General features: G+C 34.0%; 7 protein-coding genes across 11 annotated transcripts in view; all 7 read right to left on the reverse strand.

Moving 5' to 3' along the window:
* LOC107839846 (zinc finger CCCH domain-containing protein 44) overlaps positions 1-871 on the reverse strand; it is a 12,269-nt gene extending 11,398 nt beyond the window's left edge. The window contains exons 1-2 of the mRNA XM_016683486.2: positions 655-871; positions 238-381 (exon numbers count right to left, since the gene is read on the reverse strand). Of these exons, the coding sequence (XP_016538972.1) occupies positions 238-341 (104 nt within the window). The 5' untranslated portion in view covers positions 342-381; positions 655-871. The remainder of the gene's footprint in view (positions 1-237; positions 382-654) is intronic.
* Positions 872-8,770: 7,899 nt separating this feature from the next.
* On the reverse strand, positions 8,771-10,636 carry LOC107879859 (mitogen-activated protein kinase kinase kinase 17-like). Its single transcript, XM_016726794.2, has one exon. It carries the CDS (start codon positions 10,140-10,142, stop codon positions 9,057-9,059), a length of 1,086 nt encoding a protein of 361 aa, XP_016582280.2. The 5' UTR covers positions 10,143-10,636; the 3' UTR covers positions 8,771-9,056.
* An 829-nt stretch (positions 10,637-11,465) lies between these two features.
* Positions 11,466-23,464, reverse strand: LOC107839845 (non-lysosomal glucosylceramidase). 4 transcript variants are annotated; one of them, XM_016683484.2, is made up of 21 exons: positions 23,269-23,417; positions 22,920-22,984; positions 22,600-22,658; positions 21,425-21,535; positions 20,894-20,950; positions 20,737-20,810; positions 20,247-20,346; positions 19,834-19,895; positions 19,517-19,617; positions 19,332-19,435; positions 19,181-19,234; positions 18,966-19,021; positions 18,256-18,294; positions 17,976-18,120; positions 15,529-15,710; positions 15,371-15,438; positions 15,134-15,206; positions 15,004-15,065; positions 13,978-14,905; positions 13,188-13,478; positions 11,466-11,972 (listed from the first exon to the last, which is right to left on the reverse strand). In XM_016683484.2, exons 3-21 carry the CDS (start codon positions 22,651-22,653, stop codon positions 11,696-11,698), a joined length of 2,838 nt encoding a protein of 945 aa, XP_016538970.2. In that variant the 5' UTR covers positions 22,654-22,658; positions 22,920-22,984; positions 23,269-23,417; the 3' UTR covers positions 11,466-11,695. The 4 variants fall into 4 exon arrangements, with proteins under 4 accessions (XP_016538970.2, XP_016538971.2, XP_016538969.2 ...); XM_016683485.2 differs by having other exon boundaries at positions 22,920-22,978; positions 23,269-23,406; XM_016683483.2 differs by lacking the exon at positions 22,920-22,984 and having other exon boundaries at positions 23,269-23,464.
* Positions 23,465-35,045: 11,581 nt separating this feature from the next.
* LOC107839844 (cytochrome c) lies at positions 35,046-40,214 on the reverse strand. The gene is made up of 3 exons (XM_016683482.2): positions 39,775-40,214; positions 37,857-37,990; positions 35,046-35,401 (listed from the first exon to the last, which is right to left on the reverse strand). Exons 1-3 carry the CDS (start codon positions 39,884-39,886, stop codon positions 35,309-35,311), a joined length of 339 nt encoding a protein of 112 aa, XP_016538968.1. The 5' UTR covers positions 39,887-40,214; the 3' UTR covers positions 35,046-35,308.
* Positions 40,215-44,623: 4,409 nt separating this feature from the next.
* Positions 44,624-46,768, reverse strand: LOC107839843. Of its 2 annotated transcripts, none has more exons than XM_016683481.2 (2): positions 46,517-46,768; positions 44,624-46,149 (listed from the first exon to the last, which is right to left on the reverse strand). In XM_016683481.2, the coding sequence occupies exon 2, from the start codon at positions 45,910-45,912 to the stop codon at positions 44,713-44,715; it is 1,200 nt and encodes a 399-aa protein (XP_016538967.1). In that variant the 5' UTR covers positions 45,913-46,149; positions 46,517-46,768; the 3' UTR covers positions 44,624-44,712. The 2 variants fall into 2 exon arrangements, with proteins under 2 accessions (XP_016538967.1, XP_047250784.1); XM_047394828.1 differs by having other exon boundaries at positions 44,624-46,435; positions 46,517-46,703.
* A 1,759-nt stretch (positions 46,769-48,527) lies between these two features.
* On the reverse strand, positions 48,528-51,672 carry LOC107839842 (COX assembly mitochondrial protein 2 homolog). Its single transcript, XM_016683479.2, has 4 exons — positions 51,428-51,672; positions 49,674-49,740; positions 49,267-49,371; positions 48,528-49,163 (listed from the first exon to the last, which is right to left on the reverse strand). The coding sequence occupies exons 2-4, from the start codon at positions 49,716-49,718 to the stop codon at positions 49,068-49,070; spliced, it is 246 nt and encodes an 81-aa protein (XP_016538965.1). The 5' UTR covers positions 49,719-49,740; positions 51,428-51,672; the 3' UTR covers positions 48,528-49,067.
* A 1,103-nt stretch (positions 51,673-52,775) lies between these two features.
* Positions 52,776-57,453, reverse strand: LOC107839841 (protein FAR1-RELATED SEQUENCE 11). The gene is made up of 3 exons (XM_047394829.1): positions 56,203-57,453; positions 54,146-54,589; positions 52,776-53,609 (listed from the first exon to the last, which is right to left on the reverse strand). The coding sequence occupies exons 1-3, from the start codon at positions 57,157-57,159 to the stop codon at positions 52,992-52,994; spliced, it is 2,019 nt and encodes a 672-aa protein (XP_047250785.1). The 5' UTR covers positions 57,160-57,453; the 3' UTR covers positions 52,776-52,991.
* Positions 57,454-71,819: the final 14,366 nt, after the last annotated feature.

Genomic DNA, 71,819 nt, shown 5'->3' on the forward strand with positions numbered 1-71,819 from the left:
AGAATATACTCAGTAAAATCTCACAAATAGAGTCTAAAGGCAGACCTTACCATTCACACATCTGTTCCATCAAATATATCAAAAAAATAAAGTTGATTTTTAAGCAAAAAGAAGATACCCATAATCACAAATCACGAGTGCGGAGTGCGGAGAGTATACGCAAAACCTACCACTAGCTCGTTTGTTCCATTAAATATACCAAAAATAAAATTAATTTTAAAGTGAAAAAAGATTTACCCATAATCACAAATCATGAGCTCTCCTCCATCTTTACACTCAAAGCACCAATCTTCTGCAATTTCTTCTTTGTTCAACATCTTCTTACCCCTCTTCTTTGCCATTAAGGGTTTCTTGAAAGTGAATTAGCAGATACCCACTTCACTGTAATAAAGAAAAACCCCTTGTTTATTTCACATAATCAAAACTAATGAAATGCATATATGACCATTCTTGGTGCCCTCGAAAAAAAAAAAAAAAACAGGTTTTCTCGTCACAAAAATCTAAAGGAACCCCAAGAATCACAACAAAAAACTACAGATTTTTCAAGCAATTCTAGCACCCATTGAACAAAATATCAAGAATGTGGTTTGATCAACTGAAAGATGTTCGCAGAAATCAAAACAAGAGAAAACAAAATAGTTATAGACCCACTACCTTGTTTAACAAAAAGCTAGAAACTTTTTGCTCACATAGTTTTTCTACTGCTATTAAGGAAAAGAGTACTATTCAAAAAAGTTACTGTAATAGTTGTGGGATTTGGAGCAAACTATTTGGTGACTGACACTCAAAACAATTACGCAGAACAACGAGAACATTTGTCAAATTTGGAAGAGACGATCAAAACAAAGTTTAGTACTAGCAGTAATTATCTTAAACACTAGTATAATTTTAATAGTTTAGATACAAGGTTGAATATTCCAAAATAAGTATTCTCTTTCCCAACTTTATATAGGATAAGATTTTACATAATTTAAAAAAAATAATACATAATTAAGAGTACGATTTGATTAATTATTCTCTTACTTCCTCCATTATTAGTAAGGATTTGTTTGGTCATACCATGTGAAATTGTCATTATGATTTTTAATTGTGGTATGAAATTATTTGAAATAAAATTAAAATTTTGTTTAGATGTGCAATTTAAATTTTTTAACTTGTATCTCTTCTTAGAGTTATATCGTGTGAAAAATGAAAAATAGGTCAAAAATAGCACTTACATTATTTTGTTTATTATTTTAAAAAATTAATTGTTATTTTTTATAATAGACTTTATTGAAAACGCATAATGCACGTAACATTTATTCTATATACTAGGCATCGGAGCCCGTGTCAATACAGGCCCTATTTATGTTACTTTTTTTATCTCAATTTATGTGGTTCATATAAAATTTGAAAAGTCAATAATTTTTTTATATATTTCTAAATATTTTACGTTAGCAGCTATTGATTTATAGTACTTTTACATAATTTTTTTTAGATACTATATGCTACTCTTTTTGTTTCAATTTATGTGACAGTAAATATTTGAGAAAGCCAATCAAATTTGTTATATAGTTTTAGCTATTTTAAATTTTTAATTATATTATGATTTATACGACTTTCTATTTAATTTTCAAGTAATATCCCTGTATCCCAATTTATAGGAAATAAATTATTAATTATTGTAATTTATAATATTTTTTACACAATTTTAAAATATATAACAAGTTTAATGAAATAATTAAATTAAAATTTAGACAATCAATTATATTTTAAATATATTTTCAGATTTTTTAAGTCGGTAGTTATTGTAATTTATTATACTTTTTTGGCATTTTAATTTACTACTTTTAGTTGTTAACGATTGTAATTTGTTATACTCTCCTTGTTCAAACTTTTGTGTCATTGATAGTCATTTATATTTTAAAAATAACTCAATTTTTTAATTTTTGTGATTATAATACTTTTTCTTCTAATCCAATTTAAGCAATGCTGATATAATTTCAAAAGTCAACCAAATATCATCATTGAAGTAGCGGAGCAAACATGTATTAAATGATTCATAATGACTAATTAAAAGTGATATAGCAAAATTGTTTTAAAAAAAAACTTGTGAAAAAAATTTAACTAGCCTCATATAAGATGTCAAATTAATTTAAAACATCAAGAGTTAATTTATCATCTTATGTCCATTTTACTTTTTTTATTAAATATTATTAATTTCTTAATACATAAATGACTTAATTTAAGGGTGATATCGTAAAATTACGAGCAGCTAAAACAAACATGTCATAAATCTATTTTATTTTTTTATTAAATATTATTAATTTTCTAATATGTAAATGACTTATAATAATTAGTTAGGGGTAATATAGTAAAATCACGAAGCAAACAGGCATGACGATCATCACCAACCTACTTCCAGCTCCCTCCTACTCATGCTTATATATAGTAGTAATATTGATCAAATTTATTTTTTTTACTGCTATTTTTAAAAGTGAGTATTTGATTGAATTTGCTGTTATAGAAAATATTGAAAATTTGAAGAGGAAAAAGGAAATCAATAGATTTATAAGCGAAAGGTTTTGAGACTATCTTGGAATTTAGAGATTTTAGGTTGTGCGGAATTCTAATAAAATACTTAGAATATAAGTTCAGTGATGTAACATACGGGAGATAGGACAAAGGATGATGATATCGGTTTCTTTTGTGGGTAAGATGAGTGAAACACAATTACAGTGGTTCAATCATGTAAAGATAAGATGCATGGATATTCAACGTGAAAGAATATAATGAATATGAGTGACCTAAAGAGAAGAAAGGTCTATCAAAGAAGTACCGAATGATTCGATGAGGTGATTGGATAGAACATAACGTATATGTGGATATTTGATAAAATGATATTCAGATTGAGAATTAAAATAAAAGTTAGTAAATAGTCGAGTGTTATCTAGTATACCTTGTCAGTATTACTATTATTATTACTCTCCTACTTTCTTATTCTTCATTTTTATTAATATTATATTATGTTTCTTTTATTTTTGTTATGTGTATTATTTTTTCTCCACTATTTTTTATGTGATTTTTATTATTATATTTTTTCATATTAGTTTTTATTATGCGTTACTTAAAGCGAGGATCTATCGAAAATAATCTCTCTAATTTTTACAGAATAATGGTAAAAATTGTGTATAGATTGTCCTCTTTAGATAAGTACACTTTGTTTGGATGGTGGTTTGCCATGGTTTCACAATGTACGGTACTGTTTGATTTGACAGTATGGTACTGTATTGTAAATGATAGGTTTACTAAAATGTCCTTAATTATTATAAATTTATCAATAATTGTTAATAAAACAATTTTCTTTTTACTAATTTATCATAATTATGTCGTGCAGATATATTAAATTGTTAAATTAGTGTAAATTCTAACAAAGTCAATAAAATAGTTGATCAAATAAATATAATCAGATTTATTTTTTATAGTAACAAATTACATTTCTTCTTGGTGTTTTGAGACGTGACACTGACACCAAGTACAAAATTTGAATGTAAGTTTTGTGTATGCTACGGATGTGTTTGGTATAAAATTCCAAGAAAATAAATTCTTTCTTACTTTTTCTCTTGTGTTTGTAACACAAATAGAAAAAGAATTTCTAAAAACATTTGTATATATTTGACATAAAATAATGAAAACGAATATGATAAAGGGTGGCGAGGTTAAAAAAATAATTTTTTTTAAAGAAATATTTGGGGGGATGGGGGTAGTGGAGTAGAGGGTCGGAGTAAGAAAAAAAGTTCTAATTATTTTTTAAAAAATAATTTAATTTAATTTTTTTTGGACGGGGGAGGGGGAGATGGTAGGGGGGGGTGTAAGAATTTTTTCTTGAAAGTTTTAAACAATAAATTTTAAAAATAATAAAAAAAATTAACGGGGGAAGGGGGCTAGTAGGGGGTGTTGGGGATGAGGATCGGGTAAGAACAAATTTTTGAAATAAGTTTTAAAAAATTAAAAGAAAATTGGGTGGAGGTTAGGTGAGGGTGAGGTCGGGTCGAGGGGGGGCTAGTGGGATGATGGGTCGGAGTAGGAGGTGGAGTTAAATAATATAAGGCGAAGGAAAAAAATAAGATTATATAATAATATTAAGTAAGGGCATAACTGGAAAAAAAAAAAAAAGCAAACCATGGGTTACCACTAAATCGGTGGTTTGGATGGTGGTTTCCATAGTATGGTATGATATAGTTATTAAGAGAACCATGTTTGTTTTGATTATTTCTTAAAATGTATGATATGATATGGTTTAATTCCATGGTTTGATAACCATGAAAACTCTCATTTTATGTAACCATCGATTTGTTTATCAAACCATGAGAGTTTTCATGGTTATCAAACCATGGAATTAAACCATATCATATCATACATTTTAAGAAATAATCAAAACAAATATGGTTCTCTCAATAACTATATCATACCATACCATGGGAAACCACCATCTAACCAGCAGATCCCACCATCTAACCAGCAGAGGCGGATCTAGAATGTACTGTGGGGGTTTTCGGAAACCCACTAACTTTCGTACGGATCTTGTAATTATATTGAAAAATCTAGTAAATATATAAAAATTATAAGTTAGGAACCCACAATAAAGTGTGCTAGCGGTCTCGTGGCAAAGCAAGTGCATGTTGAAACATTGTTGTCCTCTTGGTTGTGGATTCTAATCTCATCACTCAATTTTTTGGGGATTTTTATTTTGCCCAAGAAACCCACAAACTTAAAATTCTAGATCCGCCTCTGCCAACCAGAGGGTTAGAATTATATTAGGCCCGTTATTTTTGCAAAAAGAAAGAATAAATAAGAAGAAAAAAATTAAATTTAAGCATTAATGTACAATTCCTTTTCTGTTGCGTACTATTACTTCAAAATTATCCTTTTAAATTAAACTTAGTGTTATGATAAAATTCTATTAGGATCTTTTAACTAGATTTATTAATTTCTTAGTACTCCTTATTTAATTATTGTGTTACCATTATTTTACCGGAGGGGTACTGCTATTTCTTGTGTTTCTATTAATCACAAGAACGCGTGTATTTTGTTAGCACCAAACCTTTCTTTTTACTCTGCTTAGGGTGTGCAAAAATCAAACCGACCGATAAAACGAACCAATAAAAATGTTATTGGGTTCTTGGGTTAATGATTTTTTATTGATTTTATAAAAAAATTATTGGATAAACGATTCGATTTCGGTTTTAATAAGGATATACTAAGTTATTTTTTTATCCCTATTTATGCTATACATACACACACATCTCTCTCTCTCTCTATATATAATATGCACTACTTATTCACAATTCAGTGATTCACAAAATATTAACCTATTCAGGGCAACAAAGGCACAATATAAAGCTTGGTATTATCGTATTGGAAAATTTGAAGCATTTACTAGTTTCCAACAATTAGGATTCAGTTTTTTTCCGAACTAACATTCAGTTCAAGTTTGAGGATTCTCGTAAACTAAAATGCATTGTGTAGGATTTTGGCGGTAACTAAGATTTCATTTTTTTTATATTGTTGTTACTATTTCTATTTTATGAGTATTTTCTTATTGGTTAAACCGAAAATCGATAAATCGAAACCAATAAGAAAATATCTTATTGGTTGGTTATTGATTTTATATATTTAAAAATCGAAAATCAATAAACCGAACCAATAACACATAAAATCAAACCGAATCGACCGATGCACACCCCTAGCTCTGCTCCTACAAAATAATAACATAAATTATAAAATAATTTTAAAAAATAAGTCTGGTTAAAAGATTAAACTTAACTTAAAAAAAGAAGAAGATAAGTCTAAACTAATAATAATACTAAAAAATAAAAAATGAAAAAATTATATGCGAAATTTAAAGTAATATATTTATTCTTTCTTTTTTTAATTTATCTAAATTTATTGTTTTCTTTATTTTCTTCATAACTTTAACGGAGTAGTAATTTTTAAAATCAACAATAACAAACTTAGTATATTCCTACATCATGAGGTCTGGGGAGGGTAAAGTGTATACAGTCCATACCACTACCTCTAAAAAAGTAGAGAGTTTATTTCCGATACATCCCCGACTCAAGACAAAGGACAGTATACATAGAAAAAAATACATGGAAAAGGATAGAATAACATAGGTATGATATCCATAAAAAATATTAAATACTGCCAAATAAGGACACCAAAACCCTCTTGCCTAATGTAGGTAGGATATTGAATATTTATATTTTAAGATAATACTAGTACATTCAAGAATTGATCAATAACAGCAAAACTAATTATATTTTAGAATAAAATTAATTCAACAATAATAAGTCCAGTCAAAAACTTTAAATATTAAAACATGCTTAAAATACAAAATATTATTTGTATAAGGTGGCATTGGAATTGGTTCTGCTTCAATACTTCTCATGACTCTGGCAATTGACAAAGTGATAAAAGCTGTCTCATGCCGTGAAGGGATTGGAAAACTAGTTATTTTGAGATTAATTATTTTAAAATTAATTATTTTATTTTTAAAATAATAATATTAGAATCTCGAAGTAACTAGTCTTGAAATGATTTATCACATATATTCACAATCAAATATATAATAAATTCATTTTAAAATCAATTTTAAAATTAATTATTCCTTATTCCTCTCATCAAACGATCTTTAAGGACTTATTTGCTACTCGGTTAATGTTACACAAATATTATTAATAAAAAAATTTATTATTAAAAATTGTTGTAAGATAGTACTATTATTTTATATCGAGATTAACGATGTAGGATATAACTATATATTTATGTACTATTATTTATTTATTTTTATTTTGTATAAAATAATATATAAATTCATTTATATTTATATATATAACAGTTGTGTGAATTTTTAAATTGTTAATTTTATATATAGTCCTATCAAGTAATCAGACATAATATTACTTACGCCGATTTAATGTACGAATAAACTTACTTTCTAATCAATAATCAAATAGTTCATAAGTTATAATGTCTCTCAGTTATTTCCTTTGTCCATTTTTTTATTGATACAAGGATAAACAAGTAGTAAATGATAGGAGTAATTTTATCATATTATTCGTTGAATATAATAAATTTAATATTTTGAGAAATACATTTAATAATGAATTGTATTGAATGCTAAGATTAAAACGGCTAGAAATAAATAAATTATCTATTAATTTTATAAACTGAACAAATATAAAAATGGAGAAATAAATAAGTAAATATTTACTCTATTCACGTGTCATCTCCCATTAACTACAAAATCCAGTAAAGGTAAAACGAAGAAAACATAATTGATTCTGTTTTGAATTTTTAAAATAAGTACTTCCTCCGTCAATACTTGTTTATTGACACAAAAATAAAGAAATAGTAAATGATAGGAATGATTTTACTATATTACTTTTTGAATATAATATTTTAAAAATATATTAGATAATAAATCGTATTTAATACTAAAAATAAAATAGATAATAATAAATAAATTATCTATTGATTTCATAAACTAGATAATTATTGTTGGGCATTCTAAAATATTTTTAAAATAAGCAAGTAAAAATAGACAAAGAAGTAAATAATTTGAAATAATGATAATTAGATAATTTAAAACGGATGAAATAGTATTAAATACGATATTGATTACAGTTTCACATATCGTTGACGGATTACTTCTTTTGTGGGAACACAAATTGCTCCAATTTTTCACAAACTGCCATGACATCCAGGTTAAATTTATGACTCTTCTCTTTTTTTTTTTATTTTTAGTGTCTATCTTTAAATTATATTATTATCGGTTCTAAGTTGGGGTCGATCAGAAATAGTTTCTCTACTTTTTCGAAGATAGTGGTATAGTCTGCATACACTCTATCCTCCCAGACTCCAATATGTGGGAATACATTGGGTATGTTGTTGTAGTGTCTATCTTTAAATGAGATTAAATTTACACGTCAATATATGGTATGGTAGTAATTAAATTGATCAATCCAAAGTTGAAAAACAAATTGAGACGAATACTAGTACATTATGCCACTAATTACTCTCTCACATTGATCAAGGGTATTATGAATAATAATTCATTATCAAATTTAAAAATTAAAATGAACATCCGGTTAAAAGATATAATATGAAGAATCAAATTTTCGATAACAAATCAGTATAATAATTCAATATTAAGTACGATTATCCTATTATAATTCTCACACATTATTATTATTATTATTTTTGTTTTGATAACCGTGATGTCCGGGTCAGATTGCGCGCATCTCGACTAAATCTTCCACCGGTAACAGGTGCCAGATAACTCTGTCCACCAAGGCTAGAACAGATGAGAAGAAAACACCTACCTAGTGTATATCTTTGCTGGGAATTGAACCTGGAACCTCATGGTGCTCATCCCAACTTTATTGAACCACTAGGCCACACCCTTGGGTGCACTCTCACACTTATTATAAGACATGTATGGTTATATATGAATGCAACTCAAGGAATTGAAAACCTTTGTTCACAACTCAAGAGTCAAAGTAATAAAAGAGTTATGTTGAGGATACATGTTCCCTAATAATGGATTCAGTATACACACATTCCGTGAATCGGAAGGGGAAGCCTACTCATCTATCAGTTCCTCTCGCAGATCGGTGTTGTTTTACAAAGCGTCTTAGCACAATTCATTCGCGTTGATCAATCAAGATGGCCTCTAATTCAGCCACTCGAGGGCAAATCAATTAGAATATCTACATAAGTATGCTCATTGACTTCAAACAAGTAGTAATGTTATTCAATGAGGAAGCAAACTCAGTAGTGTGCCAATAAGTACAAATTCACATCCCTAAGTAAGCCTCATATACTAAAGAGAAAAAAAAAAAATCTTAATATAATCTAAAATAGACCAATTAATAAAGCAGCTAACAACTTCTTTTATATGGCTGCTATAATTTCATACACATGCATGCAATGCAAAATTCACCTAGTTTCTTTACAACTTCCTCCAAAACACACACATACAAAAACTTGTTGATTTTCTTGAAATTTTCCAACTAGTTCCTTACATTGATCCAACTTTCTGATGACTCTAGGTCCATCTTCCCTCCTCCTGTTGTTGTGATCCAAAATTCGGCATCACGTCTTTTTGAGAATGCAAATCTAGTCACAGATTCATCTTCATCGCTTGATAATTGATCATCTGAGAAATCCATCTCGGAGAAAATTCTACCATCTAAAACACTAGCAGGTGTACTAGCAACATCTATCTTTACTAAATTCTTGATTTTTTCTGACCCCTTTGTGACAAATGGATGATCAAGCAATTGTTCAACTTTCCACCTTTTTTTACTGTCCCTCTCCAAACACTTAGCCAAGAAATCCAAACCAACATCAGAAAAATGTGATGGAAATTGTGGCATTTCATTACTACAAGAAATTTTCAATACTGCAGCCAGAGGATTTGAACATATATCACCTCCCCATGGGGTTTTCCCCGTCGCCATTTCGATAATTGTACAACCTAAAGACCATGTATCAACTGCAAAATCCAACTCTTCATTTCTCAATATCTCTGGTGCCATCCATAAAGGAGTGCCACCAATGGATTTTGACAAAGATTTTGTACTGTCATTTGCCTTGTTGTCTTTTATTCTTTTTGCACATCCAAAATCTGCCAATTTGATTTCTCCACTAGTACTTAACAATATATTCTTGCACTTTAGATCACAATGCACAATCCCATTTGCATGAAGATACTTTAAACCTTGTAGAATACCTCTAGTATACAAACAAATTACTTCTTCATCTAATGACCCTCCAAATTTCTCTGCTACATCAGCTAAACTGCCACCTATTACATACTCTAGAAAGAGACTCAACTTTCTTTTACCATTTGCTTCAAAAGACAAATCTTTACCAATGAATTTGACAATATGGGGTGAATCCGAATTCTCAAGAATTTCAACTTCATTTTCAAGACACTGAAGTCCTGCTTCTGATTCTGCAGATTTCAACACGAAAAGTCCCCCGGTCACCTTGTCCATGGCTAAATGAATACTCCCAAATGATCCTGATCCAATCACTTTACCTTTCAACCATTTATTAGGCTGAGGACATGAACATTTGGAGAATTCAGCCATATCTTTTTCCTCACTTTATAGTGTGCACTTAAGATCAAATGACTAATCTTGATTTTTGGGTCACAACACAATGCACAATCAGGACTAAAGATCTCAACTTCTCCTAAATTAGATTTAAACTGCATATTAATGCACAAGTATGTTGTGACTGTCTACGTAAACTCTACTCTATCGACTCTCACCCCACTTGTGGAATTACATTGGATATGTTATTATTGTTGTTATAATGCAATAATACATCATATAACGAAAACCGGGGAAGTCTCAAACAATTTACAGAAAATCAATCTTGATAGCAAAAGTGCTAGTGTATTCACAAGAAATTTCAACAGGATCAATAGTGATAATATTGAAAGAGCGGTTCCCCATATGTTGGAAAACCGCTCTCTTCAAAATACAAAGATCAAAACACTTTTTTCTGTGCAGTGATTGATGAAACAAGAAAAGAAAGAGGGAGTATGAGTTTTGAATGCAAAATAAAACTTATAGGGTGGTGTCTGGTGATCCAAGAATTTTGGATTTTGTGAGTTTCTATTGGTTTGAAAATATATGGACAGTAAATGACACATTAAATTAAACTAATTTCATGTTCTTTGCATTTTGACTGAAGGGGAACTCTCTTTGAGGATGTTCCTGGATCTCCTTTAAACTTTGATTAAATGTGTCTACACATACAGTAATAAATTATCACTGCTATAATTCAGTAACTGAATGTTAATTAAATGAGGCATTTAAGAGAGAAATGAATGACAATTTAGATAAATAATGTTACTAAATGTCTTTCTTCAGGGGTGTGCAAAAATCAATGGTCAAGAATTCATATTATGGTCAAATTACTTGTTAACAACATAGGATTCTCTACCCCCTCTTTAGTTTTGTTATTTTTCCCTGAATTGTTTTGTTATTTTTCCCTGAATTGTTGTAGTGCGTACACAGACGTTATCCTACCTTGTGGAGATAGAGAGACTATTTTCAACAGACCCTCGGCACAAGAAAAACAAAAAATGATTAGCTAGTAATTTAAAAGATATCTTCGATAGATAGACCAGGGTGTACTAATGCCCTCCTAATCGTGTAAGCATCTGCACTCTACTTGAGAGGGAGATACATGTTGTGGATCTGCTCTTCAACTGGGTCTAGTGGCGTATGCAAAATTTTGAGCAAATGGTGTCATCTTAATAGTACACGAGTTTGGATTTGAGGTTATGAGGATTTTACTAAGGCTTTACGGCATCACAGACTTATGTTTACAGTAGTTTTCGAGCAGTGTTAGTTTATTTTGTGTACATATTTTGGAAATCACAATCTACGTAGAGACAAAACTTAGAAAAACGCTATGTATGTAAACATATAAAAAACACTTTTTGTGCAACACAAGTTGCCAATTGTCTTTCCACATGAATTGTGTCTCAAGTACAAACAGATACATCATTTCTAGCTTGACTTTTTCCACCCCTTACTCAGAAGAATAACAATAATACTATGCACAAGGAATTGGATCAAGAATATTTGTTCTGGTATATGAGAATGCAGGCTTTTTCAGAAAGCCTCTATTAGCCTGTCATTCTTTTACATGTGTAATCAAAAAGGACCTGAAAGACACTTCTAGCATCTTTCTCTTTGGGCAGCTTTAGAAAACGAGCTACCGTTTGAAAACCAGCATGTTGCCTAGATAATGAATCTGCCTCCAATTCTGGTTTCATCTCTTGCTTAGGAATCTTAGGTGGGTTTAATGCCCATTGCATTGCCCAGATTGCTAAAGGCCGCATGTAACCCAGAGCTCTGTAGCGGCCTTCTGTGTTCCAACCTTCTGGGGTCTGAAAAGCATAGCTGCGAGCGGGCAATAACAGATTTAGCAAAGCAAGGAATAGGACAAAATCTCACAACCTTGGAGAGGTGCCAAAAACTGATGTCAGTGTTACTCAAAGAATTACAATGATTGAGTTGGAGCCTTGTCTCTCGGAAACCTCTCTACCTCTAAGGTAGGGTAAGGTCTACATACACTCTACCTTCCCCGGATCCCACTTTTTGTGGGACTACACTGGGTATGTTGTTGCTGTAGCAGAGTTGGAGATTTCTAAGATGCATGAGAGAAGAATTGCTACTGAACAAAGCTACTGGAGACCTACATCATCAATCAATTGGAGAGGAAGAATTTTGAGGGGGAAATGAAAAAGAAAAAGTTCTTATTTCAGTAACCCAATGTTTAGAAATACAAATCCTACTGCTATTTCACAACTTAAAATGCAGTTTATCACGGTTAATTCCCTTAACTAATGATTTCACTATTTGGCTCATAACAAAAGACATTCAAATTGGCCTATTAAAGAATTTGAGCACCCAATCTAAAACGTTAAGGAAATGGGTGAAGTACTCAGGTATCTAATCCATTTGGAAATCCTTACACAATCAATGAGGGACTGTTGTATTATCCAGCACCCTCAGCACGTGTAACCTAACTCTAGGATTGATATATGGACTTGAAGACATTTTTTTCATTTTTTCTGGAGAAGACTGGAAGTGTGGGTGGGTGGGTGGGGTTGGGGGTTGGGGGGGAGGGGGGCGAGTAAGCTCAATAGAATTGGGTCTGGAGACTGGGAACACTTTTCTTTTTTCTGGGAGAGATTTGAAAAGTAGACTTGAAGTTGAGAGAGAGAGAGAGAGAAAGAGAAGACTAAATAGGCTAAGGAGCAAGTCTGTGACAAAGTCTATATCAATGGGCTGAACAGGAGAGATGACTGTAGCAAATAAAATGTGGAGAAAAAACGACAGTGAAAGTGAGCTTACCAAATTTTCGCTGGATATCATGTGAAAGAACCTGAACATCTAATCCAAAACCTTAAGGCAATGGGTGGAGTAGCTCAGGAGATTAAAATCCCCTTTATGAACAATTGTATTAACTAACAGCCTCAAATAAACAGGATTACAAACACCGCATATCACTAGCCATGGTTTTTGCCGAATTCTTGTAGTCCAATGACCAAAAACTTACAAAACATGAAGTTACCTCAATCAAATGAAGGGAAGAACATGATCTTCACTTACCCAAAGCCATTTTCAGACCAAACGGTTTCATAGACTCCAGCTGCAGTTTTAAATCCCGTATCCGCCATGTCTTCCTGAATCATGGCTGCAGCTACAGCATATGTAACTCCAGACCATATCTCCCTTGACTGCAAACTAGATGAGTCAGGTTCTCCATTGGGCCGCATCCCATTCACTGCTCCTCGCCTCCCATCCTTGACCTTCATGACATTGAAATTGAACACTGTCTCAAGTGCAGTTTTAGCTTTTTCTTCATCAACTATTGGTAGAAGACCACATGCTCGAGCATACCTACAAATTAAGAAAATGGTGATTATGAAAGAAGAGGCACCATTAACATAATCAACTGCATTACCTATATTGGTATAAACAGATGTTCAGTGTGGAATGCACATAGGAGAATGCATAGACATGCACCGCAGACACGATAAGAAGGGTGCAGAAGGATAGTAATTCGATAAATGCAACGACATAAAAACAAATGCTTTAAAAGGCTCCAGCTATTTCAGGCCAAGCAGGCCAATGGATGTGATCTGACCCACAAGGCTATATAGGGTTTGCCACCCAAGATACAGAAATTAAATAAATTTACCTGGACATTTTCGCATGTACTCATAAATAGAATTTATTTTTTAATCTTTCTGTATGTATATTGTATAATTATAATTTTCAACCTAAGATATAAGGACTGGAAGCTGCTAGTAAGAAACTGAAGTAAAAGAAGGTTAATATTCTATTTCCAATAATTATCCTTCGGTCTTGATATACATAGCAACATTTCGATGCATACCATTGTCCAGCCAATTGATCAGCTTGAATGGATGAGCTTACGGCACTGCCACTATTGTCATAGTTAAAGTAAGAACCATTCCACAATTTTTGATAAACTTCCTTTGCTTTTTGGAACTTAAACCAAAAGTAGTCTTCAGAACCCTTGTCACCAACTTCTCGAGCTAGGGCTGATGCAGCCTGCAAAGCTGCCAACCATAGGCCACCACAGTAAGCACTCACACCAGAGACAGACCATACATCATATGTCTGATCAGGAAATCCTTCATTTTCTATCATCCCATCCCCATCCTTATCAAATTGTTCCATGAAAGCCATTGCCATATACACAGATGGCCAAACAGCTTCAGCAAACTTTTTGTCACCGGTCGCAACAAAATCCCTGTAAACTTGAAGAACAAATTTTGGGTTCAAATCTTTCCACCTATCTGTGTTATACAGGCAATAGTAATTTACTTCAAACCATGGATCATCCATTCCAATATCATGAGGAAGTGCGCCAACAACATTCCTTGTCGCTGACATTCCATCTTCCAAGAGCATTCTCTTACCAGGATCATGCATCATCACAGCAGCTGCAAAGTCTCGTTGTATACTAAGTTCAAGTTTTGGGAATAGCATAGTCAAAGCAAACGATGCATAAAAATGAACATCATATGTGTTACACATGTGATATTCAATTCCTTCAAGGTAGAGGAACTGGCCTACATTTTCCTCTCCCTTCTGAAGAAGATTTGTTCCGAAAGCAGCATTTACAGAAGCAGGAGTTTGAAGTTCCTCAAGCACTGAGCCCATCCTTTCAAGAATGAGAACAGCAGTGTCATCCGAATGGGTTGGATCAGCACTTCTCTTAAAATCCGAACTAGATCTATCTATGGAAAATTTTTTCTCAATTGTTGATAAACGTCTTTGAACGGGTGGCAATCCATCTACAAATAAAATAAAATAAATTAAGATAAAAAAGAACATGAATCAGCTATGCTTAGCTTATTAAAGCACCGTTAAAGCACAATGAATCAAAGTATACCAGTCCAAATTGTCCCTCCTGCATTTAAATAATAGAGCTCATTGAAGAGAGTTATCGGGTACCTGCAAAAATCCACAAGAAAATCACAAATATGGCAATGCATGGTGTAAACAAGAAAATGAAAGCTCACCATTCGGGAAGCCTCTTGTCTTCAATAATAATTTTCTGCCATTCTTCTATTTGTGACTCCCACTGAGTATGATCTGAGTCCCATCAAGAAAATAAAATCTTAAACTACGATTCTTGGATATGTACATCCCGAGGATCTTAGGTAATTGTATCAGTAGAAGACGACAAGGAAAAATATTAAATGAAACCCAGTATATCAGAGACTCCATGTTCAAAATATCAAGACCACAAGCTTTACCTTGGATAGCATCATGTGCAATTTTTGCAGCAGCATGACCCATAGTACCATAAAACTTTGTGTAGCGCCTATTCATAGAGCAATATTAATCATAGAAAGCATAAGAAACATGATATTTCATGTGTACAAACTAGGTTGAGAAAGTTATGGCTACTTGCCTGTGATAAGTTCTACCACTTGCAAAATTAATTTCAGGGCAGGCCCATGCCAATGAGAATGTCGCACTTCTTACATCATCTGCTGGAATAGTTAGTGAGGCTGCAACTGCCGCTCCAATAAGTGATCCCGGTTCAGAAGGCATTGACATTTCCTCAGATTGAAGGTGGTCAAAAGATCCATGCTATCAGAGCAGAAATAGGTCAGAATCGGTCAAGAATGCTGTTTTTTCTCTTTCCTTTTATAAGAAGTTATATTTTTATTAGTGATCGGAAAATCTCTTGTAAAACAGTATACTGAAAAACTTAGAGAACCTACAAAAGAATGATGTTAAAAATACAACAACGTACCCAGTGTGATCCCACAAGTGGGGATTGGGGAGGGTAGGATATACACAGACCTTACCCCTACCTTTTCTGGGGTAGAGAGGCTGTTTCCGGGAAGAATGACATTAATATAAAGACAAGGAAAAGAACAGGAAAACAAATGAGAAAAAGTTGTCTTTTTAAAAAGTATTTCAATATACAATGGGTTTGAATCATGTATACTTTCCCTTCAAGGTGGACATAAGAAGTGATACAAATTCACCACCAAAAATGAAATTCAAATGAAGACTATGAAAAGCTCATTGCTTGCTGAGTCTATATTCAATAAACTAATATTCTATTCAAAACAGCTGATAGATGTTCTCAGGAATTCTTCAGAAGCCTTAGTAACAACAACAGCAACAAACCCAGTGTATTCCCACTTAGTGGGGTCTGGGGGGGTAAGATGTACGCAGTCCATACCTCTACCTCTGATAAAGTAGAAAGGCTGTTTCCGAAAGACCCCCGGCTCAAGTCACGAGATATCACACAAACACATAGTACAGCACAGAAGCAGGTGACATAACATAGATACGGCACCCATAAGGAATATAAAACAGAGTAAAGCAGGAATGCAGGAATATAAAGCAGAGGAAAGCACACATATTCGTAATAAACATGGAACACGGAACACGGAACATTGAATACGGAATCATAACAGGAATACACCCCCACCAATTTATTCCCTACACTAGCGACCCGAACTGGCCCTAATCCTCTGCCGTAATTCGCATCTTCCATACCTTCCTATCTAGGGTCATGTCCTCGGTGAGCTGTAACTGTTCCATGTCCCGCCTAATCACCTCACCCCAGTACTTCTTCGGTCTACCCCTACCCCGTCTAAAACCATCCAACGCTAGCCTCTCACACCTACGGACCGGGGCATCCATGCCCCTCCTCTTCACGTGTCCGAACCATCTCAATCGTGCTTCCCGCATCTTACACTCCACTGAAGTCACACCAACCTTCTCCCGGATAGTCTCATTCCGAACTCTATCCCCTCGGGTCAGTCCACACATCCAGCGCAACATCCGCATTTCTGCCACCTTCATTCTTTGGATGTGGGAGTTCTTAACTGGCCAACACTCTGCTCCATACAGCAAGGCCGGACGGACTACCACCCTATAGAATTTGCCTTTAAGCTTGGGCGGCACCTTCTTGTCACACAGCACCCCCGATGCGAGTTTCCACTTCATCCATCCCGCCCCAATACGGTGCGAGACATCCTCGTCAATCTCACCGTTACTCTGGATGACGGACCCGAGAAGCCTTAGTAACAATGATGTGAAAAAACGCTTTAGGTGCCCAGAGTAAGCAGCTAGTCTTCCAGCAATAGCGGAAACTTCTAATACCAGAAGCAAGTTTAATATGCACAGGTCCTCCAGAAAGATAGCTTGAAGGAGACAAAATATCAAAGAGACACATAGAGACAAGTATACACAGTTTCAAAGAGTATGATGCAGAGAATGGAATTGTTAAGCCGCTTTTGCAAGCACCAAGAATCAATTTTTAATCTGCAATTAAAATAGGATTTGGACCTTCTAGACTAATTAGACACTTCACTTCTATCTATTTCTGGCACTGGTCAAGTAGCTGAAAAATTGAAATATGGTATCAATAAAGCCCTTTGGAGGTGTCGGGTGGGTTGGCAACACCAAGGATTTCTAGCCCTTCTTCTAGCTTCTTTGCTGAGGGAGTGGAAATATGGTTTTGAAGATTTGTCCTCTCAAAATTACCAAGCCAACTAGCAAGTATCTCTTTGGGGATGTTCCTGGATCTCCTTTAAACTTGATTAAATGTGTCTACACATACAACAACAACAACAATAACATACCCAGTGTATTCCCACAAAGTAAGGTCTACACATACAGTAATAAATTGTCACCGCTATAATTCACTAACCGAATGCTAATTAAGTGTGACGTTTAAGAAAGAGATAAATAACGGTTTAGATAAATCATCATTCATTTATTGGGCAATGCATGTTGTAATATGCTGGTGGAAAAAGTCCAGAAATGGCATCCACGTGAAAACGTATCTGAAAATCATATACAAGTTAGTCCATTTTTAAGCAGTGCAAACACCTTTTTTACTTCATCCCACATATCTTTTGCTGTAATTCCTTGGGAGTCTCCTGATATCACAAAGAAAGGGCACTCAGAGATGTGAACTGCATCATTTTCCTCTGCTGCAACTGCAAAAGTTACAGAAGGCAGTTCTTTGCCAGTCCTGCATTCACAGAGTATTTTATTTTATGTTCAACTGTGAAGAAATCCCAACCAAGTTTTTCTCTCTCTTTTTTTTCTCCTTTTTTTGGTTTGTTTTTCCTTTCATTTTTTTATTTAACAAGAAGATGAAACTTACATGTGGTGCAAGAGTACGCCATGGACTCCATCTTCCGTTCTAAAATCCATCATCAAAGAATAAGTTATTGACAACAAGCAAAAGAAGATTTTCAGAGAAAAGGTTAAGCATTTCTTTTGGTGGATGGGAAGTGTCTCCCTAGACTACCAAATCAAATATTCCCAAGAAAACAGTCAGTTTTCCAGTTCCTATTATTTTTGTGTTCACGTTAATTGGCACATCTTTCAAGAATAAAGCTTTAAGTTGCAAGTGAATTGTCCTTAAAGCTAGAGCCCAGATTAATGAGTGAAGTGTACCCTGCGTACACTGTCCCAAATCTTATTACCCTTTAGGATTTGGCAGGATCTTTCAGGGTAGACTTCAGAATGTATTCGTTTAAATAGGGAACATGTCGGAACCACAATTCACAGACAAAAAAAAGGATGAAGCCATACTGAGAAATGTAAAAGTAAGTCCATCCAACTATTTGAATATGCATTGTTGGACAAAGGCTTCAGTTTTAGGGGATTAGGGGAGTCTCAGAAAAGAAAGTGCACATTTTACTTTAGGACATGGCAAAACTAGCAATGTGATAAATTTATAAAGTAGCAAACAATGTAAAATTTTAGCTTCAATAAAGCAGGCAACATCTACTGATGAACCCAAAACAAAAGTACACTAAAATATTGAGACTTAAGACTAAGTCATAACCTTGCTAAAAGTGATCTGACCTAAACTTTGAATTGAAATGATGGCCAGAAATTCCAGAATCTCCACCAGCAGAATTCTGGGAACACAAAAAGAAAAAAAGAAAAAAAAGATGTTTCACTCACTATTCCATTCTTAAGAACGAGTAAACAATACATGAATTCCACAAATTGGATTAGCAGCATATAATCTGAATTCTGAAATAATGAGTAAATCAAAAGCACACAAGAAAACTTACTGCCAAGGTGAAAACTAAAGTGACATCTGCAGACGTCTTTCCCAAGTTATGCAGCTGAACAAAATCAAATTCAACCCGCATAGTTAATGCTTCAAAATTCATCTCCAGCTGAAAAAATGGAGGGCTAGAAAGAGATTTGAATATTTCCAACCGTGAAAGTAAAGACTGCTGTAGGTAAGCTGCTCTCTTTGTAGTTGTGGGGGATAAAAGGAGAGATCTGACGGCATACTATCCTGAGTGCTGGATCAGGTTCCCCTTGATAAAAATTGAAAATATAAGACAATCCCTTGTGAAGCACATCAAACTAGTGAATATATTTGTCAAACATAAAATTACCATCATATACAGTCCATGCTCTTGGATAAAGAGCATGATATGTAGAATTTTGGCCACCCAAATTCCAGTCCCAAGATCCTATTCCAGAAGCCGACGAATCACTGTTTACTCAGAAAATATCAATAACTTTACCATTTAATCTCTTCCATAAATATATACTCAAGATAGATACAACTCTTTTTCCTTCAACTGATTCTTCGACATTTCCAAAAAACACAACTTTATCATCAGAAAAATAAAAATTAATACTGTGAGAATACTGACAACAGTGACAAAATTTAAAACATATACGACCAAAGAAAAGAATAGTTTCTTACTTTGGAGTTCTCGGGCATAACACAGTAGAATATTTTTCACCATTAGGACGTGTAACAAATATCTGCAAATAGTAATCCATACTCAAATGAGATCACGTGCTGAAAAAATAGTTTTTCTTTTGACACGTGGCACCGTGTGTTAGGCATGCAACTATCGTATGATGGAATATGCTATATAAGGGGATAATAGGTCCTCTGCAAAGTTTGTGTTCTTCTGGAAAAATCAGACAAGTCCGGGGGAAAGTGTATTTGTCCCAACAAGCCCGCATTAATTAAGGGTGAGTATGACCTTCTCATTTGAACTACATCAAATCTTTTCTTGTTAAAAAGTAGCTCATTGAAAAATTGAAGGAAAAGCATACACTTGTGAAATGCGCACTTGGTATTTATATATCATACTTCATAGAACTTACTGAAAATTGGTCTGCCAGAACTGGTTTATCTTCACATATCCTAGGAAATATTTGCCAGCGCAAAAATTCACCTTTGAAGCTTCTACCTATGCTTCCTGCACTGAAAGATTTTCGTTTTAGCCAACAGGTACCAAATAATTCATTTGAACTGACTTTAACAGATCAGCAGGAGATCACATATCTTCTTACTCAAACAGTGAGCAAATACGTAGGATAATTAACTTCTTTTTATAGTGAATAGGAAAAATAAATTCGTGCTGATCTATCATATGATACGAATTCATTAACATCTTAAAGAGAGCAGATTACAGTGTATCGATAACATGAAAATATACTATAATTTTGTACAGAGAGAATTGATCATCATGCAAATATGACGAAAATGTTAAGAAAAGTAGGTGCAGTAAATTTTTTCATTGACTATGCAAATATTCTGCTACTACAGCAATGGCATCTCTTGAAAGAAATTGTTTAATATCTAGTATCATACCCCATTCCACCAATAGGAACGCCTTGGCATGATGAGTAGACCCTTTTCATGAAAGGATTGATAAATATAGCATCCTGCAAGATAAAAATATAAGTGACAAGTGCATGTTGTAATAAGAAAGATGATGATACTTAAACTTGAAACAAAGTGAATTCACCTTTCCTTTGGCTTTTTCTTCTTGTAGATATCTCCATAGACGGAAACCCAATGGAGCCTACGTGAAACAAAAAGTAGCACAAGATAACAAACAATGAGTTCAAAGTAAAAGGTGATAAAATTATCCCAGGTATCACAATACCAGCTTAGGGCACTGGCGCATGCATTTCCATATAGCTATGCTGTTATTTGATGACATATCTAACTAGCTCTAAGGTCATGCATGGAATTCATTAGAATTCGCTTCAAAAACTTCTATAGACCGGTATTTAATCAGCCTCAGAGAGACATGAATAGATTGAATAACACAAAATCTAAGAATAGATGAGCAAAACTCCCAAAAAGCTAAAACGGCAATCAGTTGACTCCTAATTTGATCTAACAGCTTGAAAATATGCTTCTTGACTGTATTCGCAAAAGTATAGAGCTCGTGAAATTCTAAAGTGTTTCTCAATATGCCCAACCGGTATATCTGGTAAAAAGACGGTTGACACGAACAGTGAACCAAGAAAATCGGAGTTTATTCACATACCATAGAGACCATTTCTTTCAGCTTAAGATTGAATTCTGAAAGGGAGATATCATCACAGTTTAACTTGCGCTGCCAAGTCAAAGATGGAAGATTTGCTGGGTCAACCTTGAACTGGAGAAAAAGGGGGGAAAGAAAAAAGTCATCAGCAGTACATATGTAGTTCCATGTTGGTGCTACATACAAAATATTCAAAGATCCGAGTATCTGTGTTCTACAAACTGCAGGCAATTATGCAATCAGACGGTTGAGAATTTATGTGGTAGGCTCCATGTTGGTGCTACATACAAAAGCTTCAAAATCACATTTTATTTTCATGTCGAATATTGTTGTGCATGTAGCTTCTGGTAGGCAATGGAAACACACTAGATGAGGCAGCCATTTTCATGGGCCAAAATTAAAAGTCATTTTGGTAGGAAAAATTAAAAGATAAATCATGGATAGAACCTTCACATTTTATCATATAAAATCAAATAAACAAGCCAGGCAATTCAAAACCAAAAAGCTTAAAAACCGGTGTCCAGGTACAATTTCTTAATCAATTATTCAAAAAATCTCAAGGCATAATCAATATTAAGGCTCCAAAGGGTATCACAAGCCTATGATCACTGTTGAGTCATGACGCATAGCAGCCCGAAACCCCACAGACCAGAGTGACAAAAGTGAAAGATAATAAACATAAACAGAAATTCGAAATCAAATAGTTCACACAAAGTACATTACTTGCCAAATGTGATGCTCTAAATACATAGAACTGAAATTGCTGGAGCTCATACATTCTTTTCTTTTCTAATCAACTCATACATAGTAAATCAGACTCTTCATGTAATTTTCTCTCTTCATTTAGAGCAACTCTTTCAAAGTAGTCATCCATAATAACAAAGTGCACGATGCTTGCATGGATTTTGACAACTATCAGAAGTTAATAGACAAATGCTCTTGTTAATAATCATAAATAAGAGTAGATAATGGATACAGCCTTGACCACAGTAAAGTGTTTTGCATAAAGGACCTAATGAATCCACAGCAACTAAACCTTATTACACCTAATCCCTATGTGGTTCATCGATTTCTCATGTCATCACAATTAAAATTGGAGAAAAGAGAGAGAAGCAACAACAAACGAAGAAAAGAAAAGCTCCTCACAGAGCATACAATAAGAAGGATCAAATGTGTACCTCGCGATGCTTACAACATTCTTCTTCTCCTTTTTTGGATCCATTAATCAACATATCTCCTGTATTGAGCAAAGAAATATAATGTCATTCTGTTCAAAGCATCAAAGCCGTTAATTTTCTTATCTCAAGTTCCATTACAGCAAGTCGCGGGGTTTAAATAATGCCACTGGTAAACAAAAACATATTTCGATAAGTTCCAAATTAGCATCATTTCTCCGTCTTGTCGTTAACCAACAAATTGCAAGCAACTTTTCAGACTATATTACAAAAGCTTTATGCATATCGGCCGTTTGAAAGTTTTAACAAGTTCTACACCTCACCTCTAGAATCTAGCCCGCCCGCAAGGAGAATGAATTATGCTGATGGAGTTAACTGATACCTGTTGCTGGTCCGAGGTGACGGTTATCCCACAGAATTAGTCAAAGGTAATCAAAAAAAAAAAAAAATTAATGCATACAAAGCAGTTTCATTTTGGCTGATCAACAACATTGACTGAACTTGCAAAGATTACTCCACTAAGTATTTCAACAACGATCAATTCGATTTCAGATTCATAGCATCAAATTATACAAAGTTAGAAGTCAAATTGAGTTTTAAATTAATATAATAATTTGATCAGCTTTGAATTAAAATGCATGAAAAAGATATTGGATGATAAAGAACCCTAACCTGATAAAGTAGTTGAATCAGTCATACTTCAAAATCCAACAAGTATGGAAAAATACTACTATTTCTTTGCTTATTAGTACTATTATTATTACTATTATTTTTTGTTTTTTTTAGGTATCTGCTACTGGACATCTTCTTTAATATATGTTCTTAATTTGTCTTTTTCCCCCTTTAACTTCTTTCTTTATTTTTTTGCTTAATAGTTATGCCAACTGCCAACTATATCTACTTCTCACTCCGTCGTTAATTTATGTGACTTTTTTTTTTAGAAAAATGTCATCTTTTTATAATTAAATATAGCTTAATTTTAATTTTTAAATTTTAAATAGAATAATCTATAATCACATAAATATTTATAATTTATTTTAAAGAATAAAATTTTTTAAATTCTATGTCAAGTACAATTTCGCATAAATGGAGAAGAAAATATCGGTTAACTCACAATTTTTAATTATTTGTTCTACTTACATTGAGTATGATGCGGTCATATGTGGTAGGAAAGAAGGTGTATAAAGTGTTACGCAATTTTTGTTTGATGGAGTTGAAAATTATATTTGAAGAAATAAAACGAGTCCATTTTTCTTTATAGTAAGATTTTTTTGAATATTTTGCTGCTTATGGAATGATTTGCTTTTTTTTTTTTTTTTCCTCTTTAGACAGAGACAACTTCAGATAAATCAAAAAGGAAAATCCATGAAGCAAATCATGTATGATGTATTATTCTATATAACTGATAAAACATCCAAACTTCTTTTTTCTCGTAATATATATATATATATATTTTGTAATTTTATCTTTTCTATTTAATGTGTTCTTTCATAACCCTATGCAATATTAATAATTAAATTTAAAAATCTTAATTAAATAATTATATTCTTAATTAATAGTAAATTTCTAATAAATGTATTTTAAAGGAGAGTAGTCAGTAGTGTGAAGTTGATACAAAATAAAAACAAAATAAAATGGAGGCAGTAGCTTTAAAAGAAAGCATGATCCCCTGACTTATTCTTATTATCTTTATTCTTTTAAGATTAAAAGATTCCTTTTGTCGTTCCTCTGTTAATTTTTCGAAAAAAGGTCAAAAATATCATTAAACTATGAGAAAAGGTTCATAAATACCCTTCTTTCATCTTTGGGTCTAAAAATACCCATAATGTTTGTTTTTAGGCTCAAATATGCCCTCCAGTTAACGGTTAATGGATGGAAACTAAATCAATGTTTTGGCTCTTGTAAAAAGCCACATGTCATTTTCTAATTGGTCATACATTTTATTTTAATTTTTTAAACCTAATCTGTTGACTACAGGGGATACCAACAAATAAGAAATCAAACAGGAAATTTTGAACCAAAGATTGATGTCTTGGCTCATCATTTTTATTTACATGGAGGGATACACCTCTTCCACATTGAGTGTGAGACGCGTCTCTATCGCAGGGGGCGCGACCTTGGTGCTCTGAGATGGAGTATTGGAGTTGGGTTGAGACTTGCGACTCATCTTGCAAATGGGATTCATCGATGGGACTCTACTTTCATAAATTAAGCAGTTGTTGCATCGGCACACGCCATTGCCCATCAATAACCTGTTCTAGTGATATAACCTTACAGTTTAATGTGACTCCCATCAAAATCCTTCAAGCAGGACCTTACTAAATGTATGAACAAACATCAAGTTGTTAGGAGAAGTGAAGCCGAAGCATCCGGCATTTCCTTCTCTTTTTTTGTTTCTCGCTAACCCAATAAGAGGAGGTAATGTGAAATATAATAAAGTAACTGGAGCCACAATGAGCATCATTAAGATGATGTAGTTTGCATCATAGTTTCAGCGACGTGATGCAGGTGGGCCAGAGAAAGGATACCGAGGTAAGACTGACGATGATGATCTTCCACGTTCATCTCCAGGATGCTGATGTAAATGACCGTGACCATATAATGCACGAGGAGCAAGCATTGGTGGATAATATCTTACATTTTCAGCAGGCAATCTGATGTCGCTCGCATAGCTGGAAGCACTAGCAAACGACCCCTTGCCTGTCAAAGCCAACTCTCTAGGTGTTATTATGGTCCTTGACAGAGAAAGATACCGGTTTACAAGTGAGGTGGTAGTCTCATCGTAAGGATCTACATTAGTCATTGAACTATGATCGGTAGCTGCAGCAATTGTATTGCGACTTTCTACAGTAGGAGCAACAGTAACAGGTTGCCCATGGAAACTCTTGAGGCCCTGATTATGGTATTCCAATTCATTTGAAAAACGAGCATCAAAGCGAACGTGTTCATTCTATGCAAAAGTTGCATCGCCTCTTACACTAGCAGGGTGCCTCAGTAGCTGCTGCATTCCTTGTTTAGATCCATAATGATCCAATTTCTGGGTAACATGTACAACAGAAGTAGAGGGGTTTGGATGTGTTGCTTGTTGAGACCATAACTTCTGTATTCTTTCTCGGTAAGAAAATGTGGATCACGAGCAACCTCTCGAGGCACGACATGGTGGGGTGCGAACTGCTGCCTTCCGTGATCATACGGTGAGAAATTCCGACCTGCTTTACTACTGCCGTATTGCGCTCTATATGCATGCTCCCTGATAGGTTTATAACCAGATAAGGGTGGTGCTATCGACTGCTGAATAACTGGCGGAGACAAAGGATCCCGTAGTACTGGTTTGAGCGTTGGATCCAGCCATGGTGCAGGTCTAAACAGCTCTGTCAACTTCTCCAACTGTTGTATAGTCAACAGATTAGGTTTTAAAAATTAAAATAAAATGTATGACCAATTAGAAAATGACATGCGGCTTTTTACAAGAGACAAAATATTGGCTTGAGTTTCCATCCATTGACCGTTAACTTGGGGGCATATTTGAGCCTAAAAACAAATATTAAGGGTATTTTTAGACCCAAAGATGGAAGGAGGGCATTTATGAACCTTTTCTCATAGTTTAAGGGTATTTTTGACCCTTTTCCGTTAATTTTTTAGGTGTCCTCATTAAGTAGAATCAAAATTTATTGGGGTTAGTTTTTGCGGTATAATTTAATTCATGAAAAATATTTTTTAATTATAAATAAAAATCTGAAGAAACAACAATTTGTATTGATAAACATGTGGGTATAAATCTGTTCCTACTTGATTTTCTCCGTAATTCGAGCGATGTCAGTAGCATATTTCTCGAACATAGGAATATTTGAATTTGATATGAATTTCTTCATAATTCGAAGGTCGTTAGTGGCATATTTCTCGAACGTAGAAATATTTGAATTTGGATTTGATCTCCATAAAGGAGGATTTGTGTACTTCTTGATATATTTAATTATCAAGAAGAGAGGTTTTGATCTATAAATATCCCATGAATTTATTATCAAGAAGAGAGGGTTTTGATATATAGATATCCCATGAATTTATTGGGACTTTGAAGATCTCGATCTCTTAACGAATACCCATGAGTTTATGGGGATATTCAAAATCTCTTTATGAATGTCCCAGGAATTTATTGGAATTTTTGAAGATTTGGATCTCTTTATGAATATCCAAGAATTTATTGGGACTTTTGAAGATTTGGATCTCTTTATGAATATACAAGAGCTAATGGGATATAGGCGTAATTTAGGGGTTTTGGTAGAGTAGTCATCAAGCTAGATTTAGGGTAAAGTAACCCAAGAATTCTAATAAAAATTGAACTATTTTTGTAGAATTCACAAAATTTCAATGTCTACCTTTAGAATTGGAGTTGGAGTTGAAATTAGAATTAGAATTAGAATTTGTGTATTGGAGTAGGATATGAAATTGAAATTTGAATTTGTGTTTGGTCATGAATATAAATTGAAGTTATTTTTGACTTTTTGTGAGAAGTGAAACTGAAAAAAGTTGAAATAAATTTCACTTGTTTTCACTTTTTCAAATAAAATTTCAAATTGTTTTCGAAATTCTTATAGCCAAACCTATAATTTTCAAAATGAGATATTTTTTCATAAAAAAATTTAAAAATTTTCATGACCAAACACCCCGTAAATGTATTGTTGTTGCATGTTCCTTTTAGCAAGTAATAGTAGGTAAGAGTAGAGCATCAATGAGATTGATTCAGTTTTAATCAGAAGTTTCAAAGAAAATTTTATAAAAAGCACAACTTTAAAATAAGTCATGCAGTGCAGAATTCAAAATTAATTAAAATTTTAACACAGATATAAAAAGACTGCAACAGTTGGACGCCAACTTTAAGACTTGTCTGTGAGTAAATGGAATGATTTCACAAACTCAAAACTTTTTTGACAAATAACATTCATATCAAAACTTTCAATACTTCTCTAAATATAACTTAGCAAAGAACTCAAAACGATAACTGTAAAAAATCACAAGACTGCTTTTGCAAAATAGATCAAAGCATGAAATACCTATTTGACATATATGCTACAACGATTAAAAGCGAACGTTCCTCTCACTGAGACAAACAATTCATTTAGGCCAAACCCATCGGTGGCCCCCTAAACTTGACACTATCTTTCACTTAGATACCTCAACTGGACCATGTTCATTTTAAACACCTCAAGTAGATAAAATGTCTTACTTTGACACTTTTTGCCCATATTAAAATTAAGGTGAGGCGTGTGTGAGTCAAACGATCCATGTGGATTTTATAAACCATTTAAAACCTGCCACGGTAGAAACTACTTTACACATCAGCATATCAAAATTTAAGGGGTAAAATCCCACAAAATTTCCATTTCTAAATCATTTCTCAAACCCGATTGAAGAGATCCGGTAATTTTTTATTTTTATTTTACTTTTGATTCGATTTTTGTTAATTCGTAGAGAGATCTAGCTAATAATGGTATTTTTTGTAGGTACAATGCGTGCAATGAAGTGTTGATTAATGTTCATCGACGAAATTAAAATTTTTTTTTAATTGACAAAATTAAAGAAATTTGAGGTACAACTAAAGTTGTTCTTTACTTTTTTTCTATTTTCCTCACTGTATGGATATTTTACCCCAACAATTTCTAGTGTTTTTTATGAATTTTCGTTATTAGGGTTTTTTTTAGGGATTTCAGTGACAAAGTTAGAATTTTGTGTGGGTTTTGTGTGAATTTTTTTGGGAATTTGACTAATTTATGTATTATTTTTCAGATTTCACTGATAAATATAAGGTTATTTTGGTATTTTTTTGGTTCAAGGATATTTTGGGTATTTTTTTTGTTAAGAATTTTCTGGGAGATGTTAAGAAAATATAATGGACAACTATATTTTGATCTGTTTTCATCACGGGAGAAATGTTGTAGTCGTCCCTAAGCTTAGTTATGAAAGTGAGGTTGATGTCTCTGTTGTTGCTATTGATAAAGACCACTATAGTGTTTTTGAGTTTCTTTCCTACGCCAAAGATCTTGGATATTCAAATATTGAGGGGTTCTACTATCAACATACATATGGTGAAGAGTTAGTTCCAATTAATTCTGGTAGGGAGTTATTAAACTTTGTGAAGGACTTGAAAAATAGTGATGAGCTTGATGTCTTTCTTCTTCATGGCATTGATGAAGATATTGAGGTTGTATCAAAGTCTTCCCTACTTTTAGAAAGGCCACCCATGTGTATTGATGAAGATGATATTGGCGGTGATAGTAATGAGGGTAGGGGTCTTGATGAAGATCTGAATGGTAATGAATCAGATGTGCCCAGTACTGATTCAGATGTTGAAATTCCTGATGAGGATGGTTCAGACATTGATGAAGAGTTGAGAGCCTTTAGGGCTGAAAATAGATAAAATAATCTAAAAAAAAAAAAGCAAAAGCTAGAGAAGAAATACTTGTAGGTGAAGCTGGTATTGACAAAGATTTTCAGGATATTTTCAGAAAAAAGAAAGACAGATATGTGGGTAGATTAGGAAGTGATGAAGAGTTCATTGATAGTTCAGACTGTGATAGTATTGATAGCACTGATTTGGTAGATGAGGATGTTGTTGTGGGTGCTAACTTACCAAGGAGAAGAAGAAGTAGTAAAATCAAATTTAATAATGATTGTGGTGTTTTTGTTTTTGAACTTGGGATGATTTTTAATGGTCCTAAGGAATTTATAAAAGCATTGGGAAGGTATGCAGTGGAAAACAGAATTCAAATTATTTTAAGACCTAATGAGACTCATAGAGTGAGGGCTAAGTGCAAATTTAAGCCAAAATGCAGTTGGTTGTGTTATGGTGCAATTGACAGAGATTCTGGTAATTTCATGATTAAAAACTATAATCCAGTGCATAAGTGCACAACATCAAATAAGAAAAAGATATGCACAACTAAATTTATTGTTGATAGATTTAGAGATGCCATAATTAAACAACCATCTTTGAGGATTTGGGAAATACAAGAACTGTGCAGAGAAAAATTGGGATCATATGTGGGTAGAACAATTTGTTATAAGACTAGATTACAGATTCTAAAAGAGTCCATGGAGGACTAGAACTTGGAGTTTGCAAGATTATGTGATTATGCTGAGATGATAAAACAAACCAATCCTGGTAGTTCTATTTGGCGGAGAATGGATACAGAAATTGTCCTTGGTAAAAATTTATTTATGTATTTCTATGTGGGTCTTGATGCATTGAAGAAAGGATGGATGGAAGGATGTAGAAGAATTATAGGGTTTGGTGGATGTTTCTTAAAGGGTGCTTGTAAGGGTGAACTTCTAGTAGCAGTTGGGAAGAATGGTAACAATCAAATGTTTCCTATATCCTGGGTTGTTGTGGACAAGGAAACTAAGCATAGTTGGAGTTTTTTTACCAAGTATTTGAAAGAGGATCTGCAGTTGGATACTGGAGCAGGTCTTATTATAATGACTGATATGCAAAAGAAAATATTTTTATTTTTTTAACTGTCAATAATTGAAATACTTGATTTCTTTGTCTAGTACTTTAACTGTTTTCTGTATGTAGGTCTTTCTTTCTGTTGTTTTTGACTTGCTACCAAATGCTGAAGTAAGAAGATGTGCTAGACATATTTGGTCCAATTGGAGTCAACAGTGGAAGGAAGAAGAGAGGAGAAAACAGTTCTGAAAATGCTTAAAGGCAAGCTTTGAAGTGAAGTTCAAAGATGAACTTGATTACATGAGTCAACTTGGTATGAAGGTAAGGATATTGTTGGTGATTTATTGCATTATCCTAGGCAGTCATGGGTTAGGGCATTCTTTAAAGAAGATTGTAAATGTGATGTTGTTGCAAATCACATGTGTGAGACCTTTAACTCATGGATCTTAATTCCTAGTCACAAATCTATCATTACCATGTTAGAGGACATTAGGAGAAAAATCATGACTAGAACTGTGGATATGATTAAATTTGTCAATACTTATATATGTGATATTACACCTATGGCTAGACTTATTTGGAGGAGAATAAGAAAAGGGCTAGGACTTGCAAGGTTCTTTGGAATGCTGATGTTGAATTTGAAATTGGAGAAAGGGAGTTTAGGCATACAGTGGACTTGAGTAGTAGGATTTATAGTTGTAGAACTTGGCAGTTAAGAGGCATTCCCTGCCAATATACTATTTGTGCTTTGTATCATGTTGAACAAGAGCCTGAACCTTATGTGAAGCACTGGTATAAAAAGCAAACCTTCGTGAAGGCTTACAGTCACTTTATACAATCAATCTCCAATATGAAGATGTGGCCTGAGACAAACAATCCAAAGATTGAGCCTCATGAGCCTAAAAAAATGTCTGGCAGACCTGCAAGAAATAGAAGAAGAGGTAAAGGTGAACCAAAGAAAAAATATGAAAAGTTGTCAAAACAAGGGGTGAAAATAACATGTTCCAAGTGTCATCAACAAGGCCATAACATAAGATACTGTAAGGTAAAACAATGACTTTTAATTTAATTTTAGAAGTTGATTTCATATTGATTTAACTGTTGCGTATGTGTTTGTAGATTCCTAATCCAAATGAACAAGTTCTTAGCCAAGGGTTCCAGCCTAGTGATCATAGTTCACAAGAAAGTTTCCAGCCTAAAAGCTCAAGCCAACCTGCACTTTCAACCTCAAAAAAATCAGCAAAATGTAGCTCAAGTAAGTTTGCACCAACAAGCACAAGTCAAGCTGTAACTTCAACAACAGTTTGTGCTGATACAAGCAGAGTTAGGAGCTTGAAGGCAGCTGCAACATCTACCTCTTGTGGTGATACTAGGACCCCTATTACAGAAGGAATAAAAAATCAACTACCTCCTAAAAATGAAAAAAACTGATGGGTACAAGAGAGGTAGAGTTGAAACAACAATAGATGCTGATTGTGGTGGATCTAAAAGGTCAAAGAATGCTGGATTTGGAATCTACACAATCCAAGGGGAACCCAAATATTGAATGTAAATTAACTCAAAACATTCATATATTAATTATTGTTCCTTCTTTAAAAAAAAAAAAACCAGGGGACATCAAGCCAAAGGATCCTGCAAAGTGGTACAACTTACAAGGATGCAAGTTCTAAAGGTGTTGATCTTGGTTATAAGCCAAGAGGCTTGAAATGAAAAAGTAAAGATGCTGTCACCACCAATCAATTGCAGCAAATGGCAAACAAAAAGAAGAAGAAGTAGTATATTTTGATGGTGTTTTGTGTTTTTGTTGTGTAACATATTGTATCAAACAATTTGGTAGTTTAAATCTGGTAGTGTATAGCAGTAAACAAGGCCTTTACTTCTTTAGTTTAAATCTAGCGTTAAATATGCTAGTGTATGCAGTAGACAATTGGGTTGTTTGAAGCATATTTTGTATATACATTAGTGTGACTTTGAGCTCAAAATGGAGCATAGTTATGAAGTTATTGTTGGTGTTGCTTTGTGAAGTTGTTGTTGGTGTTGCTTTGAGTTGTAATAAGTTGTTGTTGCTTGTCTTCTTTGACACTTTTTACTATAAATGTGTAATCAAAAGTTTAAACGATAAATATTTTATTTCAGCAAATGTAAGAAATATTACAAGGCCAACATTACATCAACAAAACTACACCTGTAAGAAATATTACAAGGCAAACATTACATCAACAAACTACACCTTACAAGTCCTAATGCACATCACAACTATACACCTAAACGGTCAATTTGCAACATCAATACCAGTAGAATGAGTTCAACGCAAAACTTCAGCAATTAACATCAATATCAGTAGAATGAGTTCAACGCAAAACTTCAGCAATTAGGTTTCAACATCCATATTCCCGACAACACCAAAGCAGTGGCAATAACACTAATAATATATAATCTTCTTGCTCGATTTTGTTTTTCTTCAAATGCCTTCACTTTTTTCAACAAACTCCAAATCACCATATTTGCTTGTGAAGGGTGTTATTCTTCGTACCAATGAAAATAATCACAGCCGCCCAATTTCTACAAAATCGATGAGAAAATCATAATTAATTAACTAATTTAATTAAGAAGTCAAAAACATTATCTTTGAAATTTTTCAAGTAAAAAATCGATGACCTGAATTTTGTTAAGTCCAAGAAGTCTTCAGTAATGCTTCATGACCACATTTACAATAGCGGTAATCATTTTCAGAATAGGTTATGAACGACGAGCTCGACATTGTCCAATATAATTCCAGAAAATTTAGAAAAAGATTAAACTTCTGAGAAATTGAAGAATAAATTTTTCCTTTAAAATGAAATCTGAAATTAATTTAAGGCCTAATTTAAGGAAGTCGAAGAAGAATGAAGAAATTTGAGAAATTAGAGTTATTTTTTGACGGTGGAATAATGAAGAAAGTAATATAAATAGTGGAAAGAGAGATATAACCGTTGGGGGGCTAATTTTTATGCCAAATCAGCAAAAATGAGGCTTAGACGCGCCTCTGCAGCGTGTGAAATACGCATTTTGCCAACAGGGAAAAAAGTGTCAAAGTAAGACACTTTTATCTACTTGAGGTGTTTAAAATGAACATGGTCCAGTTGAGGTGTCTAAGTTAAAAATGGTGTCAAGTTTAGGGGGCCACCGATGGACCATTCATTTATGATCAAAGTTTTCTGACTATCACAAAGTTTCAACTTAAGTACTCCTACTACTTTATGCCTTTATTTAACACGGAAATTGATTATTACACAGAATAAGATGAAATAGAAATAGTAACGTCTTCGATAACAAATCTACCCCTCCATCTTTCAAAGTGGCTTACTTTGAAGAGGTTGAATTCTTTCAACTACAACCCCCTCGGGCTCACAAAATCAGTAAATCTCTTATACTTTCTTGGTCCTCACCTCCCTGTAATTTTTTCAAACTTAACATGGATAGTTCCAATCTGAACAATCCACGCAAAGGAGGCGGTTATTTGAACCTCAAATGGAGATTGGGTGCTAGGTTTTTCGCAAAGTTTTGAGCTAGCTTCAAACAACTTCATGGAGCTCATGGCTCTCAAGCAAGGGTTGCAACTAGTGGTAGATCAGAATTTGCGACCCGTTATTATTAGCATAGACTCGTCATAATTAATATGCTTCAACATGGAAATCTACTTTGTAATCCTGTTATTCATCACTGCAGGTTGTTACTCAGAAGTCTAGGAAGTCCCACCGTTCACCACAGCTACAGGGAGCAGAATAGGGCGGCTTATGCCCTCGCAAAGTGAGGAACCAAGCAAGCTTTTTTGAGACATTGCAGAATTTTTGTATCCCCACCTATTGTAGCACACGCTGCTTGGGATGACAAATGTGAAATATTTTTGTAGAACAACTTGTAACTCTAACTTCAATGGGCTTGTGCCCCCTAGCTTCGTTCTGGAGCTAGACTATGCTCCTTTCTTGTACAAAACTAGTGCTTAATATATAACTTCTTGTTTACCAAAAAACAAAAAAGAAAAAACGAAATTAAGCCTGAGATAAAATTCATACTATGTCTGAAACGAGATATAAATTTATCCCATCACAAAATTTATATCATCTATCAAATATGACTTAGTCTTCAAATATCCCACTTAATCTCATTCGACTTGAGATTATTTTATCACATTTCTCATGTGATATAAATTAATTCAAAGATTATATCTCTCACGCACACTAAATAATTCAAATATTATAACTCCAAAATAATTTAGTCAACGTACTAAAAGGTAAGCATGGGAATTAAGTTGTTAACATTATTAGGATCCGTTCGAGTTTTGATCATTAAAATCAAAAACATATTTATTATTTGATATTTTAAAGTTGAAAATAGAGATAAAACTATATTTAGTTATAATATTTTGAAAATAGGTATTGCTGAAGTTCAAAAACAAATATAAAAAGTAAAATTAAATTTTAAAAAATTTAAAATGCTCAAAAATCGAATTATTTTATGAAACTAAAAGAACATAGATTTTTTTCAGAATTTTTTTTTTAACAAGTGCAACGCGTAAATCCAAAATTAGTGAAAAAAAACTTAAAAGGTGTGTTAAAAAAAGTCAAAACATTATAAAAACGTACTAGTATTATTTACGACCAAACGAGTATTGAGGAATAAAATAATATAACATATTCCTAAAAGTTGCGAATAATATTTAAAGCCAAACGTCTACTTTAATATGCCAAAACACTAGTAACATGAAATACCTGATTCTAACTCCAAAACCGAAGTAATATGAAGCAAAGAGACTACGGTATATGCACTCACCAAATTATGCAGCAACCCCTGAAGACCATCGAATTGCAAAACTTTTTCATTACGTCTTAAAAAGCAGTAAACACAAATAAGGCTTGAAATTTAAGCTGTTAAGTGTCAATTGAGAGGCTGTGCCGACACTTCAACAAAGACGCCACAATGTGGAACCCGGAGAACTCATAGAAGCCCATTTTCCGTAAGGTAGTAGACCAAAAAATAAACTGGTTAACAAAGAACCGGTACAGTCAGTCACATAAAGCGTAAAGATTTTATGTGGCAATCAATGACAAACTCTCTCGACAAAATTCCCCTAAGACTGGCTTAGTTCAACCAGAAGAATTGATGACACCGTATGTGGTTTTATTTAAACAGACAAAGTATTGCCTTGCAAAATATAAAAATGTGAAAGCTACCAATGGACAACTCCTGACCACTAGCAAAACTATTATAACTTTTCCAACAAGATCTTCATGCAGTTGCTTCCTTGAGATACGCTATGAGATCTGCCCGCTCCTGTGGCTTCTTCAAACCAGGGAAAACCATCTTTGTCCCGGGAATGTACTGTACAAAAAAAGCCTCGGAGTCAGCAATTAAGGACAGTGATGAAGAAAAAATAGTTGCCAATATGATCCTAACACATTCAATTGTTGCTCATGTTACACCACCTAGAAAAGTTAAAGAGCAACACCCCCTATAGCTAGTCTATGTTGCAAAAACAGAATTGACACCACAATTAAGCAAAACAGCACAAAGGGATAATCTAAAAAGTCAATAAACCACTCACAGCAGCAGCTGATATTAATCAGTTTTGAACCAGCAGAAATAAAGCTCAAGTGCATTTGAAAAAAATAGTAGTACTCTGAGCATACTTTCATCATGCACGTTCTGAATGCATACATAGCTTTCCCCCAAAATGTATTTGTTTCAAAAACAAGACAGTATCAGAATCCCAGTAAACTGCAGTGAATGGATACAACACAATAACAACAAACCCAGTATATTTCCCACATGGTGAGGTCTAGGGAGGGAAGAATGTACGCAGTCCATACCACAGCCTCCGAAGAAGTAGATAGGCTGAATGGATACAAAACATCACGACAAAAAGAATTAACTGCACTCCACTCCCATCATCCCTCTCTACCTTTCCTTTGTGCATATCTTCACAAAATATAACCAGATACATGTGTGAACACTTGACTATGTAAGCAACAAAGTTCAAGGCTATGAGATGAAAAGCTAAAAATGATCAAGGAGCTAAGGTCTCTGCTTTCACGTTATTCAACCTCAACATCTTATGGCATAATTTACCTAGGATTCTTCAATTCGAACACTGTTGAAGACGCAAGTAAATAAAAATGGACCCCATAACTACTCATGCTTTCCGATTAGATGATCAGGCGCTTCCACATAGTACCAACACACAGGTTCCTCGGGGTGGAGGTGATGACATAATTAAATAAAAAAAGGTCGGCCAGTGAGATGACGGGAGGTCCACATTTCAACAAACACTTTCGATGTCATGGAAGACATTAAAGAAATTGAGGGACTACAGTTTAATGCATCTTCAATCTCACTTAAGAGGATAGTCAAATGCTGCCATCTCAAAGCCAAAAGCAATACCAAAGTTAGGTGCATAAGTTACCATCCAAATTTTCTTATGCCTACTTGCCTAGAGGTGCAAAGATCCCATCTAAGACTTGCATCCATTTTTCTGCTGCAAGTGCATATATCCAAACAGTGCTGCCATATTAAGGTAGGGCTTCCTCAATGCTGTATCTACCTACCTGCCGATCCCTTTATTTTCGCACATCTTAGCATTATCTAGATTCTTGCTATACATGTGTCATTTACTTAACTGGAAAATGGACGAACAAAAACCTATAACCGACCTTAAAAAATTGAGTATTAGAGACATCTTGTCAGGATGATCTTTCTTGTCTGAAGAGGGAAAAAAAAAACAAGTTCCGTAGTTAAGAACCAACTTTCAAGAATTTACGGGCTCTAAACCCTAAAGATGAATGAACAAAACGGAAGCTTGCTTTGCCAGCTGAATGTCCTATTTAAGGTGAGTTGGGGATTTCACAAGCATAATCTACATTTAAAAGGTAGTACCCTTCACTCAACGAAACAGCCTAAATTTTACTATATTATTGAAGTGCTGGCACCCAACTTTAGTCAGGGCTCTTAGGAGATGAAGGAACGGAAAATCAAAGGGTTACTATTTCTAAGGAAGATGGTTCATTCAGTTGCTCATCAACTCGAAGCATTGCCAACAAGTGAAAGAGCAGGGAAGCTCGATTTGGACATGAGGGGGAAGCCTTCAAAAAAGCTTCACTCCTTGGATAGTTGGATATGTGCAGGCTAAATACCAGGACAGGCAGCAATTCAATTTCTCTTCCTTGCTTTTACTTTCCTATTTTCACCTAATCAGCCGTATCTTTCCGACTAGACCTCTTCATTCATTTCACTTGGCGTGGTCCATAGATGAGAATGTCATAAGAAATAAACAAATTAGACGCAGGAGACGACTTAATCTCTAAAAGATGCTCCGATAATAAGAAATCTCTTTTATTTCAATATCTTACCCATACCAAACCGTTAAAATATATCCAATCCCCACCAGGAACCCATGGATCATTCAATTCTGATCACCTCCACGGTCAAATATTTCCAGGAGAACTCGATCTCGATATAACCAGGCTGTCAAGCCCCAAGTGGACTTGACTTAAGAGACGAACGAAAGGTTCGGTGAATTAATATGTGAGGATCAACATCAGCTGGATCTCAACTAAAATCATGGCATATATCTTGCAACAACAAACCTAGTGTATTCCCACAAAATGGGGTCCTCGGGTGGCATATATCTTACTATGCACAGTAATTATATAGACAGCTGAAATCCGCCAAAACTAATTTTTCTCAAGTAGGCATCAGAAGCAAACACATATAAGTAAAGCACTAAACAACTCTCCACAGAACAATACCAAAGTCATACACAAGCATAGCTGAGCCTTACCTTCTTAGGGTTGAGCAAGTAGTCATATAATGTATCCTCTCCCCAGTTCACAGCCATGTTTTTGTTTGCAGCAGAGTACGAATAACCTGGAGTTGTACCAGATTGTCTTCCAAAGAGCCCGTTCAAGTTGGGTCCTGATTGGGAATAAAGTTGAACATGTAAGAAAAAATTGAACGAGCACAAAGCAAACCTAATTGCTGCCCCTTGTGCAATATTACATGCACAAGAGGAAAAATACATGAAGTAACTTGCATGCTCAAGTATCAATCATATGAAAGAAAAAAAATATCATGAATGCACAATCCGAGCTCACAGCTAAATATAAGTTAAAATGGTGACAATCTTACAGCAAATATATGCATCCTAGCCTAACCACTACTAGGAAGGTAAGAAATTAACGAGCAAGTCTCATCCCACAACATGATTTTCTTTAAACCTCATTAGTATTTCAAGTTAATGAAATAGCAAACATATGATAACATGATATACAATTAGAATATAAAAGGGCAACATGATGCATGAAGTATCAGGTGTTCATGCAGGGGTCCAGGAAAGGTCAGCACCCTAGAGGGGTATAACATAGACAACTGAGCCCAACACAAGGGTAGGTGGCTTATGGGTTCGAACCTGTGACCCGCATAGGTCATAACTTTACTGTTGCTTCAAGTCTCCCCTTCATATAACCTTAAATATAGTCTACTGTAACTTGGACATTATGGCATAATCAATTGCTAATATCCATGTCTACAAGTTAAAATCATACATGTGCATCTCTCAGCACCTTGCGGCACCTTGATCCACCTTTGACTTCTAACAACTACATATATACCATTATGTGGTGCAGATCTCAAACAGAGCTGTGTGTCTTGCAGACAGACATATTACCACCACAACCTTAAATTAGTTCTACAAGTGTAATGGACTCTCAGCTCTATCAGAAATTTTTTCTCCTTATAATGGACTCACAGCTCTTCAGAAAATCAATATACTTGAATTTTACCCCATTAAAAACACATCAAAGGGAACCGTTTAACTGAGAAAATTCACTAGTTTTACCTTCAAATGCGAGGGCTGAGAAAAAAATGATTATTCAAACCGTATCCCATAGGCTTACAGAAAAGTCACTCTTCTGGTTCTCTCTTGGAGCTACATCCCCTTCCCAATACACCTCTCACTACCTAAACAAATGTCATCCTTATCTACAACTACAGCAGTCATCACCAACAAACATATGCACCACTTCAAAAGCCAACCGAAACAGTTACTTCCACGACATTCAATCAAAGGCATCTAAACAATCATTTTCAATGCGTGAAACCACTAAGAACTCAGGTCCACGGATGGATGAGACTCCACAGCAGAGCAAGAGCTCCGTAAGAGCGCTTAAGACACCCAAAAAATATCTATTACTCAAAGGAAATCTAAAGCAAACAATATACTCATATATAAGAAAGTAACAATCTAACGCGTCAAAAATCCATATAACATACGCAAATCTATTACACAGAAAACTCAGAATTCAGATCCGTGATAAACGACAAGTGATGAATAAAAATAAGAACAAAAAAACACAACATGTGAATAACTAACAAGCTGCAAATCAACAACCGAGGAAGAAAAACTCAGATCCGCGGATAAATAAGAAGCTGCAAATCAACAACAGAGACTAACAAAAAATAACTATGCAAAAAATCATCACCTTAGATAAATCAAACAATATACTCATATATAAGAAAGAAAGAAAGAATCAAACGCATCAAAGATCCGGATAACATATGTGAATCTAATACAGTAAAAAAAATTAAACTCGGATCCATGATAAATAAGGATCAAAAAACAGAATAAAAAGTCAACAAAAAAAAAAAACATAATATCATGTATATAGCGCATATGTTTATAATTCAAATAAAAGATATACCTTGTTTGTGACCAGCTCCTTTATCGACGGTGTGACATTGAGCGCACTTAGTTTTGAAGATCTTTTCTCCGGCTTTAGGATTACCTGGTGGCGCTTCTCCGAACGATGCCATTTCTACGGCTTACAATACACACGAATAACAATGAAAAGTTTGGCGGCGACAAATAGGAGAATGGTTCAGAGTGGTGGGAGGGTTTTGGTATGGTAATATAGAGAGTTCTAGAGGGTTCGTATTTTCAACTAATATAAGGCTTTTCGTGTTTGTGAAAATGTAAGGTGGAACGTGTCTCGAGGGCGGTGGAGCGGCACGCCTCTAGTTTTTCTAAAATGACTAAAAGGCCCCTTCCGCCCACGTGGTGTTGTGTTTTATTGACCCTCCATGTATTGTTCAAAAACGTTGAATTCTAAGGGCCCTTTGTACAAACGCATTTTTTTTTTCTTCTTTTCATTACAAGTGAAAATGTATGTCTACGAATAACTGCAACTTTCATTCTCTTTCCAAAAATTATTCAAACATACTATTTTAAAAGTATTTAATTCATGTCTAAATGCTTTAGAAACACTTGCATCAAACACTTTTGGACACGTTCTTCTCATTTTTTCCTCACAAATGCTCTTAAATAAAGAATTTTGAAGTAAATTTTGTAAAAGAGTTGAGGTAGTAAAATAATTTAGCGTCATACAATAACATACCTGACGTATTCCTACATAGTGGGGTCTAGAGAGGGTAGAGTGTACGCAGATCATATCACTAGCTCGGGTGAAATGGAGAGCCTGTTTCCGATAGACCCCCAACTTGGACCAATAACAGTATAACAAATACAAAACATAAATGCATATAAATTAGTACAGTATGCAAAATAAACTAATACCGCTAGCCACAAGATAATACTAAATCCTCAAGATAATACTAGAAACTATCAAACCGAAATCATAGGCATCACACAACACCATGAACAAGAAACTTCAGACACAAAAGAACGTTCCCCTGCTATTACCGATGCACTCTCACCCCCTAACCCTCTACCCTAATCTGCGTCCTCCACACCTTCCTATCAAGGGTCATGTCCTCATAAGCTGTAACTGCTCCATATCATGCCTAATCACTTCCTTTCAATATTTCTTCGGCTTATGCCTAATCCCTTCCTCTAATATTTCTTCAGCTTACCTCTACCCCGCCTAACACCATCCATAGCCAAGGTCTCACACCTCTGTACTGAAGCATCAGAACCCCTTCTCATCACGTACCCGAACCAATGTAATCTCACTTCAAGCATCTTGTCCTCCACCGAAGCAACTCTCACCTTCTCCTGAATAATCTCACTCCTCACCCTATCTTTTCTGGTAAGGCCACACATCCATCACAACATCTCATCTCCGATATGTTCAATTTTTGGATATGAGAGTTCTTTACTGGCCAACACTCCGCTCCATACAACACAGCTGGTTGGACTGACACTCTGTAGAACTTACCTTTAAGCTTTGGGGGCACCTTCTTATCACATAAAACTCCTGAAACGAGCCTCTATTTCAACCACCTTGCCCCAATACGATGCGTGACATCCTTGTTAATCTCACCATTACCCTAAATTATAGACCTCAGATATTTGAAACTCTTCCTCTTCTGAATGGCCTGAGAGTCTAACTTCTACCACCACGCCAACCTCCGGTGGCACATCACTGAATTTACACTCCAAGTACTCTGTCTTGGTCCTGCTCAACCGAAATCCTTTAGTCTCAAGCGTTTGTCTCCAAATATCCAACCTAACATTAATTCCTCATCGAGTCTCGTTAATCAGTATCATATCATCTGCAAACAACATACACCAAAGCACCTCTCCTTAAATATATCGCGTCAAAACATCCATCACCGAGGCAAATAAGAACGGACTAAGAGTCGATCCCTAGTGCAACCTTATCTAAATTGGAAAGTGCTGTGAATCTCCACCCACCGTCCTTACACGAGTCTTCGCACCATCATACATGTCCTGAATCGACCTAGAGTACGCCAGGGGCACCCCTCTAGCCTCCAAGCACCTCCGTAGAATCTCCCTAGGAACTCTGTCATAAGTTTTCTCAAGATCAATAAACACCACGTGCAAGTCGTTCTTCTTCTCCAGAAACTTCTCCACTAGTCTCCTCACAAGGTGAATGACCTCAGTAGTCGAGCGACCTGACATGAAATCGAACAGATTCTCAGAGATAGTCACGATCCTTCTCAGCCTTAACTCGACCACCCTTTCCCAATCCTTCATTGTATGACTCAGCAACTTAATACCTCTGTAGTTGTTGCAACCTTGGGTGTCTCCATTGTTCTTATATAATGAAATCATCGTACTCCACCTCCACGCTTCAGGCATCTTCGTCGCCCTAAAAATAATGTTAAACAATCTTGTCAACCACTCCAAACCTACCTCGCCTGTGCTCTTTCAAAAATCCACTGGAATCTCATCTGGCCCCGTCGCCTTACCCTGCCGCATCCTGCGAATAGCAACTTGACCTCCTCAACCTTGATACAAAACCTTTGTCCCCCTCGTTGTTCAAAAGTTTATGAAAATAGGACTGCCACCTCTTCCTAATGAGGGCATCCTCAACCAACACTGTATCATCCTCTCCCTTGATGCACTTCACTTGGTCAATGTACGAGCCCTCCGCTCTCTAGTCTTGGCAAGCCTATACAACTTCTTATCCCCGCCTTTTTCCTCTAAAGTTGCATACAGGCTCGCAAAAATTGTTGTCTTAGCCGTCGTAGCCGCTAACTTAGCCTCTCTTTTAGCTACCTTATACTCCTCCTTATTCGTCTGCGTTTTCTCATCATCCTTGCTCTCAACCAACTTAGCATAAGCCACCTTCTTAGACTCCACCTTGCTAAATCGACCTCTCGAGACACCCAACACCTCTTTAGCGATCTCCCTAATGCAACCGGCAATCGTCATAATACCAATAAATAAAACCAATTGCATTTAGAATCATTCAAACAATAGAGTGAAAGGCGAAGAAGATTACAATATAGAAGATTAAAATTTATTTCAAGTATCCGCTCCCTTAAAATTAAGCAAACAAAAAAATTCGCAATGTTTAAAATTGAGCTTTAGAATGTGTTAAAGGGTATATCACTATCAGCCCTCAGATATATAAACTTATCAGTCTCATAATTTTAAAGTTTTCTTGATTACATTTTTTTTGAAATGTTTTCTGAAATTGAAATGGGTTTGATAATTTTTAGAATAAAAAACTGCTCCTCATTCGCTTCTTTCTCCTCCTCCTTCTACAGTTCAAAAATCTTGCTCAATGCGCATTTTATTCTACATAGTATTTCGTTAGAAAATTAAATCCTACTATCAACAGTCCGCATCTTTGATTGGTTAAAAGGAATTCTATGACAATGATTATTATCTAAAGTATAAAAATATGTAATATTATCACATGAAAATAATTACTATGCTAAATTCAATTTATCTTATTAGTCAAGCGTTAAAAAACTCAAAAAAAGAAAAAAGAAAAAAAAAAGATACAGTACTACAATAGAATGAACAATTCTCAATCAGTCGATCTGCACTATTTTTTAAGTTATTTTACCTTTAGTAAAACAGGTTTGAGCTTAACTCAACTGGTCAATGAATGCTCTTCTAGTATATGTGGTGCAGTAAATGCTTATGTATTTATCAAAATGGTCACAATTATTTTTATTAGCATGTATCTAGAATTGTTATTAAAGTTTGTTATGAGTCTATTGTTATGTATGCCAAACTGCCAAATTGCCAACTAGCCAGCCGTATTTCATCAGAAAGAAGTAGTCTATGAACTGGCCAGCAACTTGTTATACATATGCACTTATTAGTTGTTTTGAGTTGTAATTGGATTTATTTTATTTGTTTTTAATACTTGGAAGATACATTGATTAGCTGTTCGCACTAGTTTCTAAAAGTCATTGGTTCAGCAGTTTATTTGAACATTATTTAATGTGGAACTTTCACGCTCAAGTTAAGGAGATAATGAATGATAAAAAGCTGTAAATATTATTCCCAGTCAAAAAGATGACATTAAATACATAGGAGTTTTAAAACAAAATGTTAGATGATACACTTTACAAATTATAGCAAAGCATATAGAAACCAAGTTGTATGATTAATATTCTTCCACCCTTTTCTATTACATTAATAACTGATCATATCTATGAATCTAAGTTACTTCACTTTCGGGTTTACAATTACTTGCAGTACTATTTGTTTAAAACTTAACAAGATAAGTATCTACGTAAAGAGAGTAATAAATACATGCCATGCATCTCTTTATCTGGTGCAAACAGCGAAAGCAATTAGTACTTTTTTTTTCCCTTCACAAAATCCCCTTATTATATATGCAGTAAATCCAAATAACTTAGAATCTCGTAAATATGTGGGCGCTTAAAATAGATCACATCATGGATTTAACGACGAATCGGTTAATCAGAAAACCTTGACAACTGCCTGGGAAAATGGAGGATGCAAAAGGGCAAAAGAAAGCCACACAAAGGCCAGTTTACTACTAGTTAAACCTTTCCCCTGAGCCACACAAAGGGGGGTGGAAGGGGCACCAAACAAAGGTGAGAATTTGTGACAGTTATAGTATCCATAAAAGCAACAGTCATCAGACCTTAATTCCTTCTGGGGCAAATTTTGGATCATGTAATAGCCATTCTCCATAGGTTGGCATTAAGCTACTAGGAATACACAAATAAAAGAACACTTTTATACAAGCACCAGTTGGTTAGATTTCTCCTCTCAAATCTTGTTTGCAAGTCCTAGTTATATTAATCAAAAATGTACCAAACACATCAAAATCACTCAAAGATAATGAAGACAAACAATTTAAAACCCAAAAAAGTGGCCTTTCAGATATCTTCTACCACCATCATGAAAGTAATAGGAATTACAAGAAAGATACAGCCCAAAGAAACTATAAGGGACCTTGAGCTTGTGATGGTGGAAGCATAGGCCAGCCAAGAAGTTGAGGTGAGCCAGGAGGTGTTGAGTGCTGACTAGGAGAGAATACACTTAGTTCCACAAAGGCCACCCCTGAGGGTCCATCCTTGTCCGTTGTACGAAAGGAAATAGATCCTCTCTTTGTTGAGGCAGCTGAATTTCTCCCAGGACTGCTCACCATACTTCCTCCAAGGGTGCTTTGGTTAGCAATTAGAGAAACAGTATCATTTTGTTCATCACTTAACCTTCTCCTAGCCTCTATATCCCTCTCTGAGCTCTTCTTCAGTTCTAAACAATCCCACAAGGGCATGATAATGAACATGAACAAGCCCATCGAAATACAAACAAGGAAGGAAACAAAACCCACAAATGCAAGAGCTTGAAAAGGTAAATGTTCTGGCCGAGTTTTAACAGTTAAACCGAGCGATAGAACCCTTAGAGGAAAGAAAGCAGAAATTGATATCACTAGAAAGTATACTCTCTTTCGCAGACTCCTATTGATAACCAAATGCAGGATACTTCCACCAAGCCAAAATAAATAAGAAGTTAGCATGATGGCAAAAAGACCAAGGCAGAAAATACTCAACAAAGGGTAAGTGCACAGGGCAACATCATCATCATCTTTAGATCGCTCGACTGGACTAGTGAAATAATGTGGCAAGTGGTGTCTCTTCTTAAATTGCTGTCCAGCCAAAATAAGTATGAGCTGTAGAGCAAAAAAGGGGAGGCAAAAGAGAAATATGTATCCGACTGTCTTGCCATTCCATTTCTGGCTTAAAGCTCCCGACTTCTGCAACGACGCCCGTAGGAGAAACACAACCGTGAGGTACAGGCAAGGTTCTGCAAAACCTAAGCTCGAAACAATGTAACACTTGCAAACAGTTTCCTGCCATGTGAAGCTAAAAGCATTCAACAATCTCCCGTCACCTCTAATAAAGTTCAACCGAACAATCTCTCCAAATCCCCACCAGATTGCAAACAATATAAACGTAATACGAATAACCCAAGGACCATGAAAATAGCCAAGCTGAATGTAACCTTGCCCGCCGCCGCGAATCTTGGTACGGAAATAGATCAAGAACAAAATGCAAAACAATCCAGCAAGTACCAACAGTGAAACAAGAATAATAGTAAGTACACCTAGTGCATCAACAGCTAATCTCGAATAGGGCATTACCCAAACCACAAATTGCACGCATGCTCTCCTCTGACAGCATGGAGACCCGAAACCCCTCCTCTACCACCACATAAACCACCACTTTCACTCCTCCTCCTCAAAACCAATGAAATTACAGATTTACCCTTGTTAACTCCTCTCAACCTCAAAACTACCATATATAAACACCCTCGAGATCTGATCTACCAATGAACTCTTCAACAATCAACTCTACCAATGTTCAATGTAATTTCCCTATACACAACAACAATACACAAATTGATCACAATCTACACATATATATAGTAGAAACAGCGCATTTACATACTTTTTTCAAAAAAAAAAAAAACATGGCATCCAGGCTAGCTTTCGCGCAACTCGACTAATTCCACGGGACAACTCTGGGGAAGAAATCACCTAGAGTTTTGTTTTTTTTGTCTCCGCTGGGATTTGAACGAGAGACCTCACGATTCTCATCCACTTCATTGACCACTAGGCCACACCGTTAGGTGCAGCAGTGCATTTATGTTAAAAACAAACCCTAAAGCAAAAAAAAATCAACAAAAAAGATACAATAACAGTAGTTGTTAAATGCAAAAAAATAGATCAATAGAAAGCTTACAATACAGAGAATCTTGATCTGGAGAGGTCAGTTTCCGAATCTTATTGTGGCCAGAGAGAATCGGGAGAGAAGAAACCCTAGGAAGAGAGGAAAAAGAGAGAAGAGGAGTGAAGGAAAATGGGGGTAGAGGGAAGGGAGCTTTGTTGGAAACAGGCTGTCGCCAGCGAATAAACCAAACCCAGAAATGGAAATTATTATTATATTATTATTATTATTATTATTGAGATTATAGTGTAATGTTTAATGGGGACCGATATGAAAATAAAAAAGAAAATTGAAATACTAAAAATATATAACAGGCTGTATACAGCTGGAAGACACCGAGCCTATAGGTTTGTTAATACTTCCGAGCCTAGTTGGCAACCTGAACCGTGGCGGTGTTTACGGTGAATGTTCTGACGTTGATTTTTCCTCTCTTTTTCTTTTTCTTTTTCTTTGTCTAAAATAAAATAAAAAAACAGAGAATAGTGACAGTTGGAATAATCAGTTTTAAATATTTTTTTAAGTTCTAAAAAAACTGGCAAATTAATTAATGAACATTTGGGACTCTCTCATAAAAAATTGTTTTTTTTTTTTTCAAATAAAATGCATGTCCAAACTTAACTTCAAATTATTATTACTTTAAAAACTCAAATTCTCAAAATTTCAACTTCAAAATAACTTCAAATTATTATTACTTTAAAAACTCAAATTCTCAAAATTTCAACTTCAAAATATATGAGTGTAAAACATACTAAAAACGTTTTTGGTCGTAGAGTTTAAGTTCTAAATAGATATTATAAAAGCAGTTTAACTTAGAAAATAAATGTTTATAATATTTTTATTTTTTTTAGTATTAATCGGTGACATGGATTGATGATGTAAACTGCAAAACAGTCGTTGAACTATCGCTGGGTACAATTTTAGATAAATAAGCTTTTAGGTAAAATTAAATGTTTTGTCCATTTTGAGTGGTAAAAACGACACGAATGTGTTGACAGTTGATTCAACCAAAAATTATGATTGAATTAGTTGAGATACCTTAAAAACTTAATGCCCATAATAATACGAATATTTTCATTAGGTTTGGAAGTCTTCTCTAATAATCGTCAATCATTTACCATTTATTTTCCTATATTCTTTCTATACCCAGCAAATTTTCAAAGGTCAAGGTCACATATACATGATTCGAAGTTCAACAATGTAATACGTCCAACTCACATGTAGCATACGGTCAAATGTTGAACAGAATATCTTACTTAGGAGCAACAGGTGATAACTGAAGATTAGTAGCTGTATTGTAGACAAATTATATACCATGTCAAATATGTATTACGAAAGGAAATATTGAAATTCGAAAAAAGGAAAAAAAAAATGTCATGACTGCCGATAAGCCATGTTTGTTTGAATTTCATGTATATTGATATTATATAGGTTTTAAAAAAAAAAGTTGAGTGTTAAGTTTTGACATATTTGAAGTTCAAAATTTGAAAAGGAAGATTAGTTTTAAGCCAAGAAGTTTCTCTGTAGACATGTGATACCACCAAAGAGAGTAGAGACCCACAACTCTTGTCCTTTTATGGTGCTCTTTCATTTTCGTAGGGTTGGGGTGAGTATATGTCGCAATTTTGGCATCTTTATGTCAATGCCTATTTCAGGACTCCTGTTAATTTACCAGTTGTGACTTGTGAACTTCTCTAATAAGGAACAAATCTGACACTCCCAAATTTCCTCTTCATATTATACTTAAGGGTGGTGTTCTCAAACAACTTTTCTACCCCACAAAGATACATATGTTGTTAGTGCTGCGTGTCACGATAGAAAGAGTACTATTCACATTTTTATTTTGAAAGGTACAGAAATAGCATTACTTACATTTAAATAACAGCAACGGTCCACTTAAAGACCACACTGGTCTTCCTACAGAAACTATGAAACCTTATACCTTTTTGTGGAGCAAACTTAAGGCAATTGTTTATCCAACTGGCCTGATACACAAGATTAGAGTTTCGTATGGACTCCAGGCTCCAAGTTCCAAAAGAACATTGAATTATAACTAGGAATACATAGAACAATTCATTTACAGTACTCGTTCTCCATAAATCAGGAACAGAGGAATTATTCTCATATATATGACTTCTCAGCTTTTTCTTTCCCCGTGTTACTGTATTTCCAAACCTCAAAACAGATAGCAGAAAGTAAGATAAAACTAACTCAAAAGAACCATCTAGCCTGACCTCAACTAATTCCACAGGTGGTTGCCTACCACCATCAGCACAGGAACCTTCTTCTATCAGTTAACACAATCAACTCGCTACTTTGATGTTTGACATTTTCCAGGCACCAAAATAGAATGGTCCAACAAGATAAGCCTGTAATAATTAGTTCTTGTGTCTATACAATCTTATTTCACTACAACTAACTTAAATAATGGAGATTGATGGAAACATCAGAATAGACAAATGACAATTCTATTCATTAATCTTTCCCCAATAAGACCCAGCCGTTAAATTGCCTTCATGTTTGAAATATATGGTACAACGGTGGCTTGAAAACAAACCTATTTTCACCGTCAAAACTGCATGTCAGCAGTTTCCTTCCTGTAAGCCTGGAGCCTCTCCTTCAACTTCTTGCTCTGTTCAAAATTTGCTTTCCTCTTTACAGCTTTCTGCAGGACGACATCTTTTTTTAATGGCTAATACATGAGATACATTGAAGATGACACTTTCAAAAACATAAAATTTCCTAATAGATAAGTCAAGAAACCTTACTTCCTGCCTGAAGCACCGGTCAAGCTTTATTTTTAGATCTGTGCATTGCCCAAGGAATTTCCCTATTGGGTGGTCTGTATGACACTTTTGAAACTCTTCAATTATCTGCACGACGGAGACATAGTCATCATTATAGTGTATATGAGATGTTTTGACAATTATTTCTTGATATTTACCAATAAAAAGAACAAACTAGTCAACAATTATGATATATACAAGACAAGACTAAATATCAACGTGAATAAACACATGCAAAGATACAGCCATTAAAATCAATTTCCAACAAGAAAGAGAAAGAGACGGGAACAAAAACACCCGTGCAAATATCTGACCATAAATTGACATAATAAAATGAGCAATCAATGCTTTAAAATATCTGATTCTATTTAACAATGTGAGCAACTTACATCAGCACACAAGGGGTGTCTATGCAGAGTCAAAGGTGGATGCATCGTCTTCCCTTGAGTTCAGAACCTATAGAAGACAGAAAAGTTTCCAAATAAATATTTCCCCTTCTCCATAAATTAAGGAAATAACATAGAACAGGAAAAAGTTAGAAAGAAAGTTACCAGATCACCCACAATAAAACAGAAAATTAAGGCATCAGGGAGACAGGTTTTTTTTCCCTTTTAAATATGTAACAAAGGAAGCCGTTGTTACAAATAAAAAGTCAACAACAACAATATACGTGCACCTAGTGTAATCCCATACGTAGGGTTTGGAGAGGATAGAGCGTACGCAGACTTTACCCCTACCATAAAGATACAGAGATCGTTTTTGAAGACCCTCGGATTAAGTAAAACATCTCGAAGCCGTTTGAAAAAGAGTACAGAGATGAAAGCAACAACAACAACGAAATATAGCTCTACGGAAAGCAATACATATCATATAGAAAGAACAATAACAACAACGAACTAGTGTGACAACTGCAGCACAGGAAACACAGATCATAACAAGAAGTGACGAACAAGAAACTATGATAATAGTGCTAATACTATTGGTAAGATAGTAGGTAGACCTACCGATAACACCGCCTAGCCTACCCTGCAGCAAAGTGAAAGAACATTCAACGATCAACTAACCTTCTACTCTAATCCATGACCTTGCACCATGTCCTATCCGATCACCTCCCCAAAAATTTCTTCTGCCTACCACTATCTCTCCGAACAACCACCAACACCAGCCTCTCACACCTCCTCACCAAGGCATCTATGCTTCTCCTCTTCACATGCCCAAACCATTTTAGATTTGGAGGCTAAGCTAGGGAAAATGCCATGCCAAGTCACTTATGGTGGAGGCCAGTTACATGTACAACAACCAAAAGAAAAACATCGTCTTTAAAGTCTAATTTAATCTCCTTTTCCCTAAAATTATCTTAGATTTTGTTCCCACCAAATAGATCAAGTACCAGAAACTTCTACAACAATGCATAACAATACTGTAAAAGCATTTCACATTTTCTTTCTTATTTCAGCTACTCTTCCCTTTCCTACTGAAATAACACGTTCAAAAGATTCTCTAAATATACTTTATATTTTCTGTCTTATTGTCGACATCTCTTCATGTTTCCCGCTAATTTAAACTAAACCATTGCACCATAGTTTCTGCATACCACAGCATACTTTTCATCGATCAACAATGTAACTAATTATTAAAGCAAAGATAGGCAAATCAACTAGTCCAATCAATCGAACCTTTTCAAATACATAAATGAACACAGTGAAATATTTAACTCATTCTCCCAAAATAATCATCAAAGAGACCTATACTCTTCCGCTCAAAACGTTCACTAAATGCATGTCCATCATATACAACTGGTTTGGATTTCTTTGACCTAGAAATATCATAAGCTAACTCGCGAGGAAAGAGCCACATCATCAATCGCGAAGCTAGGAAATTTGCTAAAGATGTTCAAAATCTTAGTATATTATACATAATATTTTTTTTTTTCTATAGCACGGTATAATTTTTCGACAAAGGGTGTTCAAGTGACCGTCAATGTAGCTACGCCCTTGCGCATCATATCGTGTTGTTTATAACAGCTAAATTCACCTGATTATCAAAGACGATCATTATAGTGCAGTACCAACTCAAAACTCGTAATCCAAAAAAATCTAATTAATTTCTAATACGTATAGAAAGAAGGCAAAGTAAGAATTACCTGATCGGAGAAGACCGGAGATAGTGGAAGAGCACCGGCGCCGGAAAGAGAATGGGCTGCAGATAAAATTAGGGATCCGAGTATCGGACCCTTTGGTATTTTTGGGATATTTGTTTTTTCCTGAAGTGGAATGTTTTAGTCCTTTACTTTATTTTCCTAATATTGATAGCAAGTGGACATATTCTCTTCATTCATTTTAGTTGTGAATTACTCCTATTTCATTTTTCGACGCATAAATTTTAACTAAATATTTAAAATATATTTTTTCATCATATTAATATGAAAAGGATTTTAACTTATAGTAGAGTAATATTTTTTGTATAATTTTTAAATTTAAAATATTAAATTATATATCTTAAAATATTGATCAAAATTCATGCAAATTAACCTCAAAAAGAGAATTAGTGACAAGTAAAAGTACAAGGAGAGAGTGCTTTCCTTTCTTTTTCTTTGGCCACCTCCCGACTCCCACCAGCAACAGTTATCAGCTAATTTTGTTCACCAACACTAACTGAGAATTAAACTTAAAACTTAACTATGCTCGGCCTACTTTATTGAACCACTAGATTAGATCCTTATTTTTGTGAAAACAGCTGAGAGATCTCTTTTTTGTTTTAGTTCTTTGTGTTTGAAGATTAAATTAATTCCATATTGTGATTAATGGATATTATTTTGGCAAAAAAAAAAAAAAAAAAGACATGAATATTATTTGACGGTTAATTTTAGATGGGTAATTTGAGTGTTTATGTTATTAGTTGATAAACTTGTTATTCTCTTGAGACGAGTTCTTTTTAAGTTTGTTGAATTTAAAAGGTCCGTGTCATCAAAACGTATGAATAGAATCACAATTTGAAAATCTAGGAAAATAATGTAGTAATTAAAGTCTAAAACATTAAATGGCTAGATGACTTTTAAACAAAAAGAGAAATATAAATGAGCCATAGAAATTGCGTGGTTTAGCAAGATAACACAACTTACATTGTTGCACCAAAAAGAAAGAGTAATACAACTAATGAATGCAAATTAATGAACGACTAGTCAAATCAATGACTACTCAATACTAATGATACGGACAGTCTGAGGCACTAAAGTTGGGCTTTGTGATGGAGCCTTACCTTACATTTCGTTGCTTTCACGGTTTGAACCCGTGACCTCCAGGTCACATGATAGTAACTTTACCAGCTACACTAAGCTCACCTATACTAAAATGATGATAGGAAAACAAAATCAAATACAAGCACAGAACAAGAAAAATTGGATCTTTTTTCTCCCTTTGTTGAAAGAGATTTCTTCTTTCAATGCAAAAGCAACCATGTAAAAGTAAATAAAATGTATCGCCTTTTTCATGTTTTTCCATCGAGCACAAAAACTTTGCACATCTATTTTGACAGATTTTGTAAAACATAATCTGAAAAATATGTCACATACAGGATATCAAGCCAGCTATCTCCCAACTATTTACACACTAGCTAAGACAAGGTTTTTTTCCCTGTTTCACCTCTTCTGTCCCTCCCTATTTTCTACAAGAATGAATTCTGGAAGTAATCGAACTATTTAACTACAATCAAAGATTTCTCTGATTTGAGGACAAATCTCTAATACCTTGTGAACAAATGGGCTGTTCTCTTATCCTCGATAAAAGGATTGAAACGTTCTCTGTTGCAATGTCAAGACGTTCCCTTGACTTTGCTGATTCTGTAACTAGAGTAGAAACCATACTCTGCAATAACTGGACCCTCTCGGTGTGGTCACTTTGAGTATTCTGAAGAACTTTTGTTGCTGGTGTACTGATTCGTCTCCACCGGTGTGGCAGATATCTTTCTGGTATTTGGAAGCAGTTTCCTGTTGAAAGAACACGGAGAGCATGGCGACACAGTATTCCAGAGAACTCAAATTGATGGCAGCTGCAGCTTATGATGCCCTCTCTTGGAACCCAGTAAACTTTCCGTCCACCCTCGAGTTTTGTATGATGTCGGACAAGGAAACCATCTTCCACCTGAAATGATGCATAATGGGCAGCCAAAACAAGTTGTTCTTGAAGCTTAGAGAATGCAAATGGTGTCAGAACTGTAGCAGCATGTGCTTCCATGGGAGCACCTGTTTTTAGGCATATATTTTGTAGATTTTGCTGCATTGTCTGCTGCTCTCCTGTTTGATCCTTGAAATCAACTGTAACAGCCACCTGATAATCCAGACTATGTAATTCAGAATGGAGATCACTTTTACTCGGTAAAAACATATGACGAACCAATCATCACCACGTTGAGAGGCATGCTAACTTTTCAACTATCGGACAGTAATCACCTCATGTTTCGTATACACCTCATCAAGTAGTGTGTTATAAAACCTTACTGAAAGAAACTAAAATGTGTATAAAACTAATTCCTAAACTAAAATAACTCGAAGGGGGGGGGAACAAGTGGATAGCAAAAACATTCATGACCTTCGTCATGACTGACAATTTTCTTCCTTGCACTCTCGAGATTACAGATTGTCAGGAAGCAAGCACGGTGTTTAAAGTTTAAACACCCTGCCAATTTTAACATTATGAGTATCTTTGGCAGTGTTGTACCAGATATCAAGCTTCACCTGAGATATCAAGTCCCTAACCTTCATCTGGCTTTGAAGTGGTTAAAAGCATTTCTTTAGCACTTTAAGATCATTTTACCACTACCAGTAAAAATAAACAGCGGCAACTTTAAGGTCTAGATAACATACCTGTTCCACAAAATGTGCTAGGCGGGTCTGTGCACTCAGAAACCGCTGGATAAAAGCATTGATCGACTTTGAGTGGCTTGTTGTGGTCATACCGGCAAAAAAGTGGCTCCTAAGGTATGGCAGCGCCCACAGTGATCTCAAGGAGAATAGACTGGCAATATGCCTGTTTGTATGGAGTCCAAATGAGTTCACCATGTCTCTCCAACCCAACTCAAAGTCCTCCACGGATTCCAAATTATAGAGTCGGTTAAACTCAGCCTTCCACTCGTTGTAACGCTCTCCTAAAACAGCATTAAACCATGATGGGTACTTTGCCACGACAAGCCAGATGCAAAGGGCATGCTTAGTCGTGGGCATCTCCAAGTTAATTGCCTCTTTGAGACACATATTTTGATCAGTTAGTACTGTTTGTGGAGCCTTCCCATTCATGAAAGCCAAGAACGCCTAACACATTTAAAAACAAACATAGTATCAACAGAGATTTTGAAAAATTGTTAGTATACTCATTTGTAGACACCATTTCATATTCATCTTGCATATTCTCCTCTCTTTTCTCAAAAAAAAAAAAAAAATCTCCTTCTATTGGAGCAGGAGGGGGTAGTGAGATGAAGGCATTAAAATACCATAAACACTAAACAGTATCAACTGAGATAATAAAGTGATATCAATGTTATCTGATCTGCCAAAAAAAAAAATGTCACAGCAACCATTTTCCTAATAGAAACTGATTATAAAACCATTAACATTCCAGGCCTTTTAAAACACATTTCCATTATTGCAAGTCCATACAACAACAATAACTTTTTCAATTTTTTAAATCACATATATTCGAAGTTTCCTTAGATACTTACAGAGTCTGATCTTTATAGCTTTTTGATGAAGAAAACAAAACTAGATATACATAGTCTGATCTTTATAAGACCAACAATGTCATATAAGAGCGAATGTTGGGCTGGTGACGTCCAACATATTCACAAGATGCGTGTTCTTGAGGTGCGAACAGTAAGATGAAGCATTCGACAGAAGGTACGAGCAGCACACGTCAAGGAGCTTTGTAGGTGCGAAACTAAGGTGAGTAAAGGTGTTAAAGAGAGAACGAGGTAGACCTAAAATCAGGAATATTGTCACAAAAGACCTACGATCTCTTGGAATCCACACAAAAAATACGGCACAAGAGAGAGAGATCTATATGAGCAACATTTATAAGTTCTGAACATATCTTAGTCACATTAATATATTTACTTCAGGTCTTACGTTTTCTAAGGATTATGTAGTCCAATCTGAGATTTATATGCCACTGGGAAATATACAACAAACTACCTATTACACACCAGTATTAAACCGTGTGTGACTGACCCTCGGGATTTCTCAGTTATCAACAAAACTGATATTTATTATTATTATTCATGTATAATACAGGTCTAAGATGAGCTTGATGGAGCTGCATGTACAATGAGGATTCATATAGTTGATCCCAACTTGCTTGGGATTGAAGCTCTTTTATTTTTGGATAAATGTGGTGTCGGGGCAAGTTTGCACGCACCTCGACTAATTCCACGGGATACCTGCCGCCTCCCACCAGCAATAGGTACCAGGTAACTCTGTCCACCAAGGCTAGAACGATGGGAGGAAATCCCAAGTGTTTGTCTCTGTTGGGAATTGAACCCGAGACCTCATGGTGCTCAACCCAACTCATTGAACCACCAGGCCACACCCTTGGATGCGCTTGGCATTGAAGCTTAATTGTTGCAGTTGTAGTATTTATAGAGTATGATCTAGCAGTTAATCACGGTCACTTATCTAGAAGCATGGAAGATGTGACAAGGCACATCATGAATCATAACAAGAATCTGAATCTTCAGTCACTATCAGATATCCAAATGACATACACGTAAAATATTTTAACTTTATTCTATGGTTTTTCTCAACTAATTTTTTGCTTTTCCTATACAGGAGGGGGTGGGGGTAGGGGTAGGGATCTGAGTAAAAGTAAAGGCCTCTAAGTTGGCCAATGGTTCGGAAATCAGCAGCATGAAATTGTATATTCCTGCTTTTACCTTCAAAGCCCAAGAATAGGATCTCAAAGTTTCCTCTCGAAGGAGAACGCAACCAAAGAAGCATGGCATACCATAGTTGTTCACTCCAACCCATATCCCAAGTGGCATGTCAAGAGCAGTCAACCGATGAGTTGTATCAAAGACCACAGCATCGCCAAAAATGTCATACGACTGGATGGATGAGGCATATGACCATGCAATATTTTCCAATCTGTTGTTGGAATCTAGTGAAAAATCATACTTGAAATTGGGATCCTTTTCCTTAATGTTTCTACACATTCTCAGCAAGTCTATGCTTTCATCCTCAGGATCCACCTTCCTGAACGACTGAAGCAAATTTCTCACATCCTTCTCAGTAAACGGCAAATAGCCTGGTTCCACACCCTTCTCTAGCTCCATAAGCCTCAGCATTTGCTGCACGGAAATCCCCGTTTTGGCAAACATTATAATCCGGCTCTTGTCTGCATCTGATATGCTCCGATACGCAGGAAGAAAGCGCACTTGGTTCGGCTCTAGAAGTTCGTGATTATGATGGTTCGTGAAACCAGTCACTCTCCATTCAGGCACTCCTAACTCAGTCGTCTTACTTATCCGCATATACGCTTGGCATCCACATCGCGATGACTTCCTATTCCTCTGAGGCTTATTATCGTTAGCAGCTTTAACAGGAGTATTCCCTGCACGATGGCAAACAAAATAGCGCCTCGTAAGTCCTTTCCCTACGCCATCTTTCCCTTCTGTACGATGACGCCTTATTGAAAACCCGCACCCTTTAGCAAATTCAGCATAGAATTCATAAGCAGCATCGTGATTGTGAAATCTCAGTCCTATGTATGGAACTGCCTCATTAGTTGTCTCCAGAGATAGCCTTGTTTGATCGGGTGATTCCTCAGTGCTGCTTGTATCATCCAAAGATAGAGATCTCTGATCGGAGGTATCGCCATAAATCTCCATCATTATAAACTTGTTTAATTTAAATCCAAACTAAATATAGTTTAAACATTCAACGTATTACTACAACAACAACTTACTCCATAGCTCGGCACAAATGAATGATTACTTACAGAAATGGAGACGGAGAAATCGTTTCATTTAAATCAGCGATTTGATGTTTATCTCCATCGAAACAAATACGCGCGAAATAACGTTACTGATTGAATTGATTATCCGTTGGGAGTATTTTGTTTTTTGAACAGAAAAAAAAAAAAGTGAAGGAAGAACCCTAATTTGCGCAGGTATGTGATGACACCCTTTTATACCAGCGGCGCACGTTTAAGGGACCGGACTCTATTTTGTTACTCAAACGGCGTCGTTCCTAATCCAAAAGTTGTTTTTAATGTTAAAGGGATCGTTTGTTTGGTATAGATTTATTTGGGGTCTAATTTATATCATTAATCAGACGTGAAGTAAATTCAATACTAAATTAGGTATACCATCAAAGTATGTGATGCAGTGAATGAGGCTGCTTCTTCCTTAATCAGAGGACTCGGGTTTTAGTCCTGGATATAGAAAAATCTTTGACAAGAGGCGTTTTTCCCAAATGAGCCCTACACGGCGCAAATTCGAATTAGTCGGGCTCCAATACATGTATCGAACATCAAATAAAAAAAATACTAAATTTAATCTCGGCATATCTCATCAAACATATGATTATTTTATACATATCCTATGTAGTATAAATTCGTCCATAAATTATAATTGATCAGAATAATTTTCTCTACGTACCAACCGAGCCTTTATTGTTAAAAAATATGAGAAAATAACCAAGGATCGAGTCTTGGAATTTTGATATTGTTCCCCATAGGTAAGTTTTACAGAGATGGTCTTCATAAAAGATGATCTTGATAATGGCTTCAGTTAACAACTATTATTCACGAGGCATACGTTTAAGAAATCTCAACACAATGGATAGATATAATTAACCAGAAGTTATATTTTATAGACAAATGTTGAAACTAAGGTATATTTTCTAACAGACATAAGTTCTAACGTTTGCTCGTAAAATTGACATTAAGAATATTTTAACACAATGAGCCTGCTTAATTAATTGACCAAAGTTCTATCATATAAATAAGACGAAATGGTCTCATGGACCCTTGTACTTGTCCGAGTTTGTAAAGTGAACATCTCTGCTTAAACTTTTGTCATCGAAATAGGGTTTAAAAGTCTAAGTAGGGGTGTTCGCTTTACAAACTCGGACAAGTACAAGGGTCCACAAGGCCATTTCGCATATAAATAAAGTTAGAACTTGGATATGTTGTCCATCCGATTGAGTTTCAACTTTTGCTTATAAAGTAGACGTCCAGCATTCAAGATAGTGAACATGTTCAATTTATAAGAAGTTCTCTCAAATGTCTAGTCTTAACGTTTACTCCCAAAATATGTATGATCTTGAATTTTTATCCCCAAATAATAAGTTTTAATGTTTGCCTATAAGGCAAAATTTATAGTCAATTGAATAGGTTCGCCGTCTTAAAATACTTTAAATATCTATCTTATGGGCACAAGTTAAAACTTATACCTGATGAGCCTTATTTCTGAGGAACGACATACCTAAACTTTAACTTTCTATTACACAAAACTTCTAGTCAGTGTGCGGGCTCACTACCTTGAAATTTCCGATTGCTTTATGGATAAAAGTTAAAACGTCATCTTATATGCAAAATTTGTCAAGAGGAGCTAAATATTGAGACCACCTTTTTTGGAGGTCATTTTATATGACTTTTCTTATAGGAAAAATTATACACCATAGATAAAAAAAATTCTTAATTACGTAATATGGTTAAGGTTTTGAAAAATTACCCTGCATAGTTATTTGTTAGTTATAAAATTATTATTTTTACGAGCCTCTATATACAAATATAATATGCAGTGTATATAGCAAATAATACTCTCTCTCATGTAATTAATTTTGGGTTCATAATCACCCTCTTATCTAATTGGCTAGATTTGACATTAACTAATGCACGATTCTTGAAATTATCTCGAAGAAAATTTTCCTCCTAAATCAGTCGATTTTTGTCTTCCCCTAAACATCCATTGTGGGTTTGCATTGAAGATTTTTTGGAGTAATTTATCATCCCTAAAAGTCCATGGGGCATTGAAGATTTTGTGGTAATCTTTAATATTTCAGGTATATAGATTTATTTTCTTTTGATTTTTTTTAGGTATTTTCTAAATGAACCGCTAAATTTCTTCAAATTTCATCTATTTTTATAGAATAAAATGTATAATTTAAAAGCTTGTATGCGAGTTTAGAAGAGAGAGGCTCGGAAAAAAGGTTATTTAGGCTTGCAAAGGCTAGGGAGAGAATGGCCGGTGACCTTGATAAGTGAAATGCATCAAAGAGGAGGATGACAGAGTATTGGTGAAGGATATTCACATTAAGAGAAGGTGGCAATCATATTTCTATAGGCTCTTGAATGGAGAGGGGCATGGAGGCATGGTGTTAGGGGAGTTGGTGCAATCTGAAAGGTGTCGTGATTTCGATTATTGTAGGCATATAAAGGTAGAAGAGGTCAAAGAGTCTATCCGTAAGATGCGTAGGGGTAGGGCGACGGGCCCTGATGGGGTAGGGCGACGGGCCCTGATGAAGTTCTTGTGGATTTTTTGAAGTTTACGGGTAGGGCAGGTTTAAAGTGGTTGACTGGTCTGTTCAATGGCATTTTCAGAACGACAAATATGCTCGAGGTTTGAAGATCGAGCACGATGAGTTCGATATAAAAGAACAAAGGTGACACTCAGAGTTGTAACAACTACAGGGGTATTAAGTTGTTGAGTCACACTATGAAGATTTGGGAGAGGGTGGTCGAGCAAAGGCTGAGGAGGATCGTATCTATTTCTGAGAATCAGTTTAGATTTATGCCTGTTCGCTCGACAACATGGGCAATTCACCTCGTGCGGAGACTAGTAGAGCAGTATAGGGAGAGGAAGAGGGACTTATACATGGTGTTTACTGACTTGAAAAAGACGTATGATAAAGTCCATAGAGAAGTCATGTGGAGATGCCTGGAGGTTAGAGGGGGCCCTGTAGCGTACATCAGACCGATTAAGGACATATATAATGAAGGGAATACTCGGGTAAGGACGGTGGGAGGAGATTCAAAATATCTTTCGGTTTTGATAGGGTTGCACCTGGGATCTAACCTTAATCCGTTTTTATTAGCTTTGGTAATGGATGTTTTAACGCGATGTATTCAAGGTGAAATACCTTGGTGTATGCTATTTGTTGATGAATTAGTTTTGATTGATGAGACTCGGGGACGTTAATGATAAGTTAGAGGTTTGGAGACAAATTCTAGATTCTAAACGGTTCAGGTTTAGTATAACCAAGACAGAGTACTTGAAATGCAAATTCAACGGCGTAACGCTGGAGGACGAGGTGGTTGTGAAGATGGATACCCAGGTTGTCTGTAAGAGAGATAGTTTTATATACCTTGGGTCTATAATTGAGGGGAATTGGTAGATTGACGAGGACGTCACTCACTGTATTCAGGCTGGGTGGATGAAATGGAGGCTCGCCTCGAGAGTTTTGTGTGATAAGAAGATGTCTCCCGAGCTTAAAGGTAAATTCTATAGAGTGACAGTCCGACCGGCAATGCTATATGAAGCGGAGTATTGTCCGATTAAGAACTCTCATATCTAGAAGTTGAAGGTGGCGGAAATGAGGATGTTGCGGTAGATGTGTAGGATTACTAGGGGCGACAAGGTTAGGAATGAAACTGTTCGAGAGAAGGTGGGGGTGACTTCGGTAAATGACAAGTTGCAAAAAGTAAGGTTGAGATGGTTTGGGCATGTGATGAGGAGGGATAATGATGCCCAAGTTCGTAGGTGTGAGAGGTTAGCTTTGGATGATTTCACGCGGGGTAGGGGTAAGCCAAAAAAATACTGGAGGGAGGTGATTAAACGTGATATGAATCAGTTACAGCTTGTTAAGGACATAACCCTAGATAGAAAGTTGTGGAAGACGCGAATTAGGTTAGAAGGCTAGTGCGGATGGGTGGGGCGTAACTAGTAGATAAGGGTGTTTTTGAGTAGCCTTGTTATTAGTTGTAAGAGGGTTGTGGTGAGGGGCGGCACCCGGGTTGATAGTGTAAGGTACTATTTTGTGGTTTTATTACACTATGACATGTTGTTTCATGTTTTATTTTGATTTTGCTTTCTTTGTTTTGTCCTGAGTTAGGGTTCTATCGAAAACAACCTCTCTACTTCTTCGAAGGTAGTGGTATAGACTGCATACATTTTATCCTCCCCAGATCCCGCTATGCGTGAATACAGTAGGTATGTTGTTGTTGTAAAATATATAATTTGAAAATTGAATAGTATACTAATGTCAATTTCTCAAAATAAATTTTGATGAATTATTTTTATAATTGGGTATTTTATTCAATTTTAGTGAATTTGATAATTGTATATAGGTGATTTAGTTGTATTTAGTTGTGTAGATTTTTGTTTGTGTGTATGCATTATATATATTTTTCATTTGTATATTTTTGTATACATATGAATGTATTGGACATATGCTTTTGATGTATATATGTAGATTTTTGTATAATTGCATATGTATACTAGTTTGTTCTGTGTTGGTACACATATACATATAAGTATTATTATTTCTATATACATACACTGTTTTTTATACATTGTGCATTACATATTAGAATGAATATCGGTGAATAAGATCCTAATACACAAATATTCAATCATTTAATTGTATATGTGTAATATCATACGTTTATACAATATAACATTGATATACATATGTATATGTTTACTCAGTACATAGTTGATATGCATATGTATTTGTTATACAAATGTGTTTGTCTCATATATATATATATATATATATATGTTTATTTGTTTAATTGTATATGTATAATATTATACGTTTATACAATATATTATTGATATGCATATTTATATACTAGTTTAGTGTACACGTTTTGCGCTTGTACTTATGTCGAGTAAATAATTTATTTATTTTAGAAAAAACGTCAACCAACATTTTAATTAGGGATTTAACTATAATAAAGAATCCAAATATTTTTTAATATAAAATAAAATTCATTTAATGTAAGATTGAGAGGCGATTGACGTACTCTTTAAATTTCTTTAAGTTTTCGATTACTATCATATGCAAGCTTATTACCTAATTTGTTGACATGAGTAACTAAATTGGCTGCCGACGTTCATTTCGTAAGATGCAAATTTAAAATTATAATATTTTAATATAATACGCGACTTAAAAGACAATTTATCTAATTATGTGTAATAAAAATGAAGCTTGCAGCAGATGCAAATTCCAGTTTTTGAAAATAACTAATTTATTATTTGATCTAAGATTATCCTTAATAACAAAAAGTACAACAATTCTCTAAGTAACCAGCAGATGTATTACACCGACACAAAAAAGTTACATATAAAAGTGTATATGTGTTGAATATACGTGTAACGTTAATCAATAAAATATGCAAAACAAATATATCTTGTAAAATAAAAGTAAATATTATATTTAATATCATTAATTTAAACATAATAAAGAAGAACAACACATTCAATTTAATTTTAAAATGGAATTTGAAAAATATAGAATTTAATTTGAACACAATAAAGAAGAACAACACATCCAATTTAATTCTAAAATGAGCTTGAAAAATATAGAATGTATGTAGATTTTACCTTATATATTGTGAGGTAGAGATATTGTTTTCCATAGACCCTCGACTCAAAAATAAAAAAAGTGTGAGACACATAATTACAAAAAAAAAAAGAAAAAGCAAAATACTAAGATCTAACTAACCAAATAATTCTAGATAATCATATTTGTGTTGTACAATGTACATAAGTTTGATTGTACCACAAAGTCATTCCTTAGATAGCAATGTTTCAACTTTAAAAGTGAAAAAGAAATCGTCTGCCCTTAGAAACTACCTTCTAATTTTGTAATTCTATATTTCTATTTATGAGTTTAATTATTTTATGTCTAACGTGTCTCCAATTTTTTTTTAATATCAACTACTTCATATTGACATTAATTACCCTTTAATATAATATATTTTACAAATTCTTAATCTGTCATGGTTTAAGAGTCTTTATTTTATCACAATTCTTTCTACATATTTTAGGAGAAATATTATAAAATAATTAAATAAAAAATTGAATAAAAATATTAAATAACAATTTTATCTATTGTTTCAAGGACCTTCAAACTTTATTAATTTATAATTAAGATTAATAATCTATTAATATAATTCAAAAGAAAAAAAAGAAAACACTTTTATTATGACTCGTAACTAATTATAATAACATAAATTGAAATTAAAAAATTAAAAAAAATTTGAGAAAAATAATAAATACCAATTTTATTTATCGTAGAGTCTTTTAATGATTCACAAAAAAGTTCTTTCTAAGGACCTTCACACTTTATTTATTTATTTATTTATTTTTAATATTAATAATTTATTAATATAATACCAAAAAGTAAAAAACTTTTATCACGACACCTAGCCAATTATAATAACAAAAATTAAAAATTTTAATTTTATTATATTTTCTGAATACAACAAAGCTTCGAATCTTACTTGAAAATTCCGGTCTCGCTGCATTCTAGATCAGGTCACAATCTAATGAACATAAATTATGACAATTAAACAATATAAATCGATTTAAAAAATATTAAGTATAAAATCTCAAAATACCACAAAATATGCATAAAAAGTCACACAATTAGGTTTAAAAAAAAAAATCAAAGCAACACTTAAAAATAATGAATTTAAACTGAAGATAAACGTGTGCATCTAATGAATCAAAATATTAAAATATTTTATTTTATTTTATTTCTAAATACAATAGAGCTTCGAAGCTTACTTGAATTTTTTTAGTCTTGTAGCATTATTTTGAATCAGGTCACAACCTAGGAAACATAAATTATGACAATAATAATATATGAACTAATTTAAACAAAAGCGAAGGATAAAATCTCAAAATACCATAAAACACATATAAAAATCACACAATTAGGTTAAAGAAGAAAATCAAAACAACTTCAGAGTGTCAAGAACGTAACAATTAAATTATATAGAAAAAAATAATGAAGATTTCTACAATTATCTTGATACTTGTTTGAATAATTAAATCACCTTAAATAGGACTTTTAATTATTTTGTCTTTAGGATGAAGATTTCTACAATTATTCAAATAATTGTTTGAATAACCAAGTTTTACCTTAAATGGGACTTCTAATTTATTTTGTCTTTAATTTGGTTTGTCCAGTTCGTACATATTTAATTTGTTTGTTTAGTCCATTTATGTTTTTTATTATAACCAAAATTAAAGGATACCAAAATATTAGGTTTTCTTATCTAGAACTACTAATTTATTACATTTAATTTTAAGTGATTTTAAATTATTAAATGTAAAAATTAGTAAATGATAGTTTTGTCTATTGTGATATTTTTTATTGAAGGACAAAAAGTTCAAATCACTTTTATAAGGGGGTCCCACTTTAGTATATTATTATTGTTATTATTATTATTATTATTATTATTATTATTATATAGATATATAGATTATAGATATAAATATATTTTTAAAATTGACCTAAAAAATTAAATAATATATTTGCAATTTGTGATTTAAAATAAAACTTAATATTTATGAGATTATAAATTATTTAATTAAAAAATAAAAGAAATAACTAAAGTCAATCTATTTTTAATTATAAAAAATTACAAGAGCCAATTATGAAAGGAGAATTACCAACAATTTTTGTTATATAGAAGGAGTATATTGGAGAAGTTGGAGATAATAATGCGTATTAATTACTTTCTCTTTCTTTTTAAATTAATATTAATTATATTATATAAGTAAGTTCTAAATATATTTGATCACTAATTAATGTTTATAAAATATAATTAGTAAAACTTGAATCATAAAATTAGTTAAAAGAAATATAAGGTGATGTCTATATGTGAAGTTTTGAACTTGCCCCAATGACAACAGGCCCTTTTGAGTAAAGGACCGTATACTCTTAAATGCTTCCAAATAGGAGTTCGAAATAAAAGCCCAAGAAAGTTTGTTCAAAAATCAGTACAAGTTAACATTCTAGGATAATTGTAACTAAAAATTACACAAATACACAACTTATGTTTTCAGTATTATAAAAAATTTTAACTCCCTAAACATATTATAAAAATCCCAATATATACACAGAATGCTATGTATATGTCGGCTATGTTATGTGTATTAATAGGGAGAGAGAGTAAACTAATTAAAAAAGCGGGAGAGAGTATAATTACTTCCAAAAGGATTGATATTTATGTTATTTATAATTGTAAATCCATATTTTACTCTCAACTGCCTCAATATTTTTATAATTTTATTGACAAAGAGTACTTCTTTGCAATGTCAAGGAACTCCGCATGAAATATTCAACTTAATTCTGGATCATAAGTTCATTTTTTTTCATTAATTATGTGAGATATTAGTTACTATGTTATGATCACTTGGATAATTTTGATTTTCATAACCTAAAATGACTGACGCGTAGGGTAGGCTATAAATCTAAAAGCCAAAACATACGATCTTAAGGTATAATTCCCTTTTTAAAAAAAAAAATAAAAAAAATTCGATAAATACTTTCATCAATTGGCCCTATATGTATTCTCGGTCGCATACGGCATATGGTACCGACATAATATTAAATCAAAGACTTCGAGTTTAAAAAGTCTTATTAAAGGAGCCATCACAAAATAAGTTATGTAATGCAGGAATTCAAATTTAATTTAAGCGCAATGTAAATATTAGACGCTGAGTAAATTTTTTTTTTTTAAAAAAATTAATAATAATAATAATAACAATAACCACATAGGGTTTTTTGACTCACACATAATCGTGCTATTTTTTCTATTTTTCTAATTGCAAGTTGTCACATGGACTCATCTCTTTTTCTTCTTTTCCATTGGCTCCACTCATGACTCATTCAAAAGTCCACTAATTTCGTCACTATATTAAATCTGTAGGTTATCATAATTTTTCTTTTTCATTGATGTGCAGTAAGTGATCAATAAATAACCTTTTAATAATTCATTTACAAAATTATTAATCCGTTTATTAATTTATGAAGCTCTGTTTAATTTAAGCTTGGTAAATAAACAAATAGTCATAACATCTTAATCCTTTTATTAAAAGCTTTACCAACTTTAAATATATAAATCTCTAAATATATCTTTATGTGTATGTGCGGCAGAGATCACTTTGATAACATACAGACATAACATAACAAGTGTATGTAATAATACACTAACACACACCACTTGCATAAAATTTGTTATATATATAGCAAAAGAGAATTTGTTATTTCTTGCTTTAACATGGGATTAAACAAAATTATATTTTAAAAAATAGTACTCCTAGGATTTTATATTAGAAGAAGATGCTTCTTACAATTATTCTCATCACAGTGATTTGTCAGTGGAATCTTTTGAAGCATTAACATCACAAGTATCACGATTTTATTGCTAAATTTCCTTTTTCAAAGTTTGGTCACTGTTAAAATGATATACATTTGATCGTGCATAAGAGTAGCGGACTCATAATTTAAAATTTGTGGGTGTTTTAATATAGCTTAAAAAATTATTAACAAAATGCAGCATAGCTGCACTGATTTGAACCTAAGATGGGAGACACGAAAGTTACATCTAAAACCAGAGCACCCAATCATATTTTTGTTCTCTTGGTGCTTTTTTATATATTATACCATTTTTTTACTGTTTCTTATATAATTATACCTATTCTATAGCGAGTTTAGTGGGTGCCGAAACACTAAAAAAAAAGCACGTAGGTCCACCCCGTGCATAAAAGGATTAATATTGATTTATAATTTATCCATTTTTTATACAGTAAGTTTTATGTTGCTATTCTTGTGCTTGTTCATTTAGCATGGTGGGTCCAAAAATTCTTACAAGTTTATAAAAGAAAAAAGACATAAAATTATCAATTAAGTCAAATTTGTAAAAAGACATTTAAAATTTATGGGGTGTTATTACCTCATTATTCTTATTTAAAGTAGATTTATTACTCCATTTTGAATTCATGTACTCATGAAAAAAATAATTATTTTTAAAATTTATGTCAATATTTATTCATTAAAGTACATTTTTTTTGTTTTATTTCATTTTCAATTTTTTTCTTTGCTCGTTTTCTTCATGTAGAGTAAAGTACATCCTCTTTGGTCATACTCGTTTTCTTTGTTAACCTTTCAGCATCTTTTTCTTTTTTTTCTCTCTTTTCCATTTTTACGTCATTGCTTCGTCGGAGGCGATGGCCAACGAAGCTCCGCGTTTTCAGTCATCACTATCGATGCTCCTCCTCTCTTCTCTAGTACCATCCTTCTCATTTTTTCTCTCTCAAATCCGGATCCCACCAAGATCAATACATCCGCGAAACAGCTCACCGTTACTGCTATTGCTGGCCAGTGAAAATTTCGTCTAAGCAAAACTCCAACCCGCCACCTCCTTCACCAGCGCCACCCCTTTCTCCCTCTACTCTGTCTTTGATTCGTCCAAGTAGTGAATTGTTGATGGCTTAAAGTTGGAGATTTGATTTGAAGATTGTAGCAATTTTTGGGGGGTAAATTTGCTCTTAGATTTGTAATTTCTAAATACTTATTGTTAATGGGGTTTTCCATAAAGCAAGGCTGAGTGATTTTTTGGATAATCCTTGTATATTTGGTCAATATGTTCATTTGATTAAAAATAGTGATTTTGTTAATGGAGCTTTGAATGCTTTGTGCCCAACTTTTCGATCGCCGTTTCATCTAATTGGTCGCGACAATGGAATCAAAATATTTGTTTCATTTGCACACTATGGTATAGAAGCTCCCTGTGAACAAATTCATGTAAAAATTATGAACTTCTGACTGTAATTTCAGTAAATTCGATTTTGATGTGAGAAAATAAAATCAATTTGTTGATTCTTAAACTTCATAAAAAAAATTTTATTGTATAATTTGTATATTTTATTCTTCCTATGATTGTGTATTTGATTGAACATTTTTGGTGGATAGAAGTGAAAAAAGAAAAAGAAATAGAGGAAGTAAAAGACATTGGATGGTGGAGTGTGAAAAAAAAAAAGAAAGAAATAGGGATGATGGGGTGTGAGGAAAAAAGAAAAAAAAATAATGGTTAAAAATATTATAGTGGGCCCCACTAAAAAAAATTTATACTTTCTTTTCACTAAAAATGCGTTTATATATTTTTTTTGCCACGTCAGCCGTTAAGGGAGCAAAATAATACACTTTAAAGTTCATAAGGGATAAATAATTGCCCAATTATTTTAGGATCTAAAGTAAGTTTTGCTAACAAGTTGAGGGGGGATTTGATGTATTTTCTCATATGAGAATGATTTAACAATAATTTGATGATAATTATGGTGGAGGAGGTTATAATAATGACATTGATCGTGGTTGTTGAAGAATGACCGACGGCAAAGAAATTGATCGATGGTGAGGAGCAACCAGGCGTTGTGACAATCATCGTCATTTGATTGTTTCAAAGGAAATGACTAAAAGATAATAAAAAATGAAAGAAAATTGAGAAGGAGATGATCACTGCTAGTCACAATTTTATCCAATCAAAGAATATTTTGTGGTGACAAAAAAAATGATAATTAATTTTTCTAGCAGTGGCACAATTCAACGCAATCTTTTCTTCCTCAACTTTTAATTTTCTTAGCAATGAAAAGGGTAAGAGGAAGGGGAAGAAGTAAATGGGTTGACGGGGTCAAGCTTGGAAATTTTTTAAAAGTTATTTGTTACTTCTTTTTTGTAATTTGTGTTTTCTTACACGACATTAGAAATTGATGCGTGACAATTACTTTTCTTCTTAAGGTTGAGATTGATCGAAAATGAAGTAATAATATCACTTTAGAATTGTTCAATAGAATAATAGAACACCCACTAAATTTAAATATCTTTTTATAAATTCGGATCAACTTCAATAATAACGCATGTCTTTTCTCTTTCAATATCACTTCTTCTCAAGGTTGTTTTCATGTTTTCCTATTCAACAGTACACCCAATTTCTAATAGGTTTTATGCTAAATACATTGATAGTAACTATTTAAATTTGATATATCCCACTATAAAAACAAAAGAATTATTTAAATTTGTCTGTAAAATTTTATTTAGATCGTTAGATTATGATCTGTTTAAATTGAGTACACACATAATAACATTTTGTTATTAGATATTTCTTGTTCAAATTTTGAAACTTTTTTGATAGTGTTATTAAGTGCTTATTACGTGGATAAATTAATCACATAAAATACGCCACTTTTTTTTAGTTATACAAATTATGACTTTTTTTTTTTTTGAAAACCCAAGATAACCTGCAGCTGCTACGACCTCTATTATAGTCTCTGTCCTTCGGATGAGCACTCTATTGTGAGCTTTTTCTGCTCACTGGGTGAAACCCCAACTGTGTAATAGCCTGAAAATTATATGAGGATGTAAATTGCACTAAACAAACTCTTTGCAATAGGTTAGACTCAGAAGCCATTGAAGAGAATCGATCCTGAAATATTTACGTAGATAACTACCCTCTTAAACCAACTAAATCCTCCCATGAACAAATTATGACTAGTCTCAATTAGAATATACCAAGCTTTTACGACTTAGTAAAATTAATGCATTTGTTTAAGATAGAGAAAAAAAATATTTTTTCCCCTTGAATTTGTCCTCCAAACTCACTTTAGCACTTAAACTTAACTTCTGTTTATTTACCACCCTTGACATCTATAAAGTGAATTATTTTCACCCCTAAAGCTGACGTGGATTTTATTTAAAAAAGAAGAAGAAAAAAAAGCATGTAAATTTTAAAACTAATATAGTCCCACTTTATACATACATACATACATGCATACATGCATACATACATAAATACATACATATATATGTATGTATGTATGTATGTATGTATATAAACCCACCCCTTTCCTCTCATCCCACCCTATCTTCATCTTTTTCATACCCCCAGCCCCCCTCGCCCCCACCCCATTTTTTTTATTTTTTCTTACAACCCACCCCAATTCCTTTTCTTCTTCTTCTAACTCTCCATCTCCACTTCTATCATCTTCATTAATTTTTTCAAGAAAGAAAAAAATGTGTGAAACGTTATGAATTTTAATAGGTTAGAAAATAATTTTGGAAAAAAAAATTATTTCAATACATGATTGTTGAATTAAATTACCTATGTGATCTTTCAAGAAAACTATTGTTGGATTTATGAGATTGCCCTTTGTATCCACGATTATTGAACCTTGAAAAAACTTGAATACAAGAAAAATGAGTTTATTGTCGAATTTGTGGTTGATGTTCAAATTGATTATTGGATTTTTCTGACGATGATGTGAAGTTGTACTTGAATTTTGAGTTTGATTGATATGAATTTTGCTAGTTTAATTTTGTATCCACCATTGTTGAAACTTGAAAAAAAACTTGAAAACAAAAAAAAAAGAGTTCGTTGAATTAGTGATTGATGTCTAAATTGATTATTGGAGTTTTCTGATGATGTTGTAAAGTTGTGCCTGAAATTTAAGTTTCTTGAATTGGTGGTTTGATGAAGGAATAATTGGTGTTTCTTGAATTGGTTGTTTCTTGAATTGGTAATATGTTTAAGTTTGAAGAAGATATAAAAGGGAGGTGAGGGGAGAAGTGGGGTGGTTTAAAGAAGATAGAAAGGGGGGAGGTGAATGGGGTAGGTGGGGGGTGTGAAGAAGAAAGAAAATGGGGGGTGGGGGTGTCTTTTTTATTATATATATGTATAAAATAGTAAATATATACTTTTAAATTTATTTTTAAAAATATATAAAAATAAAGTGTAGGGGATTAATTTTTTTTCTTAGAAAAATTGAACTTCTTACGTGGCAATGACGTGGTTCCGACGTGACGTTGCTATGTAGGCGAGTGTAACACATTCTCCGTTGTGAGAGTGGTATTCAGTCTTGAGGGGTAAAAATAATTCACTTTAAAAATGTTAAGGGGGTAAATAAACGAAAATTAAGTTTAAGTGTTAAAGTGAGTTTGGAGTACAAGTTCAAGGAAAAATATGTCTTTTCTGTTTAAGATATGAATATATTTTAAATAGTTAAGAGATAGTGATGCATGTCAAACTTATTACACACTCAAATTAGGAGATATATCTCATAATAATTGTGAACACTACAGACTTGGTATAAGTTACTATTAACATACTCTATTTTATTACTAATCAAATACTTTTACAATAATTATCACTTTCTCAAAATAGTGCCTAGTTTAGGGAAGACAACTCATCATTCATGTCACATGCACATTTATACATTTATGTTATTTAATTTGAATTAGGTAATATTTGACCCTTGCTTGAATTTTTGTTAACAAAATCCATTTTCACATGGTATAAGGTGGTTTAATATGAAATTCCTTAGCATCAAAAACAAAAAAAGAAAGAAAGAAAGAAAGAAACTAGCAATAAAAAATGAAATCCAATCATTGATGAGGAAACTTGTTAGGTCTTTTAACAAATTTGGGTGAAGTAACATGTTAGGTTTCACTTTTTTCTTTTGTAAGAAAACTTTAA

This window comes from Capsicum annuum, chromosome 8, assembly GCF_002878395.1.
Source record: "Capsicum annuum cultivar UCD-10X-F1 chromosome 8, UCD10Xv1.1, whole genome shotgun sequence".
Classification (NCBI taxonomy): Eukaryota; Viridiplantae; Streptophyta; class Magnoliopsida; order Solanales; family Solanaceae; genus Capsicum; species Capsicum annuum.

Excerpts from the sequence above, each read along its gene's own strand:
- LOC107839844 (XM_016683482.2), bottom strand. The coding sequence starts at position 39,886 with ATGGCATCGTTCGGAGAAGCGCCACCAGGTAATCCTAAAGCCGGAGAA. Across the intron at positions 37,991-39,774 it reads AGGAGCTGGTCACAAACAAG|GACCCAACTTGAACGGGCTC; the intron begins GTATATCTTTTA and ends ATTCCCAATCAG. Across the intron at positions 35,402-37,856 it reads ACTTGCTCAACCCTAAGAAG|TACATTCCCGGGACAAAGAT; the intron begins GTAAGGCTCAGC and ends TTTTTTGTACAG.
- LOC107879859 (XM_016726794.2), bottom strand. The coding sequence starts at position 10,142 with ATGGCTGAATTCTCCAAATGTTCATGTCCTCAGCCTAATAAATGGTTG.
- LOC107839843 (XM_016683481.2), bottom strand. The coding sequence starts at position 45,912 with ATGCCCTATTCGAGATTAGCTGTTGATGCACTAGGTGTACTTACTATT.
- LOC107839841 (XM_047394829.1), bottom strand. The coding sequence starts at position 57,159 with ATGATGGAGATTTATGGCGATACCTCCGATCAGAGATCTCTATCTTTG. Across the intron at positions 54,590-56,202 it reads CCTATTCTTGGGCTTTGAAG|GCGTTCTTGGCTTTCATGAA; the intron begins GTAAAAGCAGGA and ends TAAATGTGTTAG. Across the intron at positions 53,610-54,145 it reads TAGCACATTTTGTGGAACAG|GTGGCTGTTACAGTTGATTT; the intron begins GTATGTTATCTA and ends CTGGATTATCAG.
- LOC107839845 (XM_016683483.2), bottom strand. The coding sequence starts at position 23,293 with ATGACTGATTCAACTACTTTATCAG. Across the intron at positions 22,659-23,268 it reads TGATTCAACTACTTTATCAG|GAGATATGTTGATTAATGGA; the intron begins GTTAGGGTTCTT and ends TGCTCAATACAG. Across the intron at positions 19,436-19,516 it reads AGCATGGACTGTATATGATG|GGGAACCTGATCCAGCACTC; the intron begins GTAATTTTATGT and ends ATTTTTATCAAG.
- LOC107839842 (XM_016683479.2), bottom strand. The coding sequence starts at position 49,718 with ATGCATCCACCTTTGACTCTGCATAGACACCCCTTGTGTGCTGAT. Across the intron at positions 49,372-49,673 it reads GACACCCCTTGTGTGCTGAT|ATAATTGAAGAGTTTCAAAA; the intron begins GTAAGTTGCTCA and ends TCCGTCGTGCAG. Across the intron at positions 49,164-49,266 it reads ACCGGTGCTTCAGGCAGGAA|AAAGCTGTAAAGAGGAAAGC; the intron begins GTAAGGTTTCTT and ends GTCGTCCTGCAG.